General features: G+C 41.4%; 3 protein-coding genes across 4 annotated transcripts; 2 read left to right on the top strand and 1 right to left on the bottom strand.

Annotated features, from left to right (window-relative positions):
• Positions 1 to 24,032: 24,032 nt before the first annotated feature.
• On the bottom strand, positions 24,033 to 25,811 carry adra2db (adrenergic, alpha-2D-, receptor b). The gene has a single exon (XM_028416403.1). It carries the CDS (start codon positions 25,480 to 25,482, stop codon positions 24,208 to 24,210), a length of 1,275 nt encoding a protein of 424 aa, XP_028272204.1. The 5' UTR covers positions 25,483 to 25,811; the 3' UTR covers positions 24,033 to 24,207.
• Positions 25,812 to 35,298: 9,487 nt separating this feature from the next.
• On the top strand, positions 35,299 to 40,346 carry simc1 (SUMO interacting motifs containing 1). Of its 2 annotated transcripts, XM_028417085.1 has the most exons (10): positions 35,299 to 35,623; positions 36,002 to 37,216; positions 37,331 to 37,578; positions 37,687 to 37,756; positions 37,856 to 38,016; positions 38,244 to 38,336; positions 38,415 to 38,546; positions 38,900 to 39,056; positions 39,188 to 39,272; positions 39,392 to 40,346. In XM_028417085.1, the coding sequence occupies exons 1-10, from the start codon at positions 35,477 to 35,479 to the stop codon at positions 39,601 to 39,603; spliced, it is 2,520 nt and encodes an 839-aa protein (XP_028272886.1). In that variant the 5' UTR covers positions 35,299 to 35,476; the 3' UTR covers positions 39,604 to 40,346. The 2 variants fall into 2 exon arrangements, 1 of the variants encoding a protein (XP_028272886.1); XR_003671408.1 differs by lacking the exon at positions 39,392 to 40,346 and having other exon boundaries at positions 38,415 to 38,532.
• Positions 40,347 to 40,673: 327 nt separating this feature from the next.
• cnot6a (CCR4-NOT transcription complex, subunit 6a) lies at positions 40,674 to 52,439 on the top strand. The gene is made up of 12 exons (XM_028415969.1): positions 40,674 to 40,802; positions 41,855 to 41,976; positions 42,172 to 42,358; positions 42,629 to 42,714; positions 42,803 to 42,907; positions 43,132 to 43,200; positions 44,047 to 44,204; positions 46,119 to 46,273; positions 46,720 to 46,874; positions 47,002 to 47,235; positions 47,392 to 47,594; positions 47,693 to 52,439. Exons 2-12 carry the CDS (start codon positions 41,865 to 41,867, stop codon positions 47,906 to 47,908), a joined length of 1,680 nt encoding a protein of 559 aa, XP_028271770.1. The 5' UTR covers positions 40,674 to 40,802; positions 41,855 to 41,864; the 3' UTR covers positions 47,909 to 52,439.
• The last annotated feature ends 17,836 nt before the right edge of the window (positions 52,440 to 70,275 follow it).

Here is a 70,275-nt window from a genome sequence, read left to right as displayed (position 1 = left end):
CCTGTGCTGCAGCGACTGTCTGTACACGCTGTTGACTCTGCTGGGGTTTTATTTACCGCAGCGGTTTGGAAACTCTCCTTCAACATAAACAGAAAGTGTTTTATAAATCCCAACACTCACAGCAGAGCTAATGACTACAATCTATATGCACATCAGCCTTTAAAAATTGCAGAGACACTTTCATGCTTATCAGAATGCAGAGCAGAGTTGTTGGTAACGGTGACGACCTTTTCAGCTGGATTCAGATCAACAGCGTGTGAAAGGACGCTAACTGATGATAGCTTCCATTTCTGCCTCTCTAGGTTCTTCCTTTCTGCTGGGAGGTGTCTGAAAGCACATTTGTTCAGTCCTGTAAAATAAAGGACTTCATAATTATAATGGCCGTTAGTGCGACAGGAACAGGAGTCTTGGCAAAAACAAAACATACTTTGCGCAGGAGACCTTGCCAACAAGAAACAACAAAAGCATCAGCAGGTGCCAAGTCTTTCTCATGTTAACGTGGTGTATGTAGTCTGGTAGTTTTCAGAATGACTCTTTAAAGCAGCTTCCTGTAATCCCATGCAGTTTTTTCTCTTGTGTTCATTTAGTGTCGTGACCAGGGGTCATGGATGACTTTACCTGAGCTTATTTGTTTTTTTGTAGATAGCCCACTAATCACATGCACATGCACACAATCAAGCATACAAAAACATAGAAACACACACACACACACACCTATACACACGTCTACACGACACAGGACAAATGATCCATCAAATTACTAGAAAGAGAAGCAGGACTATGTGTTTGTTTATCCTCGGGATCTGAAACAGAAATAAATGGCCACTTTATCACAAAGGCACACAGCCATCCATTCTGCAGAACAGCACAATAGCACACATTGATGCAAATGTTTGCCTCACAGTAATAGTCAGATTTCAGGAACAGCATTAATCATTAGGGCTGCATTTTTAATTTCTCCAGTGTAATAAGAATCTGGAGATCAAAACACATTTTCTCTGGTGGGATGATTTGATGTTGATTTGAACAGCTTCATCAATAGCAAACAGGCTCGGACTAAGATGGCTGACATTTTATACAGTTTATGAAAAATAAACATTTTTACAAAGTGAGATTTAAGATTATTTATAGGTGGATGTCAACTCAGCGCTGACACTTGGCATGGCCCTCGGCTGTCCTGATCGACTCCCGCTGAGGCTCTTTAGACAGCGGACTTTTTGTTCTGAACCCGCCTCGCACTGGTTGCCATCCAGCATGTTTCCTTTAGGGCACGACTGCTGATACATACAGATACACACATTTTAACCTGGCTTACACTGTCCTAACTACTGTATGTTCATCTGCATTCATCATTTTCACTAAACTCACTGCCACAAGGGGGAGACAAAAGCTCTGTGCTGTGCATTTAAATCATAAACAGATGCGATTGATGCCTCTAAGACCCTGTTCACACTGGGGAAATCAATCCAACTAGAGCGGGATTCGGGGGCGTATCTGGGTATCTCCGGATAGTTTTCTTCTGAGTCTGAACAACGCAAATCCAGATATATCCAGGTTGATTTCAATCCACCTATCGGAGGTGGATCTAGTCAGATTGGCTTACATCTGGCTCAGGTCTAAACGCAAATTCGGCTAGCGAATCCTGCTAGCGATGTCATACTTCTGAGTTAACGGGGACAGTGTCAAAAGCTGTATGTAAACAACTGTCGAACTAAAAAAACAACACGGGACAAAAACGCATGTCCATGGCCTGAACGGACTCTGTATTTTACGAGGCGCCACCTAGCAGTTTGGAGGACAACAAACAAGCTGGGTTAAGCTGGATTGAGCGCGGACACACGTGTGTGAAAGCCAGATTTGAAAATAGGTCTGAACGTATCCAGTTTAAAGGCTATCAGGATACGATCCTACTCTAGCTAGATTTACTTTCTCCAATGTGAATGGGGCTCAAGTGGTTTGAGCTGTTTGAAGCTGAGATCTGTAGTTTATAGTTGGCGCCATCTTTTCTGTTTGGAGCCGAAATCCTTCCACCTGCCACACACTGAAAACAAGGAATGCTATTTCTAGAGATATAAAGTTGGAATGGAAGCAACGACATGACGCAGCCTAATCCAACATCTCCCACATATAAAGCGTCATAATATTGATATCAGGCCAGAATGTGTGTGGTGTTAATCGAGGTTACTTTGCTCATGCAAATTTGCATATGATTTCATAAAAGTAAACCCTTGTCGCAGCTCTTGTCAGATGGTGCAGATTTACCAACCCTCAGAGGTCCCTCAGATGGCTGCAGGGATTTAATGAATGATAAGTAAGGATTTTCATGCAGCTGTGGGGACTCATAGATGACCGCTGACACTTTTATACACATTCTACCTCAAACACAATTGACAATTTTAAAAGCATTATGCCAGCGTTGATGCTCTGTGGATAAAGGTGTATTTTCTCAGTGCATTTGTAATTATGACACATTTTACAATAACACTGACTTTTCTCTCCCACATTTGACTCAGTCTCACACCATGTGCTCTGCCCAGAGCTGGTCATTGTACCACTGTGAAAATGGGGCTCATTAAGTCTGAATTTATGTGTAATATTTCATTGTGGCTTAAATTTTGGGCTGCCAACCAAAATTGTTTTTATTTCAAAGCGCTACCTGGCCTGGGTCCAGATTACATTAGTGAACCATTAACTCCCTGCTGTTCTCGTTGGCCTCAGGTCCAACAATTTTGGGCTCTGGCAGTTTACAATTGAGGTTATGAAAAAAAGGGAAAAAGACTGCATTGTAAAACTGATGTAGTGACTCAGCTTTCCTTTACTGTGCAGTATGCTGGCAGCACTGGGTTTTGAAAGACCCTTTCACACAGGCAATCCTTTCCATTGTTGTGACAGCATCTGAATGCATTAACATGCTGAGTGAATGAATGAGCACCCATGTTGGACCTTTATATATCACTTTCATACATCATGCAGCCACATTAACACAAACACAAGGTCACAATGCAGAAAGGCCTCCGGGCATCGGACACAGTATAAACTCTCTGTGGATGCATCTGATTGACAAACAGCCAATCAGAGACACAAAGCATGTAGGCAGAGCAGCAACCAGACTAGAATCTGCATAAGACGCTAAAAAGCAGCGTGCAGTGGAGTAGGTACACTGGTGAATACACTGTTATCACTGTTATTCTGCAAATATATGTTGAACGAAGCACACAGCAAGTTATTGCATAAAGCCCAACTCATTTAGGCTACAAATGGATTGATAAGATTTCTACCAGTAAAAAAAGAAGCTGTGAAAAGAGGAGGGAAACCAGATCTTACAATTTCCCTGAGGAAAGGTTTAGTGGAGTCAATGCAAGGGAAGCCACATATCTCCATGCGGTATGTAAATAAAGCCATGGAGGAACGTTGACATAAAAGTGTCCTGTGTTTAACAGTATACCATCACTTCAGATCAATACAGCCTCCAAGGTGATTGGACGATCCCACAGTCCATGGCTAGCACGGTTAGCATGCTATATATTTATTTTTTATGTATTCTGAACTTAATATTCTTATAAATCGTTTATTTAGTGTATTTATTTTTTCTAATAATGAAGAAAAAATAATGGCTGTAATATTACACAGGAACAGCTCTGTTAAGTGTTGGTGTAGTATTAGTGTGCTCCATCTTTACTGCATTTGGATATTTGTTATCATACTCCAAATGAATGAGCATTTGCTGAAAAGTATTGAAATGTTTGATTTAAGTGCTCTTTGGTTTTAACGCTTGTGGATTTCTACTCACATAAGAGCTGTTTTTCCAGCGGTCTGTGAAGTGCTGTTATATCATCCTGTGTATCAGCAGCTCTATGAGGAAGAGTGCTCTTCATTCAAACGGATCAGAGGTCAGACTCCATGTTTTTGATCTTTAGAATTCGAGTGTCTCTGCCTTCTCACCACATGTCATCTAGATTCAAAGAAAGCTCCATGTCTTACACATACTGCAGAAACAGCAAGAGATCTCGAAACACTCCATTATGACCAGGGGGACACCACTTTCTGATATTCAGCTACAACACCCTCAACAATGGCACAATTCACTAAGAACATCCATGTACAGGAATTTGAGGTTGTTATGTTGTCTCCATTTAATGACAAAGACAGACTGCATACAGGTCGCTTCTGCCTTTGTGTCGCTGATTTCCTTGCAGATATGCAAACAGACAGATGGAAGGAGAGACGTGAGCTTTTCTGTCCAAGAATGTTGCTTTTTTTGGGCCCCTCTCTCCCTGCTGTTGACAGCTTTCTGGCAGCTCCAACTTGGGTGAGAATTTCATTAACTTTGCCAAAAAAGAATGACCCATATGTCACAGTACTACAGGCCGAAACTGAAATCATCTTCTATTGAGAGAAATGTTGTTCTTTTTATCAATAATCTTGAATGAATATTAAGCAAATCTTTGTTTTCATTGTTCTTAACATTTGATTAATCTGCTGAATCTTGATGATTGTTAACATTTTATTTGTGCAAGGCAGTAAGTAGATTATTAACAACTTGTCCATGTGCACACTTGCAGAAACTAGATGTATGAGACATTACTTTATGATTCACAAGATAAATGAAAACAATTATTGTGAATGTTGAAATGTCTATATCTATATACAGCAGGCTCAGCACGTTCATATCCTTATTTACCAGATTATCTCAGATTATTAGTGGCACCAGCCATCTTAAACTGTTGCTTTACTCAAATCCATTGCAATATTCTCTGTCTAAAGGACATCATGTCCTGTGGTGTCTGGCTGTGCATATGCTCTACAAACCTAAAGTATAAAGTAGAGTTTGTGTGGTTTCAGAACGTGGACATAAAGAGATTACAGAGAGACAATGTTAAATCAAATATCTTGTTCATCAAAATCCTCCAACCTCTTGTTTCCTGTTCCACTCCCACTCATTTCCCAAGACCTAGGAAGTTGTTCATGCTGAGGGATTGTGTGTGTGCATGTGTGTGTGGACCAAGCACTAAAAAGAGAATTTGACATCAAAAAACTTCCTCTGTGAATTTTTACATTGTCAAACCTCAGACGGATCATTGCTGTTTCAGTGTAGGTGCAGGCAGAGAAGGATTACTTGTCATGTTGTGAGGACTAGAAATAAAGAAGCCAGAAAACGATTGCATGTGTACAAACTGATAGAAATAATACATAAGACAGCAGTAGAGGGGGGTCAGAGGTTGCCATGACGATCCCTGTGAGAGTCATTTCCAGTTTGTAGTCAGTGCACTCCGCACAGTAACAGTGAATATGTGTGAAAGTCCAGAACAGACCCTGACTCACACAGGCCCGTCTGCTACATGCACACACACACACACACACACTGTGTGTCTCACTGAATTACTGTGATTGGTTTTACAGTGGAATCACGATGACATTCTATGAAAACACTCGCCTCTCATGCTCTCCTAATCCACCGTCCCCTCTATTCCCCAGCTTATTGGCTGGAAGTGGTGCACAATGAGCCCACAATGAATCCATTTTAATTGACAGGTTGCTGTTGCACTGTGTCTTGGCTGTGTGCCATGGGTAATGCATGAGGGACCTACCTGGTTTGGTTTCCAATGAGGAATGACACTGCCTTGCACTGATAACGTGTGTGTGTGTGTGTACCCTCATGCATATGCTCACCTAACCCGGCTTCAAATGAACACAGGCAAAGCCAATTGTCCATCAGATGACAGCTTGCATGTCAGAGTGTGTTTATGGGCCCATTTGGCTTTGATTGTGCGCTTCAGTGGGCGGGAGTCATCAACAACATCACATGGAAATTCTCAAATTGTGCTCTTAATCAGTGGAAAACAAAACGCACATCACAGCGCACAATTGATTTGATGTCAAACACCAATGAAATCACAGAGGGAGACATGGGGGAGTAACATAAACACAGCGACACGACAGATGACACATGTTCTAGGCTACGTCCATCATCACTAGCAAAATGGTTACTGAAATAAATGAACACTTGTCTGGATGAAAATAGGCTAATAATTTAAATGGTACAGCCGATAGAATGGCTGTTTTCAGTTATCATTGGCACAGTTACAGTACAGGTCTCCCATTTAGCTGCTAGTTGGGCAGAAGATATTTTATCATCTGTTAGTTGTGAAGAGAAGGTGAACAAGTGATGTTTGGCATTCCACTTAGGCTTGTCACCTTGGTAACCAGAAAAAAGAAAATGAAGGCTACATTTCAGGCTAAGCAATGATGTTTTTTTTACATCTAAACCAAAAGGTGACAGAAGAAAATAACAAGCATATTTATTAAAAATGCCCTTGGTTTATACCACCACATCCATTCATATGTGTGGTTTTGGAAGTCAGCCTTCTGTCTTTTATACAGTATAACAATGTGTTGTGTTGGTCCTTGCTCATGAAAAATCCATTGAATGATTCGATCTCTACAACACATTGTACCACAGGGCTGAGCCTGAGAGTACAAGCTGAGATAAAGAAGGGAATTTCCATAAAGCAAAAGCATAAAAGATTCATGTGATAAAGACGGGCTGCCTGTGAGAAAGGAATCTCAAGTGTGGATGCAGAGCTCATTTTATGTCATTTTCTAGTTTTGTTTGGAGGCGGGGAATAAACAAGGTTCAATTTACATAGATCACTGCTGAAACAAGCAATGATGGGGCTTGCAGGTCTCACCCACATGTCCCATCACGAAGGAAGGGCATCTCTGCTGAGAACTGATGTGAGGTTTATTGGGCTGTGTGCTTTCAGCTCACAGTGAAGTACTGATGGACACATGAGATATATAAAGGAGAGAACAGAAGTGCACTGCTGGGTGAGAACAACACTTTGAAAAAGGCAGGATCCAAGGGTCGATGGTCGGCAGATTTAAACGACACACAATGCAGTAAAATGAGTTTTCTTTCAGACGTTGATTATGTGTTTTCATTGGCTGCGTCAAAGGTTTTGTTTCACCGTTCTTCTCTTTGTCATTTGAGACTCATTCGAAAACAGCGCAGGAAATGACTTCAATACGTTTACATCTTAATTTTTAAACACTGGCAGCCGTTTTAATGTTGCATGTATGAAATAAGTACATGTAACAGAAACATTAATTTCACGATTGAATTTTTACGAGTGCTCCGTCTCAGTCAGAACATCATGCTTATGGTTTTTATATGTTGGATATAGTTACAGTGACACGAGTGTGAAAGACACGTGAGAGTCAGGAAGGCATTTAGAATTTGTGAATAAATAATTTATTCATTCACTACCTCCATATGCTGAGAAGACAGTCGGGAAATCTGTGAATAAGCATTAAAACTGAGTTTAACGACAGTTTAATCTAATATGATGTCTAATAGACCTATCAGAGACACACAGAGGAACAGATGGCTAATTGCTAAAGTCAAACTGTGAAACAAGTTTGTATTCAGGTAGTGGTTCTAAAAGATGCTGAATGATTTCCTGTAAGGCATTCACACTGAAAGCGGCTCTTGGGTGGGATGGGTGTGTCTTCTCTTTGCGTGAGATGATAAAATGTGAACACAGGAGGGAGTTGGAGTAAAAGATCTGAGTCTGGAGGCCTGTCAGAAAACAAAACCATCTACTTTGCTTAGTATGAAACAATGCAACAGTACATCATCCTTTTGACAATGATGGTGCAGTTCTGACTCTTCGGGGGCTGTATTCTACACACTCAAAATGACAATAATATTTTGACTTCTGCCAGTTTCACGCTCAAACTGTAGTAACAGCCCGTAGTTGCATAAGAAACCCTTCAGATGAGTTCAATGATGCTCAAATTCCAACCGCACTAAAGCTTCGTGCTGCCCTCCCAGACAATTCAATTAGTCTTCTTTTTATTATCAGTGTCATACAGGACAGAAAGGAATGATATCCCATTAGAAAAACAACAACACAAGCTTATAACACTTGACTCCCAATCCGCCTCTGAATATAACAACAGTACTCACATACGTGCTGCTTGTTTTGCTCTCTTCCACCTCCTCTCAGATTTCCCAGGAGCAGCAGTCATCAGCGCTTTCAGCACGTCTCCCTCTGTACGCCGTGCACCTTGGCCTTCAGTTCATTGTGATGTGATCACTTTGACCTTTTGTGCTTAATGAGGCGGGGACCAAACTTTGCCTCCAGCCTCGTGACAATATTGTACATTTTTTTAAAGTTACACACTCAAGAGGGAAAACATACGATAAACAACAGGTACAGGTGGAGGCCCATTTCAAAGAGTGATGTTAAAATACACTGTTTCACCTGTAGGTAGGTAGATTGTATTTTGTCAGAATTTAAAATTTGAGAAAAGTTGAACTGTGCTCAACATTTGAACTAAACCTCTTGTGCCTCATTTTGTTGCATACAATTGAAAGAACAATTGCTTTCATCTCCCTTTCATCCCTCTGCTTCAGTTGCCTGCTTAAAGGAACATTCTGCTGATTCTGTGGCATGGTACCCATCTGCTGCTCAAACTGCTAATCACTCTTCTCTGTTTTCCAAACGCTTTCAGCAGACTTCTTCACTCAGTACCAGCACTTCAGTGCCACTGATCTGAGGGAGAGACAATGCCGCTAAATCAAGCATTGCATTAGGGTTGACTTGGTTCAGAAAGTAGCAGCCAGGGTTAGTGTGTTCACACAGCCGCAGGATGATGCATACATAAACACAACTGCTGTTCTTCATGGAAACACACTTTTAACACTGTAATATGGGTTTTCTGAACTTTCAAAACACTTTGTTTTAATAGCAAATTGAACACAATGTTTCAGTTTTACAGTCCATTTGATGAGCAGTAGGTCTTGAACTTTGCGGGTTCTCTCTAGTCCTGCTGCTTTGGGGCGGTTGACCTCTTTGCCCTGTTGTTTAACCTCAGAGGAAACAGAGAAGCTGTAATTTATGCATTTTCCCATCTCACACATACACACACGCACACACACTCATCCCTTCTGAACTGTATAAACTACACGCACCAGACACTGGACAGTAGCCCAGAGGCTGCAGCCATATTAGCATGTCCATGTGGGAGTGCTGTCAGGATGGGGAGAAGGCCTGCGCTCTGATCTCAGCTCCTCTCTGCCTCCATCCTTTCTGCCAGCCAGCTGCTCTGTGTCTCTGCTCTCTTCCATGTCTTTTGCCAACAGAGCATGAGCTGATGTAACACTGTGCTGTGACATGCAAAGTCTGCTATACATTTTTATACTCTTATATAACTACCAGTAACCACTTCCTGTGAAATACTCACATATCACATATTATTATTTCAGTTCCTCTTCTTGTTCACCTGTTCTCCCGGCCTGCTCTTGCTCCGAGCCAGCCCTGAGTATACCCACTAAGTCTCCGTGTTGTTGGACTCTGCTTTGTTGTCTTGTTTTTGTGTTTATGACCTCTCCCTGCCTGCTTTTATTATTATGTGCATAACCATTTGAATTCCTGTGTTGCAGATCATGTAAAATGTGGCACAAATTGACAAACACACATTGCACTTTGTGGTGCCAACAATATTTGGTTGGTGGCCTTCAAAGTTCTGACTCCTGTGTAGGCAGCATCTTTACATTCCCTGCCTATGTAGCACCTGTAAAGGTAGGGTAGGAAATTTTGAAAACTCAGTGAGAGTCAGCCAGATTTTGAAAGTAAACACACGCCCCTTTCTCTCGGAGCTCACCCCGAAGCCACGCCTCCCAACCAGTCTGTGACTTCGGCCATCATGCACGTACCTCTCTGGTGCGCGCAGAGCAGGAAGAGAGTGACAACCAGCCAACTCCATGCGCCTCGTAGGATTGGCTGATGTTTTTAGTGTTTTATAGCTTCCACAGACGATTAATATTCTTTGTTTTAAAGCGAAACTGCCGAACTAATTGGTTGCTATCGGATTGTAAAGAGAAGTTACACTAATTTAACAAAAAGTGCATCAGAATGAAATCTCCTACCCTACCTTTAAGAACACACAGGAATAGAATAATCAGTGAGAAAATGTTTGATATGGTATATTAGATTTATTTAATGGGTTGGCAAAGGTGAGAAAATAGAAATACAGGAGTTTTTTTTCAGTGTATTTACCTGTTTCTCTCTTGGCTGTGCACTCACTCGCTGTGACATGGTTGGTGTTTAAAGGTTACATGTTTTGTATGTAGCCTCGTTCTGCTTACATTCTATGTTCACCCACAGGATTTTCACACTTTCTTTTTTCTATACCAGCTCATCTGTACCTGCGATCGCTTCCATTTCTCTAACCAAGCTAGTTTTTGCTGTCCTCATTGACCCCTTTTTAAGAGGCATCAGTTAACAACCTTTAATCTTTTTTCTTGTCACAGTTTTTTTTTCATTCTAGCCTTTTCCAAAAGTAAGCATTTGTAGTGGCTGCAGCTTAAGTGCTGATGAAAAACATGCAGCTTGGCCAACATCACCAGTAACTAAGTGCCAAAGGCTGAACATTTGTGACAGCTAGGTCCATATATAGCATTGGACAGAGTAATTAATGTACAGGAACATTTGGAGAAGCTTTAGGTCTGATGAGAATTCCTGTCTGAGGGCCAGTTAAGCGTCACGTCTCAGAGCACAGAAAGGCCACAAGGCGAGCCTTCCCAGCAACATGATGATCTCACTATATTGTGTTGAGTTTTATTCAGTTTAACACTCCACTCAGCTGTGTCACGACAGCACGCACACTTCATAATCCGTGACGGAGACTGAGCAGGTTGTCTCTTTTAGATTAAAGACATGCTTGAAGACAGATGTGCTTCAGACCCAGCTGATGTTGAACTTTGGATTGTCTGATACATGTTGTTGCCACTGAAAGCTTACTGCTAATAGAACGCAGATGTGCGTTTGCAAGAAGTGTGCAGAGAGGGAGAGAGAGGGGGGGGTGAAACTGTGCAGCCCCTCTCCGTGTGAGACAACACAAACTCTCACTTTTGGAAGCACAACTAATAACACACTCATGTGATGTTTCTGATGACATTTCAGATTTAGCGTGGTGATTTCAGGACACATTTCTTACCAGGCTTTAAAGCTCTCAGGACATCTGTGGCACAGCTAAACTGCACAAATCCAGGCGTGTGGTCAAAAAGTCTCTTTATCCCTCCACACCAGTGACAGCCGAGTGTTCAGGTTTCACTTTACTGATGTAAACACAATCTGTCTGGAACACTTTGATGGATTTTCTTCAAATCAAACAAACTGATAAGATGTTGGAGGTCAGAGGTGAAATATTAGACTCACTGCAGCCTCATGTTTGTCCAAATCTGTTTACTTGATCAATAACTCATAAATATCTTGAGACAATTAGTTTTTTAATTTGCATAAATATTAACTGAAACTCAAAGAGAAACTAATTACAATTTAATGAGATCATTTGTTTCGCTCCTCTTCGTTTAGCACACAAAAACGTATGATGCTAGTAAAATGCTAAAAGGATGCAACATTTTAGGAAGCTTTGTTTGAATCGTCAGCATGCAGCACAGCTGCAGCACAGCACAGCTTTCCTCTAGAGGAAAATAATCATTGTTAGTACAGTTTAATTCTGCCTGCTCTTCTTTTGAATGCTTATGAATTCTCCATCACAATTTTTTCTATCTATACAATGGTTAACAGTTCACCAAGCAATTATGGAGAAACACTTTACTTGATCTCACAGGTCTGTCTTCCTCAAAAACTTTGTCAACAAACTACTGAGGGAAACATCTGACTCTTCCGCTGTTAAAGGCTCCACTGGGTCCGTTAAATGCTTCCACACTTCAAGCAGCAGCACTTTCTTAGCTCAGCTTTTGAGCAGCATCAGGTCCCAGTCAGCGCAAATACAATTCATGGTTTCCTTCCAAACAAACGCTTCAGTCATTAATTTAATCTCCATCCACACATTGGAAATCAAGTGCTTCAGTGTTCAGTCCGAATGAAAGCTGTGGGGCTACACTGACATGTTCACAGACAACATTTTCATTTAACTACCAGTAACTGCTTCCAGTTTGGATTGTTTGAACCTCATCCTATGCAGCAGCTGCTGTCTGTGTATCTGCTAACCCATGAAAACCACATCGGTGCTGTTAGTCTGTGATCTGAGGAATGCTTTATAATGGGTTTCTGTCAAGAAAAAAAAATGCCCATCAGCTTTCGCCACCATGTTTTTTCTACCTTCATCATCAACATCTGCAGGAAAACCACCTACAACAATAGCTGGCTGTGGCTCCTCGAGCACCCACGGTATCCTGATAGGAGGATTTTGAATTGAATATGGTGACTGGGGGATAAAATGTCACAAATGTCTATGGCACTGTCACTGTCAGCTATTGTACTCTAAGCCATCTGAGTATTGCATAATTCATACAGCACCGAGACCCATCACTGTAATAAGGCATTGTGACACCAATCCTCCCCTCCACCAGTGGGTCATATGTAAAAGAAAATCCACACAGCAAAGCCGAAGAGAATGTCAAGTGTAAACACAAAGCAATCTCCTAATAAATACAGAACATACACTGTCCATATTCAAACACGATTGGTATTAACTGATTTAGAAAACTCCACATGAAGCATAAGTGTTTCTTTTGAGGTGGAGAAAATGTTTAAGAACAAGAAGTTTCCTTCCCAGCACTGGTACTAAATTAAAGGTCAGAATTTTAAAATGATGTGTGCGAAACACACCATACACCTGGATACACATATTATTCAGCTTGCTCTACAAAATTAAAATGGATGAGGTCAAATTAACTAAAGGTCGCATTCCTAAACTCAGTGTGATACCACTGACACCAGTGGTAAGCTTCTGACAAAACAGGATGGAGAAGCACGTGGGTGTTGTGGCGGAGTTGTGCGAAAACAGCAGGAGGAACCTTTTGTGGAAATGTGGAAATTAGATTAAAAAATAAGTACTGACTCAACACAAATACGGCACAAGTATATCTGTGGATGCTCTCATTCATCAAGGTCATAGTCTTTTCCAAGAGTTTAAATCGAGGCAACTGGACTCAAGGATTGTTTTTTGAAGACGTTTCGCCACTCCCCCAAGTGGCTTCTTTAGTTCTGCCACTTGGGCCACAAGTACAATGATGAAATTCTGAGTGTTTGACTGTGGACACACTAGGTAGATAAACTGTCTGCATTGACAGAATTTCTTCCTTCCTTGTTTTTAGTATTCAACATGTGCTGTAAACAAAACACAACATAGAGACTTGTCTCTGCAGGTCAAGTGTGTTGTTGGTGAGTTGAGCTGATGTGGCATCTTCTTTCATTGCCATGGAAATGCTGAAATTTGATGTAAGACGCCACCATGGCATAGTTAAGTTGGGGAGCATCAACAAAGTCCAGGAATCTTCAAGACCTCCACAGATGTTTTAAATTGCAGTCACAGGGTCTGAGTTTGGCAGAAAGCAAAGACCTGAAGGAAAAGAACCATCACAGTCAGCAGGTTTCCCCCCCTCTGGGATCATTTATAAACATAAGATAGCAGCATATTTTTAAATGTATGCTTTTCCGCTCTCACATCCATCATTTCATTATAAGGCATCAATTCATCACTTATCCTTGAACCCATGTGTAAGTGTCTGACTGTGCTGGCACTCGTTCTCTCTTTACCTCTCTTCTCTTTTCACCATCCTCTCTGCGATCCAGGATAAACTCCACCGCCTGCTAATCGGAGCGTCGGCTGTCCCCTCCATGCACCTGTCCCCCCTCCTTCGTGGAGCTTGTCTCCCAGCAGCAGCAGATATGCTGCCCACTCATTTAGCAACTAGCCAGCAGTAGCACCTACACTGACTTTACAACAACACAACAAGGTTAATGTGACCCATGTCTTCCCCATACAGGAACAAGCTGAGGTGATGATGCTCAAAAGAAATGAGCGCGCTGAATCCTTTTCCTGCCGCTAAATGTGGAGCTTTTAAAATAATTGCTTTCAGAGCTGTCATGTCTGCCTTTTTATCCGCTCTGTGATCTGACTACAGTCATGACATATCATTTTCTCGAAGTCGTGAAGGCTCCAAGGTTCCAAGTAGTTTGTCTCAATTAACTGAAAACATCTGCTTATCTTTCCATAGAGGGAAGTTGATCCACTCAGCCATATACATCTCAGCGGTAACGCATACATGTACAAATATGGATGCAAGGACATGCATTCACAACTTCTTCACATGTGTGAGTCATGGGGCCGTGCTCAAACTTGATCTTTTTCACCATCTTATGTAAGCACATGACACGCGCACGCATAAAGATGAACAACTCCTTCCTGCTACCTTCTCCTTTGTTTTTATTAATTATATAGAAGTGCGTATTTGTCCAGAGGACTCCCACTCACTCTCTAGCCAATAATCTATAACATTCCCGAGCCTAATTGTGTCCTTGGCACCATCACAAATAACCTTTGAACCCTCAACTGTAATTACTAATGTCCAGCATCTATAATAATCTATACTATAATTAGCCATATAGTGATGAACAGTTTAAACTCCTGTGAGCTACTATTGTGTGTTGTGTACGATCATTTAGTAGGCACACAATTGACCACATGGATGAGATCAATTTCACATTAAAAAAATCGGAGAAAGATGCCCTGACCTCTGAGCTAAAATATTCTGTGTAGCATGCAACCCTGCGGTGTTATATTGAGCATGCTTGTGCACAAGAAACATTGAGTGGTGAGATAAAAATCTTTAGAGTTCACTAAAACCTGTCACCCCTGCAGAACTATTCATTTGTGAGAGGTCAGGTCAGGACCCAGAAGTAGACTCCTCAGACATGACCTGGGTGGTTAAAAGGGACTTTACTTACAGAGGCTGCACTGGCTGATCATCTATAACACACCGGCTGTCACTGCTGACTATATAAGGATAAAGTAAACGAGTAATTTTCAGTCGGTAATAGTGCAGGTGGAAAATAAATCATTCTGAATTCTGCCGATATGTCTGTGTAAGGATTACAAATTCTGACGAACAAAGGTAAGGATAAATGATATTCTAATGTACTTATACTAACAGAGTAAGACAGGTGATCAACTTGATGATGACATCTAGTGGACAGGTGAAGCATAGCCGTTTCTGATAATATCAACTGATGGTGAGGTCTCAGTTCAGAGTCCTATTTAGGGTCTGAATCCTCTGACGTTCACTGCAGGCCTGCCCCATTTAGAGCGAACATGTGGCCTTCTTTATATATTTTAATGCAGAGGTCAGTGTCTCATAACTCACTGTATCTAATGGTCAACATGTTTGTTGCGTATATATAAATTATTGTTGACAGCCTGGTTTGATCTGACTAGAAGACAAACATGTTGAATCAACATAGAAACTGCACTTGTGCAAGTGCAAGCAGAATCTCCAATAAAATGATAGAGAAGCTTGTTGCTGGTGGCCAGAACAGCAAACCTGGCTGCTGGCCTAATGTAATCTGGCCATGGGGCTAAAGCACATTATAATGCCATGATTACAATACAGTCAAAAAAGTGAACTATTATTGTTTTTCTATTTGCAGAAGGCTGATAAAAAAGAAGCCATCCTTCAACAGTTTCTTCCTCAACGCTATTCGCATTCCCAGTGAATCATAGAGACTGATGTGCAGTCAAAGCATCATCCAAACACAGATAGTCTGAACACTACGTGACACTTCCTCCACTTCTCTGCCGTCCATCACAGGTGAAGCCCTAAAAAATCTCTTTTCTCACTTACACATTTCCCAAAAGTATTTAATGAGCTGCGGTTCATGTGGGAATTCACTGCATAACCCTGAAATACCTATAAACATAAATAAAAAAAAAAAAGTTTACCTCTTGAACTGAGGCGGTGGCTATTTTCTGTAGATGAATTTCCTCTCAGAAAGCTTGCCAAGTGCAAATCTTATAATCTGCAGCCTGATAAATGTGAAGTCTGGGTCAGAGTTAAAATTCTATTAAAGGCTTGTTATTTAATACAGTATGGATCTTTTGACAAAAATATTTTGATTCATCTTGAAGTTTCACCTTCGACGATGAAAGCCGGATGAAAGCCGAAAATATTTCACATAACAGCACCGACATTCTGAATGTCGGTGCTGTTATGTGAAATATTTTCCATTGTTAAGAAATAAAATGACATGTTATATAACATGAAAGACACATCACAGAGAGGATCAAATGTGTGTTCCTCCCTTCACACACATCCAAACTGTGACCCTGCCAATTCACTAACAGTCTTGGAATGAACAGTGCGATAAGCAAAGAGAGATGGTGGCCAACAGATACAGAAAAAAGGGTAACATGTCATGAAAATAAAGCTTGTTTGTTGTTGTTGCTTCCTCTGCGGGTCTTTAGCCTGTTTCCTTTGGGTGCCATCAGCTGATGTCGCTGTACTCCTGCAGTTTTCCTCTGCCTTCAGTTTGATGCCACAGTGGAATTGTCACAATCTCCATTACGTATGAGGGCATGTCTCGCACAGCTGTTCTCTTTTCTGCAGTCGCCTTCAATCAGCTCCTCGCTTTGACTTATTACTTCCTGTTGTCCTCACACTGTCTGTGTGTAGCTGCAGTTTGAAGCTCCAGTTCCTTCGGTTGCTTGGGAGCACTGACCGCAAGGCCTTTTAGCTAAAATAGAGTCAGGAAATGAGATAAAAGGCTGGTGAGGGTGGAAAACAGAACGACTTTCCTCCCTGAGCTCAGCTGCTTGTGGACAGGTTGTTGGCCTGTGAGAACATTAGGATGACGGCTGTGTGCCGTTGACCTCTTGCCCTGCAGGGAGCCAGTGGGTGAATGTTTCCTCCACCATCTTGTATTAGCTTGGTTAAAATAGCTGATAACCTCTGTCCTTACACATGATGATAAATGAGTGCATGCAGCAGATACATGGCAACCAAATCTCTGCTGGGTGATTGTGTACTGTGTCAGGCCTCATTAGGGCGGCATGCAGCTAACAGAGACCGAGGTCAGAGCCAGGACAGCCCTCCTCCACCCTTCCCACATCTTCACTTCCTGTCCCAGCAGCTGAGTCTTTATCACTCACAGTCTTCTATTTAGGTGAAGCATTCGTGTCTTCTTTGGTACCTCCACCGGGGCTCCACAGCTTTTCTCACATTCAAATAAACCTGCAGTAAAATGGAGCCAGAGACACTGAGTTTCAATGAAACCTTTGGGTGGTGTCACAGGAGGGTCATCCATCCTTTTTTACAGTCTATGGTTGAAACTTGCAGTAATTGATCTTTTGTCCCCTTGGGGTGCAATAAGCAAGACAATATTGACAATGTTATCATTCATTTGGAGTGATTAATCCCAATTAACTGATGTAGGAAGTCGAACATTTACTCACCTTCTAGGTGGTGCACTCTTCTAGGGCTTATGTTTTTGTTCAGCTGATTTTGTTTTCACTTGGATTTCCTGGTTATTTTAGTGTGTTTGCATTTTTCCGGGTTGGATTTGCCCTGTTTTGGTTGTTTCCTGTTTTACTTTGAAGGTCTGGCTTCCTTGTGTATGTGTGTTGTTGTCTCTTGTTGATTGCCTCTCCCTGATGTTTCTCACAGGTGTTTTGTTACCCTCTTTGTATTTAAGTCTTGTGCTCCCCTTTATGTGATCGTCTGTTTATCCCAGCCCATGCCTCCATCATTGTTAGGTGTGTTCGTGTGTTTATGTTTCTTTAGCTTTAATTTGGCTCTTTGTTAGTTTTATTTCTCTTGTGGTTTTTGTTTGTTCAGCTTTTTTGAGTTGTGGGTTTGATCTGGTTCTGTGTTGATACAGTTCACCTTTTGTTTGGACTTTGGTTGTTTTTTCGTTAGTCTGCATTTGGGTCCTTGTTTTAATGAAACTCAAACAGAGCATAACATCTGCTTTCATCTGGCAGATTTGTCGAAGAATTTCCCAAATACACCATGTCAGACCTGTAAAACCAAAACAATAAGCTGAAAGATATTAGAATGCAGAAACTGTAGATTCACATGTTAACTCACCCCTTGTGGGGGCCTTTTCACATTAAAGCTGTAGTCCTTCATTTTGTCTCTCCAGAGAAAAAAACAAAAACTAATTAATGATACTAATCTGCTCTGACATGTGTAGTAATGTGAAGTTGATCCTCCTTTCAGAGCCAGGGGTGAAAGCATGTTACTCTCTTCTTACTCTTTCTTTCAAAACAACCCATCTCTTGTAGGATTAGCAAGGCTGACTGCAACACACCCGTCCCACGCACACACACCTGTTGGAAATGATTTAATATCTGTTCCATAAAATGTCACAACTAAAGCAAAGTTTTACATTAGGATCAACGCTTGTGTCACAACTTATCAGTCATGTTGATTCAAACAGCTCCATCACCCATTTTACTCTGAAAGGGTCAGTGTTGTGTTGGTTTTAGTGGCATGTAGTGGGGAGCTTGGAGATTGCAACCAACTGATTACCCCTGTTTTAACCCTTTCTTACCAACAGGAAGCACTGTCTCTGTTTAAAAAATGAAGCCAGTGTGGAAGTGCCAAAAACCGCAGTTCCTCAAACAGCCACTTGAGGCTGACTACAGTAGTCAGTCGATCTTAAAGTGAAGATGTCTAAGTGTACAGCAGCAATAATGTTAAAACAAATTATAGTTTTGGTCTTTGAAGTTATTTTTAGTCCTCAAGCTGTCTGATAAGGAATTGGCCATATTGCCTATTTCTAGGAAACTATTGTGCTTAGTATTCTATCGGTTATATCAGCCGTAAATTACCGCCTCACTGTGTTTTCAGCTTTCATTCTTTGTTGCAGAGACATTTCAGGAAGAGCTTCTGGAGACCTTAGAGGAATTTGTGTGGTTTTTAAGAAGAACTGTGTTCATCTGTTCCTGATTCAACATCTTTATGTTTACTTATTTGTCTTTTTAGTCCAGAGTTTTAGCTGATGGGTTTAACCTTAAGTCCAAAAATATGCCCATATTAAACCACAATGATAGCAGAGATGATTAAAGCAAGGCGTCTGGACTTGTAGGGTAGGGTAGCATTTTTTCTCCCTTTGAGTTTTCTCTTCTACTTTGGCCTCACTGCAATAAACTGCAATAAACTGCAATACCTGCATTAGGATCTTATAAATCCTTTACAGTAAGAGTGGCATCATCAGTACAAGACAGACAATGAAGCGTTGAAATACCAGCTCTGGTCCTATTCAGCGTGGATTCTTGGACTGTATAATCATGATGATGACAACTGTGTGATTAAAACACCTCCTGCTGTGGAGTGTTACATTCTCAGCCTGCATCCCACCAATGGTTGCTCTCACTTACTTGGACGCCCAAGGCAAAGGGGGGACCCTTTATTCATACCCACAACATTTACACCCACCCACTCATTGAAACTGGGGCAGAATAGAGTACACACTGAGCGGTTGGTGTTAATTGTAGAGAGAACAATAGAGCTGATCTCTCCTGCCTGAGACAATTACACGCAGTTTGAAACTCACTACATTATCATCATTATTTTGTAATATTCCCTCTCTCTCCTTTGCAAACATTAGATCGTAGGTTTCTGCTGCAGGTGCTCTGGTGGATTTGCTTGTGTTAATGTAAGAGTTTGGATCAACCAGAGGAATAATTACAAATGTAATTGTCCTTTAAAGGGTTGAAACACAAGATGGTTTAGTGTGTTTTCAGCTGAATTAGACCAAATTGTACTAGTGGGTTGAGTGTCATTTGGAGGATTCCATAATGTTATTTTTGTGCACCCCCTGAGCAGCAGTGACATACCTTTGCTTAATGGCATGACCAGTCCATTTCCTGTTTTTAGATTTGTGAGTTCATGTATAGCAGGTCATAGGTGTCCTTTCAACAATGCATGAAATGGGTAAACACATGGCAGAGAGCTAGATGTGTGTGTGTGTTTACAGGTGATGAGAGAAATGGGTGAGAATGAGGCAGGGGGAGTTGGACCAGCTGGTCGTATTGTCGCCATGTGGTCTTTCTGAGCACAGGGAAGCACTAGAGTGTGTCAGAAAACAGCGTCTTCCAGACGAGACTGTGAGATCGGTACGCAGGGTTTCCCCAGAAAATGAATCAGCTGCACAATGTTTGAGTTCAAATATTGCCTTTGTATAGAAATAAAAGATGCTTTGCCCTCACATAAGTGTGTGCACTTCCCTCTAAATATTTATACAGCATCACACTAATGTGTGAGGACAGCAGCAACACAGGACTTACAGTACTTTACCGTCTGTTTTCCATTGTTTAAGAGGCATTCAGCAAGCCAGAGAAGCAAACAATCATTAAATGTTCTGCTCTGTGAGGAGTCAGGAATACTGACTCTTTGAAAACATTTGGATAGTTGCTCATTTCCAGCTCTGATTTATTCTGGTCCAGCCGCTGCATGTGTTTATGTCCTCTGTTGCATCTCATTACGATGGAGATTTTCCTAATCATCACCCACCACCGTCTCAGCTTCATCAACCAGCAGAGGACTCAGGAGTCCTTGCTGTGGAAGGCTCAGGCGCCCTCCTGCAGAGCTCTGTGACAGAAGCTGTTTCAGCTTCAGTCACACCATGCATGGAGTCTGAGTCTACGCCAGGTTTTTGTTGATACATCACGTCAGCTCCCATTCATGTAATGAAGTCTGGTAGTTTGGGACTCTAGAGGAGCATCACTGCATGTCTCATCCTTTTCCTGTTTGTTCTTGTAACACATTTCATATTGTTATGCGGTGGATTATTTGTATACAGAGTGACTGGTTTGTAGCTCTATGTAGCACACCCTCCTTGTTGTTCAAGAAGCAACAAGGGTGATAAATAAAGGGGGATTATAGAGGGGAAAACTGCAGTTCCTCATGTGGCCACTTGAAGCTGGTTTTAATTGAGTCGATTTCCAAAATGCACAGCTTTATAACAGCAATGAATAAACATATGGTGAATAAAAACAGAGGAATTTATGACTCATCCATTTAAATCATATTAAGGTTCACGTTGACACCAAGGATAACTTGTGTAAAAACAGCATTGACAGGAAGTAATGAATAGGTAAAAACTGTGTGCTTTTATTTGGTCCTTGAGGTACTAATAATGTTTATAAAAGACACAAGCGGAACATGAGATTAGATCATTTCAGATCCTATATAGTCTGACTTTAAAGGTGTTTAAAGGGTAAAAGTTTTCCAACACAGTGTGAGTCATTAATCACACCTGAAAGTTCTTTCCTTCTTTTCAGGAACAGATAAAGGCGATTCATTTATTTTAAAGTCTAACAGACACAATGTTAAAAATCAACCTAAGCAATAAACAAGTTTCCAATAAAACTAATTACATGCTGAACTAATTTCCTTTCTTTTTTATATTATGTACAATGAAAGTGGAAGAAATGATGCTTTATAAAGAATCTGCATTTGTTTGCATGCAGAGAAACAAGGGGCCAGCACCCTGAATGTCATCTGCAAATTAACACTGTCTGATGCAGTTTGTCACCTTGAGTCATTTATCTGCTGTTAAATGGTGGGAAAAAATATATTAGAAAAGCCTGGGGGACAGTGAGCACCCATCCTGGCTCTGACGTTGAGCTGATTTACACTAATGACGGACTGGATCTTCTTCTCCAGACACGCACACACACACCTTATCTTGTTAGAGACAATTGAAAAAAAGCAATTACCTCCAGATGCTGCATTGTGTGACAAACAAGGTAATGTACCCAAGGACAAGAAGCAACATCTCTCTTCATCACTTTTGTCTGCACTGCAACCCTTTGGAAACATTTGTAACCATCTCTCCTTCGACTACCGGGCTCACAGATAGCCTTACCCACACCACTTGTCCCCTCTCCACTCCTCTTCCCTTATTAAGAGGCCCCAATAAAGGCGCTTCTTCGTCAGCATCCCCCACCAGGAAATTATTGGCTCTGTCCACTTGTCCTGTTGCTCTCATTAAGCCTCGTTAGAAGAGAGTTTGGGAGGTTAGAGGTCAGTTCAGCTCCGCTTCTTTTCCTGAACTTTCCAACCTTGTGTCCAGTCTGGGATAAATGAAAGAGACGAACAAGCAGACTGCATGCCTGCAAATCAGCAAAGCACAAACAACACCAGTTTTGTCTTGAATGAAAACGCAATTATCAGAGTGTTTATCTGACGCATAATGAAAGAGTGTGTTTTGTCTTGTGGGATACTTTACTTGCTGTAAACCCAAAAAACAAAAAAATGATGGCTGTGGGCTGTACAACAGTGCTCTGGATCAAAATACGTAACGGAGCTATGTTTGTGCTTGAGGAGACATGTCTGCGGAACATTCACATAAAAGTAAGAGAAAACATCTAATTAGAAACACTGCTCCATTCCTGCTGCGCTGATTACGAAGACAATTGAATTTGGAAGTGTGAATCAACAAGGGAGTTGCAGGTCTTGTCAGATTCTAATCAGCATAGCATCAGAAAGAAAATGACATGTAAATATTTCCAGCTCATGTAATTGATGACTGTCCTCCAGAGAAATTTGGTTACATGTAACATATGTACAATATGTGATCAATTAATCCTTCCTAGTGAAGATGATGAAAACACAAATCTAATTTGACCACCTTGTCTGGGTTCTTTATTTGTTGCGAGGCTTTGTGAGTCCCCTTTGGGATAAAGATTCCTGCCTGACTGGAGCCCAACTTCTGTTCATAAATAAAAAGCTGCTGCCTGTCAAAAGTAAAAGAAATATTCATAATGATGATGATATTTTAACAACACCCTCATGAATGTGAGCGTACTTCACACACCAAAAAAAAAACCTTCCTTTAAAACTTTCTTTTTGAGCATGACACCACTCAGACAGGATGATTATTTTTGGCAAGGCACCAGCGAGCTGTAGGAGTGCTTTGAAGACATTCCTACGAGACTATAAATAGTGTATTTATCCTCGGCACCCCCCCTGCAGACAATAGGCTAAGATATACAGTTGGTCAGCCTTCGTTTTTTTGTTTTTTTACTAACCCCGAGTTTTCCCAGAGAAGCACAAGCCCTTCGTTCTCATGCCAGCTTTATAATATATTTAAGGTTTCACATATCCCACATGAATCATGAACTGACCACACAGCCTGCATGGAAAACTGTGCAGTCAAGTTCAAATATAACCCCAAACTTTTTTCCTTTTTTCATGCATGTAACTTGGTTTGGTCATTAATGACTTCATATTTTTTCACCATATAAGCCACAGATTTGCCTCTTTTGTGTATGATTTCTGCAGGTTTTCACTTGAAGTCATAATTTATAGGATGATAATGCAGCTTTGTGAAGAGCAGGATTCCAAGGCTTGACTCATAGATATTAAGAGCTGTCTTTTTGAACCAAAAATGATTTGATGCTGCTTGATGCTCTGCCTGAAAAAATGATAGAGTTGGTAGGAAGGAGGAGGAAACCAGTGTTTGCATGTTGACAGTATATCCTTTCTTTAATCTGCTCAGGGTGTCAAGTCTGCTCGACTCTCGTGTCATAGAAATGTCTCAATTGAACAAAGGATAAAATAAAATTTTGCACCACTAAAAAGAAGGGATTTTTTTTCACCAGGTGGGATTTGTCCTCATACTCCTCATTTATGCTGGCAAAATGATGCTTTACTGCGAGGTATTGAATTAAAGTTTCTCCTGTACATCTTGCGCTCATGCAGGCCTAAGCTTGGCCGTTGTTTTGTTGTGAGGTGGTGTGATGGTGTGGTGGGGGTGTGAGATTACACTCTTACATAAGTTTGAGGGTTTGCTGATAAGAAATAGCTGAGAGCCTTTTTAAACTGCAGCAAGCACGGACAGCAGATGTATGAATTACCTGCACGAATGGCAAACATTTCAGGAGTGCAACATTCTGGTGTTATACCTCACGCTCACAGGCAATCTCCATTTATTTTAACGATAATGGAGATTAATTATCTTTTTTTCCCCTCCTCAACATAAAATACACACACTGTGAAGCAGCTGCCAGTGCTGGAATCCAGCTCACTTTTACTCAGAAGTGTCTGTTTCCTCCTGTTTGCTGCAGGATGGATCCAGTACACAGATTTCACAGAAAGACACCCCAAACCTCTCACCTATCAGGGGGCATAAACAGACCTAAGATAAAAAAAAATGTCAGGGCACATGTTTAGCAATTTATGGACTAAAATATTCTTGTTTTTTATACGCCACCTTATTTAATTTGGACATTTAAATGTGTACACAACACTGGATTATTTGTCAATATTATAATATTTACAGCAAAATGAATGGGAATGGGAACAGTCAGCCAAGAACAATTTTAATTTTACAGTTCCTTCTCATAGGCTACTGTTGAGTGAGAGAGCCAGATGGATGGGAGCCTTTATGTGCGTTTTGAAGTTCTGCATATGATTTTCTTAAAGGCCTTTCTAAAATCCCTGTTGAAGATAGTGTAGATTATAGGGTTCACAGAACTGTTACAGTAGCCAATCCAAAAGAAGAGGTTGAAGAGCGCTCCGGGGATGTAGCAGCTGTCTCTGCAGATTGCATGCAGGGTGTAAGTAAAGAAAAAGGGGAACCAGCAGAGCACAAACACCCCCATCACTACCGCCAGTACAAAGGTGAAATGCTTCTCCCTCATCTGGGCTACTTTGGTCTTGTTGGCCGCGGCCAGCTGTTGTCGCCCTGCCGCAGGGTTCTTCTGCTCCGGGTAGAGCTGTAACGCGCGGGCTGAAGCCCAGGAGAGGCGACAGTTCTGTGGAGGACAGCAGTCCGATCCCTCCACTTTCCTTCGTTTGGCGAAGCGATGATGGCGGGGTTTAGTATCCGAGGGACAGCAGCTCTCCTCCAGGTCGATGTCATCCAGCTCCCCTTGTCTCTGCGGGTGGCTGCCGGAACTTTGGCTGCTGGGACTCTCCATCTGGAACCGGTCGTTCCGAACAAAACAGGTCTCTGACTGCGAGGGCTGTCTCTCCAGGCCATTTTTGGCCACGAACACAGTGGAGGAACGCTGCTTGGCCACTTTGTAGATCTTACAGTACACTAGAATCATGATGAGACCTGGGGCGAAAAAGGAGACCAGGCAGGATGAGAGGATGTACCAGGTCTCATCGTTCAGCAGACACTCCCGCTCATCATGCTTGGTCATGAGAAGAGGAGGGAAGGAGATGATAGCAGATATTATCCACACCACAGCGATCATGGATTTGATGCGTTTAGGTGTCCGCTTCAGGTTGTAGCTAACTGCCTTTGTCACTGACCAATAGCGGTCCAGGCTGATGGCGCACAGGTGCACGATGGATGAGGTGCAGAACAAGACGTCCAGAGCTAAATAGAAAGCGCACCAAGTACTTCCAAAGTACCAGTAGCCCATTACCTCATTGACGAGGGAGAATGGGATGACTAGAGTGGCCACCAGGATGTCAGCTGAAGCCAAAGAGACAAGGAAAAGGTTCTGGGGGGCTCGGAGAGCCCTGCTAGTGAGCACCGCTACAATCACTAAAACATTGCCGACGATGGTGACTGAAATGATGACAGTAACCACCAGGATGATGAGTGCAGTGGCTACCTGCGTGTGTGGAAAAGCAAACGGTGCGTCGGTGCTGTTTTCATCATTAGACACGTTCTCCACCGACACATTTAACTGGGTTGAATCCATACTGGCTGTAAATTGTCCCCTCGTATCATCTTTGTTATTTTGCACCCTGTCCCTCTCCAAACAGCTCAGGCTGGGTGCGCTACGCTGCGTTGTTAACGCATGGAGGCTGCGCGTAACGCTCTTGGTCAGAGGCTACAAAACTGAACTGAAACAACAAACTCTTCATCGTATGTCCTTCAAACAGTTCTGTTTCCCAAAGCGCGTCCCACATGTCTTCATCGTGAGAATAACAAAGTTCAGACTCACAATCCATGAATGAAGCCGCTTGAATGCTGTCACCCTGCCATGCGTAATGCTGCTTCGGCAAGCTGCGCTTCGCTTTGGAGGAGATCGGGAGGCGCACACTGCGGGAGGGAGGAATGCATGTTCACATAGGGGTGAGGTGACATCACTGCGAGGACCAGCCCATCTCTAATATCGAGAGAGAGAGAGAGAGAGAGAGAGAGAGAGAGAGATTTGTTTAGACAGATTTCTGATTTCTTTGAAATTGAAAGTGTCTCGCTTCAGGCGAGCCCTTGGGCTTTCTTTTTTTTCAAATTTAACTCCAACAGTCTTGTGTTGCAGAACAAAATGTACCGCAGTGGCTTTTTACAGTTGTTTTGTGTTTTTTTCCCCCACAGTGTAAACTCCAGTTTTTTTTTTACTGATGGATCAACATCAGTCACTGATGGACATGGAGGTAAAACTGCACAGCGGGAGCTTTCTCTGAACTTTATGAGCCCTGCAGGGTTGCCAATTAGGAAAGCACAGTGTTCAAAGTAAAATGGCCTTAATGTAACAGTCATTGACTGATCTGCACTCACATTTTGTCAATGAAAATTAAACAGTCCACACGTGGCTCCTGCACTTGTGTATATTCAGTCCTCGTAAAATGGTTTGGTGCTGGTATGTACCTGCTGCTATAATAAAGGTTGCACTATTTGCTCTGAAGGTTCAGTTATATAACATGTGTGCATCTATGTGAGGCAACCAGACATGTAGCCAGGGGATGTTTACCAGGATACAACAGTACTAGTGGAAGTAAAACATGCACACACACACACACACACACATAAATGGCCAGTCTGGGGATTCACTGTGAAGAGCAGGCAGCACAGCACTACATGTAGGGTTTTTAAAAAAATCTACAAACAGCACCTACTGAAGCCTGTCAGAATAGGTTTTGCAGTCCAGCTAAAGTTGCACGAATGCCAAAAGGTAATGTTGGATACAGTGTGTGCTCATCTTTGAGAGTTTTCTGGAGGCTCAGCAGGAACACTTCAGTGGCTGCAGCAACGAGATGAGACACAGAAGGAGAGGATCTGAGCGAGGGAGTGGAAGAGGATTCAGATCTCTCTGTTCTCATTCTCTCGTTCATTCTGCAGGACGGACATAAAAAGGCCATAAAGATCACGTAGAGGTGACTGTCACCATGTATCAGCGGTTTGTAGACGTGCCCTTAAGGATTTACCTGCTGCCTGAAAATATGAAAAACACACTGACCTCTGAAACACAAACACAGCTTTTTTGTTGTGTCTGCCTTTATGACCTGGAGGAATTATAGAAAGTTCATGCAATTATAATTATTGCAATGGAGCAGGTTGCTTTTCTGAACATTAAAGAAGCAATAACAAACATTATATTGTTTTAAAGCTTAAAAATAAAAATAAACAAATAAATAAATAAATTCTCGGCAGCTGTTCAGGTCGTGATTATCGCTGATGTATTCATTTAATCATAATCGGGGGAAAATATGCACACAGATGTTGCCAAAATCTGGTCAAAGCATTAACAAAATCATCTGTCTTGGTCTCTCAGCATTGATCCTGCCCTGTGATAAGTATAGAAATTCCCAGTTATGTAATGAAATAAAAGATGAAAGTCAGTTTTTCATTCAAACATGTTTTCAGCATACACACCTCCCAACTTATGAAAAATAAATGAGCACAATTGTGCTGCACACACAGGCCAAAATATAATGCATGCAGAGACAGGAGCTGTCTGGACACTTTTACCTTTACAGAAATATATTTTGTAATCTCAGGAAATCTAAACATTCAAAAATAATTCTGCACATGTTCCTCCCAGCCCACTACAACAATACTTCACATCCTGCCCCTTCGGATCCAGCTTCCTGTTGTGTTGCAGCAGTCACACTTAATGAGGGAATTATATGCATACCTGCCTGACTCTGACTGGCTGAACGTCTTCACCAATCAGATCTCTCACCATCCAATTAGTGACACTTGTTGATCCTAAATTCCTACACATGACCCCTCTGTGTTGCAGATGCCAGATTCATTCATCGTCATATTTGTGCACTATTAACAGCTCTCTGACGCCACAAACATTCACAGAAATGTAATCTCGTTAACACATCAATCGTTTCATATGCGACTTGATCTGACAACTTGTCTCACTGCCAGCAGGTGACATTATGAGTGATGTGGATTTAGTGATAATTACCGCCCCCAGAATTTATTCATTAGCTTAGCAGTGATTATTAATAAGTTAGATAAACAGCATAGCTGCTCACAGACACTTCTCGCTTTCCAAAGTGATTACGGTTTGGTGTGGTGTATGTCCATGAAAAAGAAGAAAGGTTGCCACTTCTGATTAGCTTTTATGGGTATAAAAATATCTTGACACATGACAATGACGTATAATTAGAAACACAACTAACTGAGCACAGCACATTTGTCAGCACACTATGATAATATTAGTCAGCCATGTTACATACTAAAACTTTATGAAACTCTTCTGCAAGACTGTGTTTACAAGAACTTTTCTCCTGTTTACCTTCTCTTCTAATAGTCTGAGTCTTGTTGATGGCATGACTGTTTAAAAGTCCACATTTTAAACCATTAGCACCTTTCAGAGCAGCCTTCAATTTACAACATCGAACTGTTTATCCAATAATCATTTTCATGTAATGTACATTTTAAAAATGGCACCTGAAAAGAAAAAGATTCTGTTCCCCGTCCTGTTTTGAGGCTCTGATAACAAAGCCTCTGTTTGAATAGTCTTTTTTCTTTTCAGTGTGTCTAAGGTATAAGAGCTGGCTGAACTTGCTAAACTTATCTTTATAATAGAACAAAGTGCAGCAAGGTGTTAATGATTGATGGTTGAATGGTTAAGTTGAAATCTGCCTTTCAGTGGAGTTGCAGCGTGTTTTGGACAGAAGCACATAAAAATAAAGGGGCTGATTCTCTGAGCGCTGCCGTTTCCTGTGAGTCCTCGTAAATTTCTTTTATTTTGTTGACATCTTGCCTCAATGCCAAGGTATCGACCTTGGCATTGAGGCAAGATTCTTGCAGTGAAGTCAAGGATGCGTCTTTGGAAAAAGACATACTAGGATGCTTTCCATTATTCACCACAGTTCAGTCACTGTGTGTACCAGATCCCTGTGAGGGCACCACATAGAGAGGCGTGTGATGGCTGTGTTTTTCTGACTGCCTCCATCCTCTTACCTTCCTGTTTTCTTCTAAGGAGGCTGTTTGGCTGGCAGAACCCACTGCTGCGTTATGTAACGTTCCAGGAATAAATGGCCCGAGGTGGTGTGTGTGTGTGTGTGTGTGTGTGTGTGTGTGCAGGTGATTTGTTATAGTAACCATTTTATCCAAGACATTAAGCCTGCAGAACTCACAGCCTTGACCCTGTACTTATAAGCATCATTTATGCATCTTTATTTACATATGTGGTGGTTAGTGGATCCCTTTTGATGTGTATACTTGTGGGAGAGCGCGTATGAGGGAGTGGGAAAGATTCTGCGTGTGTCACAGCTACACTGTGATTCACATGTTCTTTTTTTTCAGAGATCACACATCTTCCACCTTCTTCTCGTGTCGCTATTGCTGTCACAGGGCTTGACAGTTTGGGACAAAATACATGACTGCTGACCTTTGTTGTGTTCCAAACAAACAGGATTCCCCTCAGATTTTTCCACAGCATTGGACAAAAACCTGCGCTGAAATGTGAGAGTGTTGCCCGCATAAATAAAGCCTTGAAGGTCACACATTATAGTAAGTCATCTCAGCAAAAATGTAAGATCAGGAAGCTAAAAGGGCAATCAAAAATAAGATTAATTGGATCTGCAAAAAAGAAAAATTCAAATACACACGCATGACATCATGTCTCCGGGTCATTTAAATACCTTTGAATGTGTTCAAATCAGTGTCTTTCATAAGCTGCTCTCTGAGTTAAAGTGAGGTATAAAGAGCTTCATCCTTGATAGAGCTGTGATGGTTGTGTACACATTCAGAAGAGGAAGCTGCTTTTAAGATTCACATCTGAGACGATAAAAAAACAGGCTTCCTGCAAAAACCCTCCAGTCTGCATCTCATTCTGAAGAAAAAAAGAATCTATGTAGAGTTTTTGGTGTGATTTGGTTAACTGTGTGGTGGTCCCAGCTTAAAATGAAGAAGTGTGGAGTAAGGGTTAACTATCAGCCTGAAGCGATTCAAGCCTCCTGTTTGTCTTCAGTAGGGATAAATTTACTCTGCTTCTTGGAAAGCTTGAAAGTTCTAATATGTTTTTCTCCAAAAAACTTGTATTGGTCGTGTTTTGTAGAAAAAAGTGGAGCAGTGATTCACATTATGACTCACGAGGCTTTGTAACTTGGTTATTGTTGTATTACCATTATAGATGGGTCGTGAATAATCTGCTAATGTGATCTATTTCTTTGAATTTTTACATGGAGTCTTTTTGAGAATGAGATAAATTAAATAAGAGAATGTGAATGCTGGATGAATGAAAATTACAAGTTTGTTATTGTGAGCACACAGAGCCACAGCGACAGGCTTCCGACTGAAAAACACGTATTCTTTACGACAAAAATAGACAAATAAAAAACATCTTTGAGCTAACCCTAATGACCAACATGACTGCCAGCACTGAAGTCAGTGCTATGACTCAAAAACATTCAGCTAGAATCCAGGAATAAAGAAAAATGTCGAGCCTGACAGGACGGATGATACCTGCACATGAAACAGAAGAGGACATGCTGGAATCAGAGTGAAGAAAGAGAAAATAAAGATAAAAAACAACAAGAAAAGAAAGTCATGTGGAGAAACTGATTTAAAATAAGGCCACTTCCTGGCAGGTAGAATCTTTACATAACTTCTACATCTGACAAAGAGCCAGTGGGTGATGTAAAACCAGTAAGAAGCCGGAGCTGATGTGTTCTGCATGGAGGGAGATGACAGAGGGACGAACTAGGCTTGCAGCTTACTTCTGTGATGCATACAGAGCCTGCGAACATGCTGTATGTGTGGTGATCTCAGCTCTGAAGGCTAATTTACTGCTTCCTTATTTTCACAAGGGTCCTCGTGGTATTCAGGATGAAAACATCTGTCTGCAGACACATGTGGAAACCAGGATTTGGCCTCGAGAGGGCAAAAGACCCACTGAAAGATTTGTGTGAGAACAGTCACCCATTGGGCAGCATAACAATATTACAATGAACAATTATGACACATACTGTACAGAAAACTCCTGTTAATGTCTTAATCTGCAGCATTTTCTGACTGTGCTGTCTGCACATCCCAGCTCTTAGAGGTGAACTATTTTAGTATTCAAGCAATCTCTATGTATCAGCTCATAAGGGTTATATCATTTATTTCTTTGCTTCATTTGCTGCACTGAAAACATCTCTGAGCTCTGTTAGCACACAATGATTCTCAAATACAAGCATGTATACCTGGTGCTTTATTTTTGTGTTTTAGTTGTGTGAATGTCTTTCCTAGAGTTGAGAATCTGCACTCAATAAGGAGCTCACCTGGCATTTAGCTGCTTAAGGTAGAAAAAAAAGGCACATGCCCGTACACCACAAACATCCTTTAAGTCTCCTAACACAGCATCCAGCAGATCATATGTATATAGTATAACTGTCCACTGAAGGATCATCCTCTGGAGTCATAAATAGCAGAGTGAGTCACTGGGCTCTGGTCCACCCTCAGCCTCCCTTTGTCTTTGGATCTGGCACGCTCTGCCAGTCAAATAAACCCTGCTATGGACTCTAAACTGCTCCATGCGCACAGACAACAGGTGAGTGACACACTCGTGAATTTGATGGGAATGTGAAGCAGGATATGCGGCAGCCATGACCTAATAAGCTTAAAGAGCATGGCAAGGATGTGAGAAACAAAACAGAAAAGTGAGTAGGTGGCTGTTGGATACTTTCCAGGCAGCATCCTTGTGTTACCTAAGTCAGACCTCTTTCTCTTCCTGTCTCTTTCATGTTCTCGCGGTGACAGTTGACACCTGTTGGTCCTGTAAGCGGCTGTTACTTCTCACCTCCCTCTCTCTCTCTCTCTCTCTCCTGTTGTCACCTCACATTTGCACGAGACGGTGCTCTCTGCCCCGACCATCTGTTGGGGCTTTTTGGGATGCCCAGCTTAGTCCTTTGTCACGCTGCTCTGTGGCATCAGACCTGTAGCTATACAGTGATGCCCAAAGCTCTCTTGCACTATCCGCTGGCATCTGTGCCCAAAAACCACTGTGACTCTGGCAAAAACAAGCCCACTGTCAGGAATAATAATTCAACATAATTAAGGACTTTGCATGTGTAACACATTTATCCTTGTTGGAGAAAATCCTAAACTTCATAATGGGGTAACATTAAAAGGGCTTTTTGGTTCTGTAGAGTAGTGAAAGTCCTCTGCTTGAGTGTACTTTGAATAGTGTACACTTTCAATACATTCTTTATGTATTCTTCCACTTTTTGTGTTATTTATAAATAGGGTATAATGACCTAATCCTCACGGAAACCGACTCAAAGCATCATTTCTCTATTTGAAAGCACTGTCACTCTGCAGAGTGCGACTCTTAACATTTCATTTTTATTTATAGCTCTATGAAAAGTCATGCAAATAGATTTGTCAAGCAGTCTGTCTTGAGGTATTAATGACGTCGCCTGCATGCCTAAAACGGTGTTTCATGTGGAGATGACATTTATTCATCTGTTCTGTATTTAAATACTCTTCAATCTCTGTGAAATCTGAAAAGATAAGACAGCAGATGTGACCTCTGACTTTACTGCCACAGAAAATGAGTTGGCCAACTCCTGTCAGTGTCACAGAGAGTCTCTCCGCTGTCTGTCTGTCCGGGACAGGAAGGAATAACAGCTGAATGTGAGGCTGAGGCTACTTCTCCTTATGCTGCACTGACCTGTGATTCTGCTGCTGTACCTTTTTTTTCTGCTCAGGCATGCAGTTGAACAATGTATTTTTGTACAGTGCGTTACAAACAAACCGTCACACTCACAGCTTCCTATCGTTTTTACATTCTTTTGTGAAATAAGTGTGCATGCTTCTCTGAACTGAGTTTCAAGCCTCAAGGCATGAAACTCAGTTCAGTCACTGACTCTATTATTCTTTAAAATGCCTGGAACCTTAAGATAAGACTTCTTTTTTACAAAACAAACTCCATGTTTTTATTGCAACACTGGTGTTAGATAAGAAGTGCCCTCAGTGTGCTTTGCTGCCTGCTCAGGTGAGTGTTCTTGTTAGCCTCTTTATCCCATGATGATTTCTACTGATACAAACCAGAACATAAACAGAGAAATATCAATCGTTTTCTTTGGTGTTATTAGTGTGACGTGACGGATGTGGTTATTTTTCGGATTAAACTGATGTAAACTGTGTCATAGAGCCGATGAAGAGTAAACCTCTGCTGACCTGGAGGCTTTGTTGATGTCCAATGTGAAAAGTTGGAAAAGCTGCAGTAAGTGGACTCAAGTCAGTCAGATGAGGTTTAACAGGTTTGTTCTTCATGATGGATTATCATGTAAATCAGAAGCTAATGCATCAGATTTGGATCCAGAGCCTATCCTCTGTCACTTAAATGTAAAGACAGGAGTAGGAGGCACTAACAGAGGGATGCACAGCAGCCTGGCTGAACTGTTCAGCATCTTATTCTCACAATGCCTCGTGGACAGGGCCGAGCACATATCACTACTCCCTGTCAAGAAATAGTCCCACATAGTACTCAGGATAGGTTCCTAATAATAAGGATCAACATCAGTGTTTGTAAAATCTAGATTTTTACAGTCTGCCTTAAAAAGACAGGCCTTTACATTTTGTCTATTTTCAGTCCAATCTATTCACAGATCTCCACAAACATTTCCAAGGCCAGCTGGCCGTGTTCCAGACGTGCTGGATCCCAATGCAACTGACGACTAATGAGCACAGACATGCTTTGTTCACCTTTTCAAACAGGAAACTGCATGCACTGTGGTTGATAAAGTGTTTCATGTTTAATTTGTGTCCATGTATGGCCAGCTGAGAGTTTGGAGGTTCGTCTGGGATTGCAGATGTCTCCGAGCCCGACCTCTCCATCTAAGTGAACTCGGACCACCTTTTCCAGCTGAATTGGGTTTAACATTGTTTCAATATTTGTGTTCTCAAAAGTAACAAACAGACACAAATGATCTGGCATCAACTCCCGTTGTGTTCTGGTTATTACTCAGATAATAGCTTCCCATGTATATATCAGGTATGTTTAGTCTGACCCTGTATTCACAGTATTATGACTCTTAGAACAAAGCATGATTTTCAAGGTCCAGGCGGCGTCAGTGCTCATATATGTAAACATACACCTCTATAGCTGTATAACCATTCGTATAAAGTCCTCACATCTCTGAATGGATGTCAGGAGGTTGTGTATGTATGTCTGACTGTGATGACTCATCCCGCCTGATACTCCTCTCAGGGTGTAATGGTCGGTGGCATTTGAGGTTAATAGCTTGTTTCATCCAATTACATGAGACTGCAGGATAAAAATTTACATTTCTAAGAAAAACAAGCACAACTTATAGACTCGTTTTTATATTCCTGGGAATAACTTGAGTCCACAGTACAAAACACACACAAGATTTATAATTCTAGTTTGCTTTATTAAAGCAGAGGGATGATATTAGATAGAAAAAAATAACAGGGCATCATAAATAAGTCTACAACAATTCAATGTTTGTACATTTATACAATTTAATCACATATCAAAATAAACAGTGTTCTCGTCAATGCAATATGTGTCCATCAAAAGGACAAAAACACACCTTTATTTGCATTCAGAAGACTGAGCAGCAAATATATCTGTTTTCTGCAACTCACTCTAGACACTGTGTTTATATTATTAGGAGTGTTTGTAAACATTGTTATGTGGCTAATTGTGTTGTGCTCATGGAGCTAACAAAGCATCCCTCCAGGAATTTAAAGGAATTCCAAGTTTGGTCTGATGTCAGCTCTCTTTGAAAGTCACATGAGATGTCCCTGCAGAAACAGACCCTCACTTGTATAAAACCAGACAAGGTTAAAAAAGATTAGATTAGATTAGAGTAGATTAGATTAGATTAAAAACATAACACCAAATGAAAACAAACAAATACTCTCATTTGAAATCAGGTTTTTACCTTGAGCTGTAAATTAACTCCAGGGAAAATTACTGCAAGGAAGCAAAATATGTCTGATTGCTCTGAGAAGCATTTATTTTTTATTTTTTTCAAATATATTTTATATTTGATATTTTTGTAATTCTTTAGTACAACATGAGTGCATCCCAGTGGTGACAAGTAAGATTGCACAGTCACAGCTCAATGCATAGGGATAGACTGTTCCCATGTTCATCAATACATTGAACAACTAAATGTTTTAGCTTTGAACTTAGCTGTAATGTGTCATTATTAAGATATAAAGAAACATATGTTAGTGTGTTATATTTATTGAGTCTGTGGGGTTGAGGTTGAGAACGTGCCACCCTGTCCAATAGGCGGCGGTAAATACAGCTCTGGGTTTTGCTGCAATATTAGAGCGAAAAAGAAGAACGACAAGAAACCCGGAAGTGTCACATTTTAGATAGCACTTGTTTTGTTGTCTTGTAAAGACATGACGGTTAATGGCGCTTTCACGGTAGCTCGCTCTTGTTTTAGATCGTGGCGACGATCGTCGGTCTTTAGGGAATGTTTTAGTAAGCGGATCGCCTGGCATTAGCTGCTGAAGCACCGGTGGAGTGAAGAGAAATGGACGATGTGATCACTCTCAGCTCGGACGACTCCGATGTGGAGATCGTCGGCTCCTACAATGAAGTCCTGGCCAAACTTGAGCCGCTGCCGCCGCTGTCTGCTGTGCGGATTGACGTGGATACTGTAACTGCCAACATCCCGCCGGTAAGTAAACACAATACTCTTATTGTTGCTGTAGCGACTGATCTGTAAACAAACAACACAAACTTTATTAATCTTTGGGAAGGTCCCTCGGAAATAGACAGCAACTGACTTTCTTTAACAATAAGCTGGTTTGTCAAAGGGAAGAACAATCACTAAAAGGTATGAGTCATCTTCTTCTCTCTTTCTCAGTCTTCCTCTTATTGTCACAGATGTTGACACTGATTAGACATGAATGTCTATGTGATCAAGCACAACCTTTAGTTGGTCTGACACCTGTAACTGAAATGACATCATGTTTACATGATAATAACACAGCAATGTTACAAAGAGATGTTTTTCTTCCGTATAATCATGTCATTTTTTGTGTCTTTTTTCCAGCATTGTATTGACCTGACGGATCCAAGATGGGCTCCTCCACAGCTTAAAAATCACAAAAGAAAAGCTACCGCTGATGAAGCAGTTGTAGACCTGACTGAAGGTGATTCAAATTGGCCTGACCAGGAGACAGAAAATCTGCCCCCAGATGACTGTCAACAAGAAAATAGTCCTGTAAATCAAACTTCAAATGAGAAAAACTGTAAGACTATAGAAAACTCTTCAAAGGACTCCAGTGTTTTTCCTCCACAGCAGGACTGTGGTAAACGAAAGCCAAAGGAGAACTGTTTTAACCCTCGAACACAGCACCAGAAGCAAAGCTTTGTGGGATATCCTTATCACACGCCATCTGTGAAGTTGACACGGCTGCCTTTACTTGAAACACATGTTACAAAACTAAAAACATCAAGATGTTCTGTCCATTTAACCAAAGACAATGCAGACATGCCTATGTGCTTTCAACAGCAGGACAGTAGAAAAGCACCAGAAGGCAGGAGTACTCAAAGGACACCCACCCCTCCAACTGCCCCTCACACAGAGCCATCATTTGATGGGTCTCCTCCTGTGAGTGGTCTTGGACAAGTAGAGAACGGTGAGGAAATTGCAAGCACACGGCTGCGAGATAAGGAGTCTCAGCACCTGCAGACTGCTGACTCTCCTAGCTCAAACAAAGGAAGCTCTGTTGCAGCATCAGGGGAGTACGACACTCATAAGGAGGAGGGGGGTGACATTTGTTCATCTGTTTCCATTTCCTCCCCACCTTACATTTCTTCAATACTAGATAAAGGCCAAATAGAAGCCCTCTGCTCCAACATGGAAGAAATGGAAGTACTGATTACAGAGTCGAGACAAAGCTATCACTCTGAACACTCATCCCATCACTCTCCTACCACCGAACTGAACCACTGTAAATCCTTTGACCCTGACCCGCTCTCACACACAAGTCCTTCATCCCCTAGTCTTATGGGTCGGGTCGACTCGCCGCCCTTTTTTGACCATACGTCAGCCGAAGATATGCCTGAATGGCAGCTGGAGACTGAGGAATACAGGGATCTAGGTGTCCATAGTCCATCGTCTCTTCTTTGGCAAGAGGGGAGTGATAAGGATGATGAAGAAAGCAGATCTGGCACCAACTTGGAGGCAGTCAGTAGAGAAGACAGGCATTTTGTATGCCCAGCTGCTTTCAAGAAAATATTTTCTGAAACACCACAAGTGGCGGTGAGACACTACTTTCTACATTCTATTGCTTTTGTTGCTGTTTTTCTGGAATGTAGCATCATTTTTTAGGGGATCACAAATTATTTGATGCAATCAGCACTGTTTTTTTCTTAGATTGAAGACAACAATGAAGGGTTTGGAACTCCTGAGTTACTGTGCCGTCAGAGCCTGAGTCTGGTTTATACTACCATTGAGGAGAACCTCTCAGAGGGCACCCTGCAGCTCCTGTCTGACCTGCTACAGCCGGGCTTCTACCCTCCCAGAGATATCACCTCACACCTGCTCCGGGGCATCCTGCTCGACCCACTGTGTCCCAATCACATCTGTGGGAAGGCTTTTAATCTCCTGATGACGGCACAGAGGTAGCATTTCATTTTAAGCCACAGTTTATCTTTCACAGCCTGTTATTTATTTCCTTTCATCCATTCTACACTTTACATGTTGGGATTAAAGCTGCTTTCTGATTGCAGACACCATATGCAGGATGAAACAACAATTGCATGGGACTGGGAGTTACTGACCTCAGTTATGGAGAATCAGGTACTGAACACCCAAGTCAAAATGATGTGGATGAAAAGAATCAAACACACCTTTATAACATTTCCTCTCCTCTTCTCCTCTTCCCTGTTTTTTCATTAGGACCACACAAAGAGGTATCGATATGAGGTGGTGCGCATGCTCCTGGAATACATTGTGCAGACTCTAGAGGACGACTTCCGCGCCAAACGCTCCACATCTTCCCTGAACCAATCAATCGCAAAGGCAATGCTGTCATGTGATCAGCAGTTTCCCCGGGTCAGGTAGGTTTCTTAACCAGAAGCCTGTATTATAAAGAGCGCGGTAACCTAAGTCTTTACAGCAAATAACAAGTATAGATATAAGCTCTTTGTTCTTTCCTGACATTTGCTGTCGCTCTTCTGTCTTCTCTCCTCCCGGCCTGTGTGTGTACACACCTGCTTTGGAAGGGCAAATCTCTTGTGTGTGCATAAGAAGTTAAAATAACATTTCAGTGTTGTTTTTCTAACAGGGACGTCATCAACTGGATGTTTTCTGCCATTAAGAAAACGACAGAGTGTGGAGAAAGTAAAGAAACGTCCGGCGAGAAAGATCAGCACATCCGGTGAAGAAAACTGAAAACGGAATTAAAAGAAGAAAAAAAACAAACATCTAATATCTGTGTCTGTTTTGTCACCTGCAGAATAGTGTCGGCCTTCCAGAGGATGCTGTCTCTAGCTCTGGAGGTGGACCACTCTCCTGCTCTGAACTCTACCAAGCTGGCACAGGAGCTCTTCCATATGCTCATCAGCACCGTGCCTGTACGTGCACACAGGTGAGGGATGAGGCCAGAGAGTTTGGCTTCGATGTGTTACACATCATTTTTATCTGTGCATGTATGTACTGAAATGCAGACAAGCTGCTCCCTCTGTTTGAAATCCCATGGGCAGCACTCACAAAAATGCTTAAAGGTTTTTTAAATTATTCATATGCATCTGGCTGTAAATGTTCTGACATATTCACATTTTATTTAAACTTCTTAATGCTACATTATTCCTTTTTAAATTGAAATATATAAAACCAAGCAGACAAATGAACTGTAAAATGTAAATCATAATATTACATATTAAGAAAAGTATTTGCCCCGTTTTCCATGCTTTCTTTGACTGATGTGTTTGTGACACTCAGGATGCTGTTACTGCACAGCCTGCAGAGTGAGCTGCTCAGATGTAAACTGCTGGCACATCTGCTGGACTTTGCATGCCCAGTGAAAATCAACGTTCCCATGTCGCTCAGTCTGCTGCTTCACTTCCTGAAGAACTGTGTTCTGGCACCGGAGCCCACGGTGATTATCAGACTCATCCACACCTTTATCTGACAGGAAGCAAACTTCTTCACAGATTAATATCATTAATATGTGATGCACATACAACAAGCAACCATTTCAGTGCCGCTGATCATTAATGTGTTCCCCAGGACGTAACTAAAAGGTGGCAGATGTGGGAAGAGCTGGTCCATCTCCTGTGGATGTTGCTGTTCAGCTATAACAAAGCGATGAGGGGTGAGATGTGACAAAGAACAAAGAAACAGATTCAATGGATTCATTAGAATATCAAGTAGAATCTACTGCCTGATGTCATGAGGATGGCTCATTTGTTTTCATCCACCTGTTATCCACAGGCTACCTGTATAGCTCACTAACTGAACAGAGAAACAGAACTGGCATGTCAGTCTACAAGCCCGATGACAGGTTGACAAAGTCTGAAGTTTGTGAGGCGATGGAGGCCTTCCTGTGCAGATCCAAGGCGGACCTCAGCGAAGCATTACCTCCCCATGTGGAAGAGTCCCTCACTTATCTACAGGATCATCTACTGGATATATGTCAAAGCTAAATTTTTGTTTTTGTGTTTTGTTTTTTAAAAAAACTGCTTGGTGCTCATTTTATTAAGCAGGGTTTTAATAAAGTCGAGTTACTGTTTAAATACAAGCAGGATGCAATGACAGATCTTTTATCGATCCAACTCTAACTGGGCTGTCTGAACTGGTACATGAGCTCAGAAAACATTCCAAGGTGAATATAATGTTAAATTAAAGCCAAGCAGTGTACATGTGTTTAAAAACAGTTTGGACGAGGCCTTGTTTAGCGCTGTGTCGCATCACCAAGTCTAATGATTTTCCGTTTTCCGTAAGATGCTTTAATGATGATGATTGCTTTAATGGTTAATGTGTCTGAACTGCAGCACACAGACTTTTTAGGATAAGGCCCTGTCATCGTAATATGTGCAAAATGTGGTTTAACATTGTATGTTTGTTTACTTGAGGGAAGCAGAGCCATTCAGTATTGGTTTAAAAATGTGTTCATTACATCCAAAGATGTCCCCACATCACCTCTGAATGATGTGAGGTATCACAGGTGGTGAGATCTACCTGTTCTATTCGTGTTTGCATGGAAGGTGTTAGACCTGCTTTGCACAGTGGTGAACATGCGGCATCCTAACAATAGAGCGATGCAACAAGATGCCTGTTTTACATCTACTCCCAATTCCTTGTATTGTTCTTTCCCCCTTTTTTTCTTACTTTGTTGCATTAATTTAAAATAATGCATTTTATTTGTAAATTTTAAAAAATGATTCACAGTGGCCTGATTCTTAAAAAACTATATATATATAAAAAATGTGTTTGTATTTGTGGCGTTTACTTGTGAGTCCATTAATGTTTATATAAATATATGAATGTATGTCTTTTGTGATTGAGCTCACAAAGACGTCCACGCAAAGGCATTACATCATTACATCCACTGGCTACATGGCTTAATAATAAATAGGCAGTCTGCTAATTATGCATCATTTCTAAATAACCCGTGGTAATCTGAGCCGCGGCGTCCTCACTCACCACTTAAAGGATTTTATTTACCGTGCTTCAACAGCTGGTTGGACCGTCTGCACGCTGACCAATGGGATGCGGCGCTGTTATCGGCAGAGGAAAAAAAATCCTTACAGTCGCCATGATACAGCAGCGGAAACGAGTGAGAAGTAGCTAGAAAACAAAAGAGAACACGCAGTCGTCCTCGCGATTTGGTATGCTCTTGCAGGTAAAAAAAAAGAAATCCATTTAATTCCACCTAATCACTGTTCACTGATTTCACCCCCGTGCATTTTGGATGTCAAATGCTTTGTCTTTGTCTTCCGATGTAGGACTTTATTTAAATAAGAACTCGGTCAGCTTCAAATTATTAGGATCTGTTAGCGTTTAGCTAGCAAGCTAACACAAGCTAGGTTAAATAGCTCGCAATTGCTTGCAAGTCCAGCACCGTGTGGCTTTGTGTGTGCTCGGTTTGCTCACTGTTTATCTTAGAGATAGTGATAGTGAATATTGCTACTGGAGGCTAGCTAGCTAGCAGCAGCTAGCTAATGGTCTGCTGCGTGGCCTAGTGTTTATGCGCCACTGGGTGCTTTTGCTGTTATGTAAACAACAATTTCTACAATTATCTTTTGCTATTCCGTAGCTTTTTTGTTGACCTGTTTTCGGAAGGATGTTAAGGTTAGCAAACTCGTGTAATATTTGATCTACTTAGTGTGTATTTTTCCTCCCTATCTTGCTAGTTAGCAAGCGAGCTAGCGTTAGTTATCTAGCGTTTGTTGTGTATAGTGCACTAGCTGCCTATTTAGGTTAAGCTAGGCTAATCAGTTAGCGAGTATAAGAATAAGCTAGCCTAGCTATTTTTATTATAATTTTTATTTTAAAATGCAGTTTCACCATCGCTCAAATTGCAGCTTCTTACAGTTTTTCATAGCACTGTCTTTTCAGGTATAGTGTGGAAAAGATTGCTCTACAATTCTTTAAGTTATGTTTAACTTATGTAACACCGATGCAATCACGAATGTCTTTATAATTGATTGACAAAAACGTGACATTGATAACGAATAAAAACGTGTCAATTTTATTGGAAAGGACACATTTAGGCATTTGGTAAGTTAACAAATTGTTTTAGTGGAAATTTAATTACCTGATGAGCTCCATGTGTGAACTAAATTAAGAGTATTTCAGGCGTAGTTTAAGGCCAAAGTAGCTAACGTGGTTTACAATTGGTGGTTTATTGGGAGAGATCTTGAATTCATTTTTTAATCCAAAATATCTGTTTAGTGTTATAGGAATGCCCAAGGAAAAATATGACCCGCCGGATCCCAGGCGGATGTACACAATTATGTCCAGCGAGGAGGCAGCCAATGGGAAGAAGTCATACTGGGCTGAGCTGGAAATCAGCGGTGAGTATTGTTATGGAGTTTTAAGTGTCCTGGGGTAATTGTTGTACTGGGTTTGTAGCTTAGCATAGACATGAGTCCATGTAGTCTGTGGGTGTGTTTTTTTTAGATATGGGTCTCTACTCGCAATACACAGGTGGTGCAGATGGAGTTTGATTCTGGGACTCATTTTCTCGTGTGTGTGTTCTGTTGCTACAGGCCGAGTAAGGAGTCTCAGCACAGCCCTGTGGTCTCTTACCCACCTCACTGCCCTGCACCTCAGTGACAACTCACTGTCACGTATCCCGCCAGACATTGCCAAACTACACAACCTGGTGTACCTGGATCTCTCATCCAATAAGATCAGGAGCCTGCCGGCAGAGCTCGGCAACATGGTGTCTCTCAGGTAGTGATTTCACAATATCTTGCACCTTTTCGCCTTAGTATGACAATAAAATGAAAGAGCAGCTTTCACACGTCACTTTTGAAGTTTAATTTAAATATGGTTTCACTGGATTGTTAGTTATGCTGTTTCTCAGTCGAAAGTATAAATAACAGAGTGTTCAATTGTTGATTACATTCTTTTCAGGAGCAATAAAGTTTTTTTTTTAACGTTTTTTTTTAAAGTTGCTCCAGGCTGGTTTCTAATGATCTAATTCTGATCCGTCTTCCACAGGGAACTGCTTTTAAATAACAACCAGTTGCGGGTTCTGCCATTTGAATTGGGGAAACTATTTCAGTTACAAACACTGGGGTTGAAAGGTGAATGCCTTGTCACTAAGATTTTATAGCCATACCAGCCTTCTTCTGCTCAGCGATGATTCAGCATTATTTGCTTTTCCTTCATCAGGAAACCCACTTGCACAAGAAATTATGAGCCTCTACCAGGAACCTGATGGCACGCGGAGACTGCTCAGCTACTTGTTAGACAATCTGGCGGGGGCTATCAAGCGCAGTGAGTTTTCCCTCTCTCTCTGTCATGGTTGTTGGATTTGAACACATTCTGTTGCCATATAGTCACTTTTAGTTACCCAAAACATACAGTATGCATTCACTATGATTAGATAGGAACACTGAGTTCAAATTTGTCCCATAAGTTTTAAGATGTATTTCTTTCTTTAGAGTTACTCTGTGAAATCACACTGACCACCTTATTGAACCTCTTTCCCCTTTACACAGTACCAACAGAGCAGCCCCCAGCCCGGTCATGGATCTCCCTCCAGGAACCAGACCGAACACGGGCTACCGGTGAGAAAGACGTGCACAGAACATGACTTAAAATAGATCCACATAGGGAAGTTGTTTGCCACGCAGTGTGGTGTACCTCTCCGTAATGAGTAGTGCCATGCTGCTTTGATGCAAATACTGATACTTTTCCACTGAATTGGACTGAAAGGTAATGTTTACATGAAGCAACAGCATTCTTATTATTAATTTTTTATGAATAAAGCATGTCTGTTTACATGTTGAGCTTTCAGTGTAAACCAGGAAAGCTTCAGTTTGCATCACAGTAACAACGGTCTGAATTTGCTCCATACAATTAATAAACATCATAAAACAGGGACACGGGAGCAAATTTAAGAAGAAACTACAAAGTTACTGAAAGCTGGACAGGGTGTACATACAGCTTTACTTCCACCAGAGTTATGTTGAAAACAAGGCAGAAGAGCTGGCAGGGCTTGGCCACAGTCAGCTCTGCTACCTGTCTGCACCACAGCAGCACAGCTAGCCCCTGCTGTGAGGCTGGAGATGAATTGCATGTCACTTTACTGTAGCTAATAATGGATCCAGCGTGTACCCATAAAAACTGACTGCTAGCCAGCATACCAATTATGCTTAATGGGCAAAATGCTGTTCAAGATTGAATGTTCTGGAACTAGTTCATGTGGTTGAACTAATGCAAAACTGAGTGTATTTACATCTTCTATCTTTTTTTTTATATATATATGAGTTCCTATATTTATGCAAAAAAGTGTGAATTTGTCAAACCAGTGTAAGACGGGTAATCAAATAATTGTAAGTCTCTCCTACTCCACTGTTTAAAAACAGAAGAATCCAGCATTTATTCTTCTTTTGTGTGTTTCTCCCTTTTAGCGTTGTTTTCTGTGATGTGCTACAATGTTCTCTGTGATAAGTACGCCACGCGACAGCTATACGGCTACTGCCCCTCTTGGGCTCTAAACTGGGAGTACAGGAAGAAATCCATCATGCAGGAGATCATGGGGTGCAATGCGGACATCATCAGTTTGCAGGTGAGATTTGTTGAACCGTAGATTTTTATGTTTTGAACTTATTTTATTTGACAAAGATACAGAAAACAGTTGAGGTGTGTTGGTGGCAGCGGGACCCCTTCGGCTCCCCATCACGTCTGTATACTGAAACCAGCACCTCTAATCTGTTAGGTAATGCAGTAATGCTGAAATAAATGCTGCCTTTGTGATTCATTATGTTCACTTCACTCAATCACTTGGCTCATGTTACTCATTTTGAACAGCTGGGTAAGATGTTTTTGCAGTAAGGATTAGACTGAACTAACTTGGTCTAATCTAAAATTTATGTTGTCTTCAGATGCAGCTGCCTCCATGTTGAGTTACTGTCTTGCTACCACATTATTGCTGGATTAGTAAAAACATCAGTAAACGGGCATCTGCAGCAGAGAAGCCTGGTAATATAGTAAACAAATTAATTGGATAGCTAATCATACTTTTGGGATTGTTCAGTTGTCCCACTCGTGTTTCTCTGCCGCCCGTTTCACACAGCATGTTCAGTGTGATGCACTTAATCCTTTTATGTGCTTTGCTGTTTTGTGTGAAATGTATGGAGGTGGAGTGGTGGTGTATTGTTGCGCCTCTGAGAAGGCAGTGAGTGTAGTTAGTGGAAGGAGAAAAAAACAATCCACACCACATAAAGAAGGTTTAGAAAGCTTCAGGTAGACTTTAATGCTTTTACCTCAGCTCGTGAAATACTTCTGCCTCTTTGCTTTTTCTTTAAGAGGCTGTATCTAAGAGTTATAGAGCAATTTGACTCATTGCATAGTCTTTTAAAAAAACAAAAAAGAAACTATGCAATGAGTCCAGCTGCCTAAGTTTCAACCCATTGGATATAACGTGACCTGGATGAAGAGGAGCCTTCAAAGACATTAACGGGTTGATTATCGAAAGATTGGAAGCTGTGTAAAACAAAATTACATAATTTGTACTTTTAAACCATATATCGTTAACTAGTGCAAAGACAATATAGACAATAAACTAAACACTTGTTGAAATGAGAAATAATGTTTAAACATAAATGCTAAATTTAGATTACATGGCAGCAACATGTTTCAAAGCACATACACATGTATACCACAGTGTGGTGATGACCTGTTGTTTTCTATATACAACACTCTGCTGCACTGATTGTTTGTTTTTTGTGTATGTATATGTACTTATTCTAGTTTGGTGTAGGCTTTTATCTCTTCTGGCTCAATGTGTCACATATTTGGTCTTGTAGTGAGAGCAGCAAACAACTGGTTTCAATGGGTAACACGTTCATGTCTGTGGTTGATTAGTTCCCTTAAATATCCAAGACCAGCTGGCTCATCCAGGATCTCCTGAACTGGAGATACTAATGAAGTTTACTTGGTTCTTTGAAACCACATGAGAATTGGATTAGAATAGCCTAATGTAACCTTTGAGATGATGGTATGCATGGTTGCTCTGTGCACTACACTAGGATGTGCAGTATATATCATTACTGGAAGCACTGATCAACATCTTAACAGCTGGGGAAATCAATCTAGCTGTTCTCAGCATTTAAGCCTCTGACTGTTGTGAGTAATTTGAGATGATTCTTACTGGAATACTAAAAATAATGGCAGGGGTGGCCAGCTAATTAAAAGCTTCACATAGTACAAAACTGCGATTTTATTATCTTACAAATGCAGCATAATTTTGCCAGAACAATTTAAGGCAATATAAAAGTGAAAAGGCCAAGTTTTTGGCCTGAAGTTTGTAGTTGTATCTGTAATTTAAGTTTAAACCATTTCACTTTCTTATTCTTTCTAGTCTTATGTTAAAAAACCAAAACATCTAATGTAGAATAAAACCCCATTCCCACTTTTTAGAAGATTGGTATTTGTGTTGCACTGCCATAAATGTTAATGTTTTTTTTTTAATGGCTCACAGGAAGTGGAGACAGAGCAGTACTACAATTTCTTCCTGCCTGAGCTGAAGGAGCAGGGATATGATGGGTTCTTCAGTCCAAAGTCAAGAGCTAGAACTATGTCGGAGTCGGACCGAAAACATGTGGATGGATGTGCAATTTTCTACAAGACAGAAAAGTATGTGCCCCTTCTGCCTTCATACAATTAAACAACTTAGAATTTTTGTGTATAAATGCCAGTGACTGGTAACTTCAGGTCTAATGACACATTTTCATGAATTAAACCCACTTTGTGTTGCTTTTAGGGTGTGTTGAATTGATTTGAGTCAATATGAGCCCTGGAGTTAGAGTAAAGAGTGAAGTTGGCTTACCAGACCTCAGTAGGCCACTCTCTATTTGTGGCTACTTGAGCCACACCCATGTGAACTGACTGAACTTTCAGCTGTTGAATTAGATTACAGGTAGAGTCGATGCTACATTTTCAAAAGGCCACTCTTGGTAATCATTATCTTGGTAACTGGAACAGTATATATACACATATTCACATCACACATGATACATTTTTTTATTAAACTGTAGCTGCTCACAAGTCCTGTTCCCCCTTTCCATTCTCTTTGTCTCCAGGTTCAGTGCAGTGCAGAAGCACACTGTGGAGTTCAACCAGCTGGCCATGGCTAACTCCGAGGGCTCAGAGGCTATGCTGAACAGAGTGATGACAAAGGACAACATTGGTGTAGCTGTACTGCTCGAGGTCCGCAAAGAGATGATGGAGCTCTCCTGTGAGTAGATGGTGTATTCTGATCTTTTGGTTTAGTTATTTGGTTGTCCTGTCTAAATTGGCTTTATGTTGATGATGCATGGTAAATGAATAAATGGTTAACCATAATCTTTACATGTCCTCTTTAGCCGGAAAATCGCTTCATGGCATGGAGAAGCAGCTGCTTCTAGTGGCCAACGCGCACATGCACTGGGATCCAGAATACTCTGATGTCAAGCTGGTCCAGACCATGATGTTTCTGTCAGAAGTGAAGAACATAGTGGACAAGGCCACACGCAGCCTCAAGTTGTCCTCTGTCTCTGGTGAGACCAATGCCATTCCACTGGTGCTCTGCGCTGACCTCAACTCCTTGCCTGACTCTGGTACGTAAGAAAAATGTATAAATCTGTGCTTTTAATAAATATACTGTACACACTGAAGGTACAGCAATTTAATGAGTGCAACAGCAGCTATTTATAAGGTTCTTGGCCTTGTTTTGGTGTCATTCTGACAACATCTCCTCTCTCCACTCTGTTCAGGTGTAGTCGAGTATCTGAGTACTGGCGGAGTGGACTGCACCCACAAGGACTTCAAGGAACTTCGTTATAGCGACAGTCTGACCAAATTCAACTGCAATGGCAAGAACAGCACGTCCAATGGCAGGATCACCCACGGCTTCAAGCTGAAGAGCGCCTACGAAAATGGCCTGATGCCTTACACCAACTACACCTTTGACTTCAAGGTACGAGTTTACAAATGGTGCACAGATTTGTGTTGCATGGACAAATACTAGTCTACACAGTGTTTTTGAAGAGATCACTAACCTTCTTCTCTCATTAGGGTGTCATCGACTATATTTTCTACTCCAAGCCTCACCTGAACGTACTGGGTATCTTGGGCCCTCTGGACCCCCACTGGCTTGTAGAGAACAATGTCAGCGGCTGCCCACATCCACACATCCCCTCTGACCACTTCTCCCTCTTTGCTCAGCTGGAGTTGGTCCTGCCCAACGTGCCCCCCCAGGTCAATGGGCTTCATCTGCCTGCGCGCAGGTAGTGAGACCCTGCCACACCACCAGGGGGAGCTGCAACTACAGCCTCTTCCCCTCAACTCTCCTCCCTCCCACTACCAGCTCTTCCCTCCACCCCACCGGAGGAGGAAGACAAAAAAAAAACACAACCTGTAAAATATTCGTACAGTGAGGTCTGGCTGACAGGGATTTCGTATAATGTTATAGATATTCTATATTTTTCTTTTTTCTTTCTCTGTTACTTTTACGTTCTTTTTTAACTGCTCAATTCAGTCCTGTTTGTGTATCATATTTTGTGTTTTGGACTCCCTTTTCTCTTCATATTCACAAACCCCGCCCACTTTGCTTCTGTCTTTTAAACTATAGGGGGTGGTAGCTCATTGAAATGGATCATATGAGGCACTGTTTGGTTTAGCAGCAAAGGGGAAACTTTAGTGGCTGTGGGATGACATTCACCCAGAAAGCTCCATAGCTGATGGTCTGCCTGTCTGTCTGTCCTGTATAAATCTGAAACCAGCAAAGACAGCAGACTTGTCAGTCTCAGACCTCCATCGTTGGCTAGTGCTTGTTTTCCCCTGTACATCAGGCAGCCAAGGTATTTCCTCAGTCTTTCTAGGATACACACGGTTGTATCACATGTGGTGGGGTAAGAGCAGCTTTTTGCTGGTGGTTCAGTGTCCCTGCAGGTGGATGTCATGCAGCTTGTATGAGGTGAGATTTCCTGCTGTCATTCTGTGGTGCTGAGGCCATTCGTATTGTCATGGCCTCCTATGGTGCTACAAGATAGTCTGCACCTCTGACCCCAGCCTAGGTGCATTTGCCACTAAACCCACAAATGCCTGGTGAACCTGAATTCAGATCCTACATCGGCCTGATTTTATAAAGGGCAGTATGAAGGTTTGAATTCCAAAGAATTTTAGGGAAAGCGAGAACAGCTACCATCCTGTTTGCAGACTGTTTCACCCCAGCTTGTATAGTTGTTAGGCAAGTCTTGTGCTTTAGGAGCTCACATTGGCCCATGTGTCACCCTTTTTTGAGCAAGGGGCAGGGGATTAAGGCTGATGGGCAATGCGATGGGGGGGGCCGTCACCAATCTTTTCTTTGTCTTGATTGCTTTTAGGCAGAGAGAGCGAGTAATGGCTGATACACAGGAATAAAACCAGCATTCCTCTCACTGTCTGGAGTTGCCATCCAACTCCACACATGCAAGCTTATACACACACATACACGTACTCACACACATACACACAGGTAATTTGCAGGCAGATCTGTAGCACTGTCTCTGAGGCCAGTAGTGACTTTCCCCAGCCATAAATTCCATACACGAAAGCAGTGGTTTTTTCACAAGTGTTTGTACAGAATAGAAATCTAGACTCAGTCTTTACATGATTGTATATGAACCACAAAAGACCTGTTTTCTGGCGTTTTTTGTACGAAGAGTAAATTATGATCAGATTTGAAAAAAGATTGTATTGTAAACTATGGCTAAATTTTTATCCAGTTAATGTTAAGATGAATTGATATTACCAGCTTGTACAAAAGACGTAAGAGGAGGTTGTTCGAGGCGTTCACTGTCACTACTTTGCACTCCCTAGAGATTAACTGTAATTAATGTGTCAGTATTGTTTTTGTTTTTAATCCCCTTTCTCTCTGCCGTTGGTTTGATTTGCCGGCACATTGCTGCGTTGTAAATAGACACTCGAGTAAATCTGCCTGTTGCTTCTTGCCCATTAACCATAAAGCCATCGATCCACGCTGCTGCCATCAGTTTTGACAAAAGGACATGCAAGAGTCACATCTGTTCATCTATATATGTCACTTAACAGTGATGCGTAACTGACAAAACCTATATATGAATTCCACATTGTACATCGTGCCTCACTGTAGCAGTTGACGTCGTCTTGCACTATTTACACACGGTGAACGCCTGAACAACCTTTTCTCCTTTTATTTTTAAATACTGTTGAGACATTGTGAAGATTTTATGTCCTTTTTTGTTAATGTTTATTTCCTTTTTTATGAGCTGTGACAATGTAATGATGATGTGTATATCCTTCCTATTCATTGAGCTCTCTAGTAATCAGGTATGCTTTCTCCACCAACCCCCCCCCCCCTCCTCTCCAGAAGGAGCACAAGTAGGGTTTCTTATCTTTATACAGTGAATCCAGTCTCAGATTGCGTTGCTTCTCTTTGTATCTAACACAGCTTCATGCCCAGGCCCTGAAAATCACCTACCCCCCTTTGCTTTTTTTCCCCGGCCATGATTTTAGAACCTCCCTAGGCCTTTCATCACCCTAAAACCTCCCACCTCAAAACCGCCCAACCTCAGATTTTACCTACCCGCTATATTACTCAAGCTGTGTCTTTTAAAAAACCCTTTTTTGCTCAACCACTTTGTATAGTTTTCCTACCCTTGACACTGCAGCTATAGTGCCATTTGTGGACCCCCCGCCCACCCCCCCCCCCCCCCCCCACTTATGTATTGAAAAAGGAGGAAGGCCCACTTTTCTGTGCTTTTGGATGAACAGGGGATGAGGGTCCGTTAGCGTAGGCGAGTATGTTGCTATGAATCAAATCGTTCCATCACAAAATGATCTGATGACTTCGGCACGGATTATGAGCACTTAGTAGATTCAGATGCAGCTCTCCTCACTCCCCCATCGTATTAGTGATTGAAGATCTCATTACTTTAATGTATATGTTCGGATTTTTAAAGCAAGTAAATAGGAAGTCCTCCATTCTCTTGCCCAATTTTTTTTGCCCCCCAACATCTTTATGTTTTTAAAACCTTTTTCCAGTGGAAACCAATGTGTCCAGTTTTTTTTCTTTTCCTGAATGGCATTAGTATTGTAGTAGATTTAAAGGGTAGCTTTTTTGTAAAGTGTGAATAAAAGATGTATCTCATGTTTCCTTTCTAAAAAGATATTGAATTGTGTTGTTGTGTAAATCATGAATTCTATGATGGTGTTATGTTTGCTACTTGTTTTTACTTTTTCTGCATTTACTCATCCCATCACAAACCAAATCCTCCTGTAGAAATCATGATGATACATTTGTCTTGATGGGTTGCTTAGAGAAGTTGAATGTTCCTGATGATGCCTCACAGAATGAAGGATTAATGGCTGACAGAAGGAAAAAGAACCTGCATCATTGGTGTCAGTTTAAACTTTCAGCACAGGGATATTCCGTTTATTTTCTGTTATTTTGTTACTTTTCAGCTTTATTCTGGATGTTGCATGGCACTAGCTGGAGAGTGCTAGTGCCTGTAGGTTAGGACAGCAGAGCTGTCTTACTATTGGCTGCAGTTGTGTACTAGAGAACACTGTTTTGACCGGTGTGAAACGTGTTTGTAAGACTAAGCTAATGATGTGCCGCTAGACTGGTCCTGTGATGATTTATTTTTGAGTACTGCTCTAGTCCATCTCATTCTGTTCTTGTGCATCACAGTGGGTAAATCTGTTAATCTAGCTAGCTACTATTGATAGTCACTGATTTGACTTATTGACACCCTCTCCCTCCTTTCTCCATCATGTGTTGTTAAACCGACGTCAAATCAGAGCTGCATTATGGCACCGGTGATTGATTGCATTGTTGGCTTTGTACTTTTTTCACTGTTGCATTGTGTTTCATAGTTGGCTCTTTTTAGATGTAGTGCTTTTTTTTCTCCTACCCAAGCTGCATCTCTTTGTAATGGTGCACACCAAAGCTGCTTGTAGTTCAGTTCTCTGTTGTTGTAGAGTGACTTCTTCTTTCACCACCACCATAATCTCTTTCATCCAAATCAGTCTTCATGAAATGTAGGGCTGTAAGGAAAGCAAGGTACTTCTGTACTTTTCCTTGAATCACATGAACACCCACATTCTTACTTGTTGCCGTTAATTTCTCAGCTTGTTTTTTTTCTCCCTCCCCCAGAAACTTGGCAATAATCCCCAGAATAATTTAAACGCATTCATACTTTTTTTTGAGTTTTATCTGAAAAAATGTAGCTATCTCATCCTTCAGACTGTGGTTTGTTTTTAAAGCTCCCATTTTCAAACTTTCAGACTGTTTTGTTACCTGAATACTTTTTGTTTGTTTTCCCCTTCCATCATCCATCTTGTATATTTGCTCATATCCCTCCCTGCCAATTTTAGTGGTAGTAGTTCAATGATCAGGATTGTCTATCTGTAGTCAGCTGAGTACATATATTGATCTGTGTCACTGTGTTTATGCACTGGACCAACTATTGTTTACCATTCATCAAATACCAGCAAAAAAGAAAAGAAAAAAAAAAGAATAATGAAAGAACACTTGCACAATGTTGTAGAATGTCCATTAACCCAGATGAGAAATCAAGGCAGCTGTTTTCAAATCAACACATACTGTTTTAAAATGAAACTGAATGGTAAACAATGCTTTTTGTTGTACCCCTTATAGCCGTCCTCTCGATTCTCTTCGGACTAGTTTTATTCTTTTATTATTTTTTTTTCTTTTCGACTACAGGTTCTGCTTGTTTCCTTTACACCTACCTATGTATTTTCCTACTTCTGGTTGAAAATAAAATCTGTATTATCTGTTTCAAGCTGTGTCACCTCTTATTCCTTGCAATGGATATTGAAAATAAATTCTATATCTGTTCTCCTTGTCTTGCCTCCTTGTTTCTTCTCTACTTAATTTCTTTTCAGTCTAACTTGCACTTCATTTAGCACTTGACAGTACAGTAAATGCTTTTTTTCTTTCTTTTTTTTTAGATACTTCAGTTTAGAGGGCTGTTTTCAGAATCATGATGGTTTCTGAATGAGGGTCAAACTGTGCAGCAGCATTTTTTCAAAATATGTCTGGCTCAAAATTTTATCGTGGCTCCCAGACATGATTTAAAAAACAGCACCCTGCTTGAAATCCAGGCTTGCTGTCGTATGTCTCCTTAAATAGGACACTAACGTATTATTTGCGCTACGGAAACTGTTGTGTAGCTCAGCCCGACCTTTGATTTTCCTTACAAAATAACAAATGGAAAGAGAATCTCCTACTGGGGATCAATAAAGATAATCATTAACCAGTGTGTGTTACCATGTGTGGACACATGGTGGAGCCAAAGGATCAGACAAGCTTTGGGCCCCAAGCACTTCAATATAATCCATATTAACCTACAATTCAAAAACTAAAACTACTAAAAACATGATTTACTGCTTGCCCACAGACCACACAGTATGATCTGGCCATCCGCCATCCTTTTTTTTGCACAGGAAGGGGCGGGGCTTGCTACCCAGTTAGCTTGTTAGCCACAGTAGGGAACCACAGTGGCTAAGACATGTTGAATGATAGCATGTGTTAACAATAGTAATGCAGCATAAATCCTTTGTCTTCAGTATCAAAGTGTCCATAGAGACAGCTGTCTGTCTCTGAAGACCATCAGTTTAGCATGTAGATGCTATAAGTCTGCATTTCTTTATTAGCACCGTCCTTTCACTTTGATCCTTTGGCTTGACACTGAAAGGCACTGGCCTAATGGAGGCTGCTGCTAACAGGTTTGCTGACATGCTGGATGGTTTGTGCTGGTGAGAACCCGGCCACCATGCAAGGTAAGCTGACCTGACCTGCCTCGTTCTGACATGTCACTCAAAGATGTTCATATACTGACAAGTTATTTATGATTTGTTTAAACATTATGTGTGTTAAAAACTTTTCACTGGCACTGAAACTTTTCAAAACCCACCATTTTTTAATAGTTTAACATTTAAAAATTAACAGATATGTGCATAATTAAACAAATGTTAAATTATACAAGCTGCCAGGTTCTAATTTAAATCTATTAGATTAATCAACACACCACTCTCTTGGCTTCACTCATTACAGACCATACTCGGGCTGTTCAATAACTTTTTAGTGGCCCAATCACATCCCTCTGTTGTCTGTAGTGTTGTCTCCCAACACTGGAGACAATGCTGTAATATAAACAGTCTCTCAGCACCGCTGTTCTTGACATTCCGATTAGATTACTATAATTCTCTCCTCTTCGGTCTACCACAAGTTCCTCTATAACTACAACTGGTTTTAGAATTTAGCCGACCGTATCATCTCCAGAACTTCCTCTTTCATAACATACCTCCCATTCTCAAGCAGCTTCACTGGCTCCTGATCAAAGCTCTCCATCATCCAGCACCTCCATACCCTCCTGTACACGGAGATCTTCTTCAGCCATTCTTCACTCCATCTGCTCATCTGTCCTGTGGGGGGTTCACAGTGTTTAGCCCTCACCACACAACTCATTACCCCAACACGTCTGCATCACTGATTCTCTCCCCTTTCAAATCTGTCTCAGACCCACCTTTTTAAACTGGCCTATCAGATTTGACACCTTCTTATTTTTATTCGTCCTCTATCCATTAGTCATTTGTTGAAGTAATCCATCAAGTTAATAATTCTAATTGATAACTGCTTTCAGCTTGTCAAATGATAGGAGGGTTGCCTCTCTGTTTGTAGGCTGAGTGCAGTAGATATGAGTTGTTAGTGTTGTGTTTGTGACAAGGAGAGTAAATACAAAATCAAAATGTCATGTTGAGTACTGGGAAATTGAGTAACAGGACTGACGGATAAGCCCTCCTGATCTTGATCATTATATTCTGCATACCCCCCCCACCCCCCACCCCCAGAGTGCAACACTTGTGTGTGTGTTACCTGCACCCCCCCTCTGATCCACGTGAAGACTCATGTGCATGTTGGTCCAGTCCAATTATAAAAGACTGCCAATTTAGGGAAATGCCATGCAGATGTTACAAACAGGAAACAGGATTATGACACTTTAGATGGTGCATTCATTGCTCGTTACTGCTTTCAAAAGGCCAGGCAGCCACAGTATGAACCCACAGCTGTGCCTCTAACACACTACTATTCAGGAATATACAATCGGAACCTCTGCATGTAATCAGTGTTTCACCATTTTAAAGCTAATGGGTCACAGCCTGAATTATAACTAAAGCTGAGTACCAGGAAGCACAAACTACATGTTGCCACCCCCCCCCCCCCCCCCCCCCCCCCCCCCCAGTCCTGCTATGTGCAGACAATAAACAAGGCGTAAATAACAAATGAAGCAAATCTGAAACGTGGAAAAGAAGAAAACGGGAGGGAATTCTTTATTATTGCTATAAAACCTGCACTAACACTTAATTGATCTATAAATGATATGCATAAAAATTGAGTATGAACAGGGGCCTTGAATGATACCTTTGTACCCAACAAGGCAGTGATTCCATCTTCCAGTGATTTGTTGGTCATGTCAGGGTATTTTTCTTTTTGTTAAACCCATGCGTGAGTCATTTTTGACCCTTGAGGGGTTAATCTGTGATGATGTCTCCCCTTATTACAGAGTAGAGAATACAAATATTTACAGTCCAGCACTCTGTCTCTGTCTAAGCCTTAAGCCTGCCATGAGAAAGACTCACAGTGCTGGTGAGAAGGCTGCACAATCAGCGTTTAATCAGCGTGGTGTTGTCTGTTTGTTGACCGTGCGGCCCGATTTACATTTCCCTCCAACTCCTTTCTGGGAAAAGGCAATTTACAGAACATGGAGTACTCCAAACTTACAGCAGCTGTGTCCATAAAACACGCACTTCGCCGATGTGTGCCACCACGTCTCCCTCATAACGGTGTGGCTTCTGATGAATTGCTTTTTAAGCAGACATACATGACTTAATAAGGCATTTTAATGCAGCAGGAGTTGTGTGCAAAAAGCCACAATCCTTGCTATGATTACCCTGAAATGGACTGTGACAGTAAATATAATTCTCACCTGACTGTGCTCATGTGAAAACCAGAGGCTTTAAAAACATGCTGCTTTAATTTGGTGCAGTTAATCTTTTTAAAATGAGAGTTAAGGAGTTGGAGGACAACATCAAGGACTGTCCAAGAGGTAATTTTCCCCCTCTGGAGGTCATGAACTATTTTTTATTTTAAATGGAATTTGTTGGAGGAACAGCTGGCCAAATGTGTTTTTGACATGAAGGACTGAGAGCACATGGAGAGAAAAGAAAGGTGGAGGGAGCAGACAGATTCCTCCTTACTTCACCCCAATGTTGGCAGACTGTGTCTTGTGTTAACGTGGCAGTGTGATTACAAAGGTTAGACTTTTTTTTGCAGATGTAGTTTCTCTCCTCTGTGTTCCTTCTTGTTTTCTTGCCACTCTGTATCCTCCTCCCCCACTCAACCATCCTTTTTTAATCCTTTAGTCCCAAAGTATCTAAGTGTGTGTGTGTGTGTGTGTGTGTGTGTGTGTGTGTGCATGCATACAAGACTACCAGGCCAGTTGCCTGTGTGATGTTCAGCCAGCTCCTCCTAACACGCTCTCAGAATGCTTCTTCAGGCTCCATAGTTGTGGATTCACGCTGCAAAGCTCCAGAAATGAGCACATAAAATATAGCTGCGCGTGTCAAACTGAGACTGGATCTGCCTGTCCAGACGCTGAGCTAACACAGCAGAAACCAATGTTCCTGACTGTTTTTCACTGAGTGGAAATCATATCAGAATGAGCCTGACAGTCAGTAGACGGTGACAGAAGACAGCGAAACACTCCAGAGCAAATTTATTATTGGGGGAATGACCCCTGACCATTTGCTGCTTTTAAACAGCACATGCTTGTGTGTGTGTGTGTGTGCGCATGCTTGTGTGTGTGTTTTATCACTCTGGTAAACTTTGGGGTGTGTCTTTGTCCTATCAGTAAGAAAAGTGAGACTGAAGAGTTTATCAGCTCAGATAGAACACTTTAAGGTGCAGGCGTTTTCAGAACCTATGTTAAAATGACCAAACTGACTACCTTAACATAAATAGACAAGAATTTATAACTGTAGACATTATAAAAGAAAAATAGCTCGCTGGGCAGCTGTTTTTCCTATCATGTTGGACTGAAGGAAGTCCGTATAGAACAGCTTGTGTGCTGGTCAGCATTGCTAACGTCAGTAGATATCTCTACCATGCAATACTCGACGTTTAACCTCACATCTGCTTCTGCTTATTCACAGCCTGGCCGGCCATCTTAATTCTTTTTCAATTCAAAGAATTAGTCTGGTCTCTGTGGATTTGAGTTGGATTTTTAAAGGGAGTGCTGATAGACGCATAAACAACACAACAATCAAACTAGTATCAACAAAAAGCATACAAATACCATGACTATAAACACCTAAAAATCCAAGCTATTCTGCAAGCACGTCTTGAATGAGGCAAGCAGCACGTCATTGCATAAAGCCCACCCCGCTGTAGAGAAATGGTTACGACTGTGTGTGTGTGTGTGTGTTTTAGGGCCTTTTCCTTGGATGACCAGGTGGCAACTCCACCAGATGTGAAAAATGTTCCAGGCAAAGTCACCTGTTGTCAATGTGTGCACTGAGGCTAAACTCATCAGACCAGAGAACTGAGTCTCCTTAAAACATACTCTGGACTCCTCTTTGAACAGTGTTGTGTTCACATGTGAAGGAGTTAATGCTGAATGGAAAACAATCCAGTCGCTTCCAGGCCAAATCTTTTTATTTTTGACTCATCCAAAGGCTGTTTCTCATTGTGTTTTATTGTTACGAGGTTGGGACGAACCCTCTTTACCATATTTTAAGATGTCATGTGCTGTTTATGTCACAGGTCATAAAAAAACATCATAAAATGTCTGAACCGGCAGACGATCTGCTCACGTATGTTTCCTGCAGACCTTGGTGCACAGTGTTTATGTTATTGAGTGTGACAGTCCTCCTTATTATTTGATGTCTAGGCTCATAGGAGCAGGTTGGGGGGGGGGTAGTGGTGTGACCTTGATTTACATAACACGTGTTTCATAGTAAAATTAGGTGGGAGAAATGTTAAATGAAAAAAAAAAGAATCATTAGCTTTGAACTTGTGGCAGATGATAAAAGAAGTAGAACAGACATGCAGACCTAATTAAGATGGAGGATGGAGGATGCACCAACCAACCAGCACACCTGCTTGCAAATGCACACATGAACAACCCCTTCAGCAGCAGCAGCAGAACTCCTGCCACTACCATATATTATCCACAAAGAGCAGAGAGAAAAACAAGGCCGTTCCTCTGTGAAGTCATGCCAGGAATTCGCGGCACATACTTTGAGGAAGTTAAAACAAAAACACACACAAAAAAAAAAACATGCTCTGACTTTTCTCAAAAACAATGCAATGTGATGTGGCGTGTTTCCTGACTTTATTTGTAGCAGAGGTTAAAGATTAAATGACATTGATTTAATGGATGTGTGTCGTGGTTTTATTGTGATTATTTATAGATTTTTTTTTTGTTCCTTTTTTTGTGCAAGTGCTACAAACTGCTACTGGCTCCTCGATAGTGGTGTAAATGATGTGGGACAAACACTGTCTGACTCTGGTGGGCTCTCTGGTACCAGCTTTAAGTCTTTGGGATTAGTCTACTTGGTCCAAAAGGGGGTAACATTCATGTGTCTCCACAGACAGTAAAATCAGTTCTGTCTCTATCTCTGTGCACACAGTGCAGTGGAGCGGGGTCACAACCTTATGTCTATCTCAAGCCAGCCGCCACCATATGACTCTCTCTCTCTCTCTCTCTCTCCGTCTTCAGCACTATAGCTGTGCTAATTGTTTTTGGAGCTGGGGAGATTTGTCTGTCACTTGAGGCTGGTACACATCTGTGGCTCATGGGTTTTAGCAAAAACTGGAGTGGAATATGCTTGTGTGTGTGTGTGTGTGCTAATGAGTGTGAGGGGAAGCAGTGATGACTTCAGCATTGGTTTCAGCAAATATGAGGCAGTTAAGGTTACTCATCATATAAGTGCAGGAAAAATAAAGCTGAATGCATTGTGATATAAATACCAATGAATACAAATAACCAGTTTTTTAGAGTGAGCTGAGAAAATAATTCCACTCACACCTCAGTAATAGGAGTGACTGAATCGCCATTGTTTCTCACAAAATCAGTAGCAAATCACAGCATGTAACTTTTTAATTTAAAAAGCACACATACTAAAACATAACACAAGCTACAGAATCAATCTTAATATGACACAACAGGCTAGTTTTCCTCTGAACCCTAATTTGAATGCTTGTACTGACTTGCACGTATCAAAAGCTTCTTCAAATACGCCCCAAAAAATTTCAGCTTTCTTTCTCAGTAGGTAGATTCTTGTTGACCTAAGCGATCCCAAGATTCATTGCATGCCAATTAATTTTTTTCCAAATGAATACAACAGACTGCATCTATCAAGGTTGCTAGGAAACAGGGGTGGCGCTTCATAACAGCTGGTGATGCAAACACAAAATCCTTCGTGAGCCTTACTCATCTCATTTTCAACTCTAACAACAACCTTTACCTTTGCCTCTCCAGGGATGCGTCCCCTGAACTGAGACGCTGATTTACGTAACTCGTGTGTTTGGTTGGTGATGTTAGCTGGACTAGCAGTTTGTTAGCATCAATCTGGGAAGAGTCATCCAGCACGTGATGTATCCAAGAGATGAAAAAATTAAACTAGCCAACGTGACTTGTTTTAGCTCTTTGAAGATGTTTTACTGCTCATTGCCGCTTCATAACTAACTCATTGGAGGGAAGTTCGGCTTTCTACTGAGGACATTTAATGCTTGTTATTGATCTGCAGATTTACATATTTTTAAACGCACTTACCAACTGCCTTAAAGCTCATTATTAAACATACATCTCAGTTGTTTGATGCATGCACACCTGGTTATTTGTGCAACTATTTCTAGGCCTGCCACACTCACTTCCTAGAGGCTTGTCATCAGTGTGAGGTTGCTAGGCAACCAATGAGACTTTAGCTGTAGTGGCTTTTTCAGCCCTGTGCTGATCTGTCGGAGCATTGAAACTAACTCTGTTTAGTGCTGACCTGACTGTACTGTGGCGAATGGCTGAAACGCACCATTTGTGCAGCAATTAAAGATGGAGGAGTGATCTAACTGCATTAGCTAACTTACTGCATTGTTTCTGCATTGGAGTCATTTTATTAGGCAATTAGGACAATGCATAAAAAAGGCCTGAATCTTAACATTTTATTTGTTAATATAGGTATATAGGTCTCAGAATTAGGGGTAGTTTAGCTGCGAAGGAGAGCAATGAATGGGAAAAACAGATAAACTAAAGGTGGTGTAATGTGTGTAGTACAATACTAAACAAAGTGAGCTGCCTCTGTAATAAATAACTTGACTGAGTTAATTGCGAACATCCCATTGCTGCTGTGTTCTCTTGCTGCTGTCGCTGATGTCAGAGTTTTTGTTGACGCCGTTGCTGCTGTGTGAGGGTTTGTGGGAGAGGGCTGTGAGAGGTTTCTGGCTGCGGTTGTACCTTTTGTTTACTGTTGTTTAGTCTTCAGTATTTATAGGTACAGTGCTGCCTGTTTCAGCTAATTATACTGTAGGGATAATTGCAGTAATGACTGGTTGGCTTTCCAAAGCATTCAAGAGTTGTTGTTCGTCTGTGTTCATTCTGCTATGTGACACAATAAGGGGAACTTTTGTTTGTGTGCGTACATCTTCATGTGTTTATATATGCCCTGCCTATAGGTGCACACATCTACACATATGTATTTCCTTACCTGTTTTTTTGCAATGAGGAAACATATTTCATTCTCAGCTATGAAATTGAAGTTCAATCGGGGCCCAGGTCTCTTGCAACCTCCACAGCTCACTTAACATGCAGAAACAGACCCCAGGAATGTTCTTTAATCAACCTTAATTATAGTTTCCAAGACTATGCTGCTCCCAGGTCAGTTGGTAATCCAGGCTTCAAGTTCAAAAGTTCAGTGTCGTTTGTTCAGACAGTGAGGGCCCCTAAACACCTTCTGCCAAATACTAAACAACTTAAACATCCACCAAATTTTTACATTCTTCACAGCATCTACGTCTGCACACCTACATATCAATCCATGCACAGGCCGATGTTAGAGAACGGTGTTGAACTCTGTGTTTTTGTGTGTAAACCTGAGTGTCTCGGTTCAGTTATTAAAATTCTGAGCACCCTCAGCATTTAGTTTTTTCATGTTATTGTGGTGAAGCTGGTTTGCAGCTGCATCAGGAGAATGCAGGCAGTGACAACTGGTTGAGGTAAGCTGAATTTACACATCTCTGAGAGAGACTGCCGTCTGTGTTGTGCACCCGTCTGCCGTGCACTTGCATGTTAACAACAAAAGATTCCTGATCCAGTCCCACACAGAGGAATATGGAGAGCCCATTAAATAAAGTTTGAAAGATAATTTAGCCCAGATCCAGTGAAACACACACACACACACACACATATAAACATGTGGAGTGCGGATGTTATCTGCATAGTTTGGAAGTACCGCTGACACGTTTTCAAAACTGCGTGCTGGGTTGAGAGTGTGCTGGATGGGTCACTGAGGTTTGACAGCAGAAAAACAGTCTGAAGATATACAGTTCATCTTGTCTGTCTACAACCTCAAGAGGCTTCATGTTTATACATGAACAACTGGGTTTGAAACCATTTAGTGAAGAGCCAGTGAATTTGTGGAAAATACAAATGAACTGTCACTGTAGATAAGCAACATTTTCTCTTGTAGATAAATAGTTGAGTGGTCTGATTAAAACAATGTAAATGCTGTGAGTGTGTACGCAGCAGGCCATAGTCAATACTAAAGGTTTTAGGCAGGCACCAATATCAGTATATTCATTAAATATGAATGGCAACTGTGTGACAGGACTGCTTTTGAGTGTTTTAAGATGATCTGACCCCTTCACCCAGTTTTTAATGCCTAACCTGAACCAGTAGTTTTTACTTAAAGGTAGGGTAAGAGATTTTGAAAACTCAGTGACAGAGAGCCAGATTTCACCACGAAGCCACGCCTCCCAATCACATGGACGCGCATTACCTGAAGACGAGCTGTGGTCTGTGACTTCGGCCATCATGCACGTACCTCTCTGGTGCACGCAGAGCAGGAAGAGAGTGACAACCAGCCAATAAGCCGCGCAGGGTCCTCCCGGAGGATTGGCTGATGTTTTTTGCATTTTATAGCTTCCACAGATGATTAATATTCTTCCTTTTAATGTGAAACTGCCGAACTAATCGGTTGCTATCGGATTGTAAAGAGAAGTTACACTAATTTAACAGTGCATCAGAATGAAATCTCCTACCCTACATTTAACCATGGAAGAAGATGAAACTTAACAGTGGATGAAAACAAAACAGCTGTTGGTGTCACAGGGACTCGAACCTCAGACTCTGCAGACTGGAAACCAATTCCTTTATTTGTGTAATGTTTTTCTTTAGCAAATTAACATTGCATCAGGAAAAACTGTAACATTACCTGCAAAATGCAATACATATTTTATATATTTATTTTAATTGGGTGATGATATGATGTCTGTTAGTTGGGCTCTAGTGTGAAACTAAATGTGCATATGAAACAAAAAAGGCATCAGGGACTGTGATTTGATGACAAAGAATTGGTTGTAAAGAGACAAATGAGTTGATCTGTGGAGATGGCGTGTGTGTGTGTGTGTAGTTAGTATTTGTCTGTGAATATCGATTTCTGTTGAGCAGAGGAACATCTGAGAGTGGAGGTACTGCCAGTTTCCTCTGTGGCCGGTTGCTGCTTTGATTTCTCCATTTCATTAAGCAGTCTTTGTTGCTTTATCGTGTACTACTTCTTATCTCACTCTGCTCATTACGTCCCACAGCAATTCTGAAGGCAAGCGTGTGAATGAATAGATGTTGGTCTGCTTGTGTGGGAATGAGAACATTTGTGTTACAACCTGTATTCACCACACAGCCCTGCAACGATCAGCCTGATCAGGATCATTAACAGAATGGATCACTGTATTGTACTCAGCCATATTTCATACTAAATGTCTTTAGGCAAGGCATCAGCTTCTACTTCAGTTTTAATTGACAAGCCCAGAGCTTCCAACCTGGTTGCCCCTGCCAGTGTTACGGCGGATGAGACATGTATGGCATGCTTGCATATGAGGCTGCCAGGAAAGGTTCTCACATTTCCCCCAGGTGTTGTGATGCTGGCTAATTTAAGCAGAGCCAAGACGTATTCTGAAGCTTTTACATTAAAGAGACAGACATGGGTTGATCTTAACACCCAGAAAAGACAGTTCAGGCTGTGTTTCCCCAACATTATGTTGTGCTGCTATTAGGAAACGGTATTTTGTATTCTGTATTTTCCATCAATCTGCTAAACCAACTTTGGCAGGGAGGGATTGACAAACAAATTTGCTGAGTGACAGAGATATTGTGAGACACAGAAGGAGAAGAAGAGCTGAGGTGAGAAGAAATAATGATGCAGCTGGTGTGCGAGCCCCTGACAATTCTGGGAAATGCACCTTTGTGTCCTGTGGCAGAGATCACGTGGCTGTGTTGTCACAAGACCAGGTAAAGAGCTGATTCAGTTGCAGAATCACAAGGCCCTCTTGTTAATCAGCCGACATTGTCATCATTTAGCCTTCTGCCCATCCATCAACCTGCATGTCTTTCATGTGGTAATGCAGCTGTATGTGTTTGGAATTCTTTGAAACCCAGCAGACACACATATGGCTGTATTAACTTCATTGAAAACGGATGCCAGTCCTCTTAAATTGTAGCTACAGTCCCTCGTGTCAGTTGTTGCTTCAGGTGGTGCCGAGCTGTTGCAGTGTTTTGCTTTATTTTGAATCCCTCTTTCTCTGAAATGTATTATTCTTAGCTTAAAAGCTGTTTGCTGTCAGGCTCCATGATTGCAGACAGCCATGCACAGCGACCGTGTTACACAGTGACAGACAGCAGAGAGGTGGTAAATGTCCATTGTGTAAGCAGCAGGAGGCTTTGAACTACCTCCTCCTGTTACACAACCAGCGAGGGCACCTGTTCTCGCTGCCCTGCCGTCTCTTTAACCTGTGCCCCGTGACACCTGAGTGTTTGTTCTCAGACACCAGTCTATTAGTTTGACCCGTTGCCTGTTCTTGCAGAAATGGCAGCCTTCTCTGTCTTCCTGTTGTCGCTCGGCTTCTCAGCTTCTGGCCGCCAGCTTGTAAAGCAGAAATGCCAGGAAGCACTGAGATGTCTCATTCAGCTCCTCTGTCCCTCTGACCTCCAAAAAGTTGAAAGAGAGATGCTACTGAGCACTAGAGTCAGAGTGGAGGATGATGGATGGCTCTAAGCAGTGTAATGGTGTTGCCCTTCCTTTACAGAAAGAGAACAAATATCTTTCAGGGTGTGTGTGATGTGTGTGTGTGATGTGTGTGGCCTCTGCACATCACACGGCATGCAAGGTTTCCTCGTGTGGCTTTCCTTCTGAGGTACTGTAGAAGCAGCAAGACAGAGAACTGCGTGGACAAATAGCAAAACTGAGATAGATGGGGAGACTTGTGAGGGGGATAAGACAAAAAGGGGGGTTAATGTGACATTGAGAAGCAGCACGTCTAGTGGATAAATGGTCCAATGATGTCTTCTTTTTGCTGACATGTGAAGGCAGGTAACGCCTCCAAAGTGTCACTTTATCAAGACACCACAGTTCTGTCATTAACAGGTGTTTTCTGACTCCTGCACAAGCACCCGGCCGTCTTACAGTTGAATTATGGTTTCTGTGAATCCTTTCCACGCTACGTTCTCTTTATCTATACCCAAGGCACAATCTTTGATCTATATTTTAGACGCTCACAGTCCGTGGCCAGAATGGATAAAAGTATCGCAAACTTGACACTCCTGTCTCATAAAAACCTGCCAACTTTGTTCATAAATTATTGTATGCAAGGGAGAGCTGTGGCCCTGAGGGTTTTCGGAAGACCTTTAGCTGAGCAGAGACTGCTTTACACCTGTAATATAAATTAAGTGTGGGCAGGGGAGGGGAAGGGCTGGACACCTGAACCCTCATCCACCAAACAATAGCTGCTGCCTGACTTTGCGGGCTCATGATTTATTACTGCTGGATGAAGCCAGGCCTGAATCCTAAAGCCCTCCTCTGGTGACCTCACGGACAATTTCTTGCGAGCAAATGATCAGTTAATAAGCAAAACAGGATCATGAAATTATAGCTGACTACCCTGCCACACACCTGAAATGGGGATTGTACTAATCTTATGGTGCATTACTTCTCTTTACAGAGAAGCTTTAATATTTAAATAAGGTGATGAGGTTGCCAGCAGAGGATCTTTGTGGATTATATTTTAATTTCTGTTGAAGACGCTCTATCATTCTTTGTTGACAATACAGACAAGTAGAATTAAAGGATAATTCTGTGTTTTTTTTTCCATCATGACATACTTCCCAATGATGTAGCTATATCTCTGAGGGTCATGGTAACTTCCCAGCAGCTCCCAAAACTTCTAGGAAGTTCAGAATATTTTTATATTTTAGGTTCTTTAAGGTGGCTAACTTGTGCTTCGACAACAGCTTTGTACACTCAGCGTTGTGAGGTAGTCACCTAAAATAGTCTTATATTGACAGGTGTGCTTTGTCATGTGTTAATCTGTGGAATTTCTTGCCATGGATTAACATAATTTCTTTAATGTTTGTACAATCAGTTGTGGAGTCACGAAAATCAGTTGCTCTGATGAAACTGGCTCTCATGAGGACAACAACCCCATAAGTAAGAACCAAGAGTTACCTCTGCTTCTCCGCAGTATTGAGTATGAATCTACAATGTAGAAAATAATAAAGTAACGTGAAGAAAAACGATTGAATGAAAAGGTGTCTTCATACCTTTGACTGGTAGCAAAAGTGGAGTCTGACAGCTCTAATGATGACATGCTTCAAAACTGCTCCTGAAACCCCTCAGAGGGAAGACGTCCAAACACAAGTTTTTTTTTATAAAGGTAGCCTATAATACAGACAGCTTGGTGCCAAACCGTGTACAAATATAACAAATGTGATTTGAAGATGATATGATAAGTTAAGATTTTATTTTTGTATAGTCTGAACTTCAGTGTTAGCTGTCAGCTTCGAATGACCGTCAACACATTTTCAAGAATGCCAACCAAAGGGTTTCACTTCTGTTACACACAAAATTCATCTGTGTCATGGTCCTCTTTTTTTTTTCTTTTGTATCACTTCCCCCCACTGTGGATGTTTGCTCATCATGGGAGAAACAATCAGAAATTCTGGATGCTTCCACAGGCTCCATTAAAAAATCATGAATCAATTTGAGCTTGTTCAAAATTTCAAACAGAGCTATCATTAAAAATTCACCGGGACTTCTCTGTCTGCCACTTGTAAATACATCATTGGTATTGCTGTGGCTGATGAGGACGGACTTAGAATGAGTCCAGTGTGTGTGTGTGTGTGTGTGTAATCTTTGACTTGTCAAGGACAAAGCTCTGGACTTGGTTCACACGTTTTTTTTAAAAGACATTTAACCACTACACAGCTAAATATTCTCATATCCATTTCAGTCTGAATCTGATGGGTGCAGTCGTTCACTTCGAGCATCACTTTATCTGTTCTCAGGTTTTAATGGGGACAACCAGGTGTTAAGAAATGAAGTGAGCTCTGTGAGGTGGAAGCGCTGTCTTACCTGCTCCTCCTCCCTCGTTCTCTCTCCCTCTGTCATGTACGTGCGTGCACACACAAGCACGCTTTCACACACTAACTCCATGCTTTCCCTGGTTTCCATGGCAACCTGCTGTGAAGGAACAGAGAATTCAAGGACAGGTATGTTTGCAAATGAGTGTCTCTAGGATCATATGTCTACTGATCAGCCCATCTCATCCTGTAACACATGCTCTTCTTCTCTGACACAAACATGCATTTTTTTATGCATGTTTGTGTAAAAGTATATGAAATTTGAAGCACATGAAGCAAAACATGACACATGATGTTATTTGCCTGTTGCTGCTGCTGTGAAATTGGTACATCTGCAGACTATGCTGTGTTTGCTCGTGTGTGTGTGTGTGTGTGTGTGTGTAAGAGAGAAAGTGTGTGCACCACGTGTTTGGACGCATCACATACAAGGACAGACACAAACACAGACATGCTCCAATATGGTCCCTGATTAGGAGAGCAGACTGTCCTGACTTCACTCCCACCACAAAGAAAGCAACAAACTCACTCTCAATAACAATGTGAGTAATGTTTTCAACATAACATTATGGAGCAAAATCACAATAACTGGGAGAGGAACTGGAAAAGAGCATTTCAAGGACACATTTGCAGTTTTTCTCAGGGCATTTCATCACTGTATCAGTGGATAATGGAAACACAATATCTCATTTTTAGTGGTGAAGCTGTTTTCATCGTGTGGAGTGCAGGAAGCATCTCTCAGCTCTCTGTGATCACTTGTCTACTGTCCCTCATAGGGTGTCAGCCTTACATTGGTTATATTCAAAAAATCTTACTGCATCAAACCAGAAATCAGCTGTGCAAGAGACATGTCTTTTATTCCTTGACTGCATTTCAGGTAGTAGTTTAGATGATTACACAAGGCCATCTCCCAAATTGTCTCCTGAGTTTCTTTAGAGGCTGTGATGGTATTTATAAAGCTAATGGCTAAAAAAAGGATCTATCTTTGCTGTTTTCATCCATTTTCGTCACTTCCCTCAACAATATTTCAAACAAGTAATGTTTGATAAAGCTGTTAGGCAAAGACACAGCAGCTCGTTGGCACCACAAAAACATTGATTTCTTTAAACAATGACTGGTGTTTCAGCCTTCTGTGGTTGTATAATATGCTGCATGCCAAATGTGTAGGACAACAACAAAGGTTGAATCTTACCTATCCTACAGTGTATCTAGAGACTCAGATAATTTACTTCCCTCAATGGATCAACAAGAATGTGTGTGAAAAAGCCATTAAGGTTTGCAACCCCTTATGACGTCATAGTTAGATAAGCCCTACCTCCAGTTGGTTTAAATATGTATAGGTCAAGAAGGTGTTCTTATTACCAGGCTCATTAGTCCTCCTGTCATGTTACCATCAGGGTTTCTATGGCTTTATTTGGAACATGGCGTGTAGAATGAATGATCTGTGCAATATTGTAACTCAAAAGACTTAAACATACTGTGTTTAAAAAGTGTGTGAGATTCTTAAAGGGATAGAATTGGGATGTATTTGAAAAACACACAGGCTTCTGTTTTTTATTTAAATCTTCATATTAATACATGAGTGTATGTGTGAACATCTTCACTGTGCCTGCATGTATACAGCACATGTTTATTTGGATATGTGTTTGCATGTGAATCGGCATTGCATGCCCCCCATAGCTCTCCATACCATATGTCACCCCTGGAGAAACAGCTCGCTCAGGCTGTTGCCACGTTAGTGAACATGTCCTGTGTTTCACTCCAAGCATGACATTTACCCACAAAACACACATGCCCTTGTTTGTGTTTACTTATTTGTTTACCTATTTGTTTGCATGCATGTGTGTGTGTGCTTATGAGTACATACCTCCACGGTTCACGCATGGATCAGCATTAATACCTCTGTCATCACACTTTGAACTTGTGAAACATTGTTGGTGTAAGTTGCAGGCTCGATGTTGTCTGGGTAATGGGCTGATTAGTAGGAAAGCAACGTTCTCGCAGCATCCACACACATCTGCATGGCAACCAACTTGTTTGTGTCCATCTGTCTCCCGTCCCGTCCTTTTCATTCGTCTTTAACTCACGGCCATAGCAAGCTAATGTGTTAGATGGAGATTGTGTATTATCAAGAACAAGCATTAATAATTAATTAAAATTGCAGTTGATTGTTTTTAACTAGAGTAAACTAAAATGTTGTTACAATTAAAATAATTAAAATAATTGATACTGGCATTAAAATCTATCCATCCAGATACCTGTTATTTGTCCAGATCCACTGGGTTCATCCAAAGTTCCCAGAGGCACAATCATCAGATGATAGCTGATAGGTTCCCAGATTGTTAAGAAGTTAAGCTTCATTTAAGCTCAACAAGCTGCAGCAGAGCAATACTTCAGAGGTTTTCATTTAAGGTTTAGCAAAATCTTTCAATAAGGTCTGAGTGGGGAAAAAAAGAGACATATATTCTGAAAAGGCTGGAGGAGAGACATGCAGTAGCAGCATGGTGCTTCATCATTTTGGGCTTTCCTGTTTATGACTGCTTCTGTCTGCCTAAGTCAACAGCCAGACAGAGAAAAAAGTAGATCTGGTATGCGTTCTTTTTCCACCATACTCACACTCCTTGTTTTAGTTTTAATTGGCTGTTCCTCTGCCTTCCCTCTGTGTGTGTTTGTGTGTCTGTGTTTCTCTCCCTGTGTCTTCACTTCTTCTTTTCTCTGTCCATCGTCTGTTTTCTCTTATTATTATTATTTGTTTCTTTTACACCCAAGTATTCACCCCCATCTTAGTTCCTCTCTCCTTTTCCTGCAGAGGCACTGTGTTTGTGTCAGGTCTTGGCATGGGTGGCATGCTTCCATATGGAAGTGTTCAGGAGATGATATAGAACATATGTGACCCCAGCTCGCTGGCTGGGGACTCTGTGGAGATCACACCGTGTCATTAGTGGCAGTGAGAATGCCAGCATCGCAGCGCGAGGGAGGAGAAAGAAGGACAGATATAATTAGGTTAAGGAAAGGGGAAAGGGCAAAAAAGGAGGAAAAGAACAAGAGATGCTGAGTACATTGTGTCCTTTGTGGAGGTATGTGTGTGAGTGTGTGTGTTGTGTTAGGTCTCAGTGCTAATGTAAGCTGAACTGAAGCAGAAAGGCCAGGCAGACTCTCACGCTTCAGTGTGCATTCAGTGTTTCCTTTGAACCTGAGTCTATTGGGACGAGCTTTAACAAATTGATTTTGTCTCAACCTTTGCGTAACAACACCTGTCAGGATCCATTAATTTACTATTCTACAGAAAGTGAGTGCCAAAATTACTTCTCATATCAATTACACAAATAACAGCTTTCCAAACAGTGAATCCATGGCTTCACAAAGTCGTGAAGATATGCGCTGATGTCATATAGACCTCAGAAGGAAAACCAAGACTCAAAATCTCCACATTTTCCACATAGCGCTTCTCAGAGTACTCGGATTTGAGTGTTTCTGTCATAGGCTGGACTTTGGAGCGACTCGGTCAAACCACAGTTATTTGGTTTAGCCTGTGAAAGTCAGCAGAGCCGAACTTCCAAGTCAAATATTGCTCATATAAAGCCACTTCATTGCATTGTAGCACAGAAAGTCATAATAAAATAATCAGTAATAATACAATTGATAACAACTGATATTGTTAAGGTGCTGGCAAACTTTCAGAGATATAGTGAATGCAGAGGAGCATAAGGTGTTGTATGAAGCCATGAGGTTATTTCCTTCATTCATGTTGCTCCGTCTTTTTTGGTATGTTCTCAAACCAATAAATTGTTTTTTGAAAGATACATTATGATGTTATTACAATGTTAAACTGGAGACTTATTTCAGTGTTTAAAATCTGTGCAACTCTACTTGTTAACCATGAAAATGGAAAAGGTTGGCTTTAATAGGATCCTGGGTTAGAAAATTTAAGAA

This window comes from Parambassis ranga, chromosome 10, assembly GCF_900634625.1.
Source record: "Parambassis ranga chromosome 10, fParRan2.1, whole genome shotgun sequence".
Classification (NCBI taxonomy): Eukaryota; Metazoa; Chordata; class Actinopteri; family Ambassidae; genus Parambassis; species Parambassis ranga.
Note: the sequence above shows the minus strand (reverse complement) of the source record. Positions and strands in the feature narration are given on the sequence as shown.

Bases quoted from the DNA above. Each gene is read 5' to 3' on its own strand.
- adra2db (XM_028416403.1), bottom strand. From the start codon at position 25,482: ATGGATTCAACCCAGTTAAATGTGTCGGTGGAGAACGTGTCTAATGAT.
- simc1 (XM_028417085.1), top strand. From the start codon at position 35,477: ATGGACGATGTGATCACTCTCAGCTCGGACGACTCCGATGTGGAGATC. The intron at 35,624-36,001 runs GTAAGTAAACAC...TCTTTTTTCCAG, and splicing joins TAACTGCCAACATCCCGCCG to CATTGTATTGACCTGACGGA. The intron at 38,547-38,899 runs GTGAGGGATGAG...TGTGACACTCAG, and splicing joins GTGCCTGTACGTGCACACAG to GATGCTGTTACTGCACAGCC.
- cnot6a (XM_028415969.1), top strand. From the start codon at position 41,865: ATGCCCAAGGAAAAATATGACCCGCCGGATCCCAGGCGGATGTACACA. The intron at 42,715-42,802 runs GTGAATGCCTTG...TTCCTTCATCAG, and splicing joins ACAAACACTGGGGTTGAAAG to GAAACCCACTTGCACAAGAA. The intron at 42,908-43,131 runs GTGAGTTTTCCC...CCCTTTACACAG, and splicing joins GGCGGGGGCTATCAAGCGCA to TACCAACAGAGCAGCCCCCA.